Source organism: Condylostylus longicornis, unplaced genomic scaffold (assembly GCF_029603195.1).
Source record: "Condylostylus longicornis isolate FDR11 unplaced genomic scaffold, ASM2960319v2 ptg000098l, whole genome shotgun sequence".
NCBI lineage: Eukaryota > Metazoa > Arthropoda > Insecta > Diptera > Dolichopodidae > Condylostylus > Condylostylus longicornis.
The window spans coordinates 1,848,781-1,920,869 of NW_026578066.1; the positions used below are offsets into that span (position 1 = coordinate 1,848,781).

The following is a 72,089-nucleotide window of genomic DNA, read 5'->3' on the forward strand; positions in this document are numbered from 1 at the left end:
ATATATGTATATAGATATATATCTATATATATATATAAATATCTATATATATATATATATATATATATATATATATTTTATATATATGTATATATATATATATATATATATAGATGATATATAGATATATATATGTATATATATATAGATATAGATTTATATATATATGTATAAAAATAGATATAGATATATATATATATATACATATGTATATATGTATATACATAGATATAGATATATATATATGTAGATGATATATAGAGATATATAGATATATACATATATATATATATATATATATATATATATATATATATATATATATATATATATAGATATATATATAGATATATATATAAATATAGATGATGTATATATATATATATATCTATATATATATATATATATACATACATATATATATATCTATATATATATATATATATATATATATAGATGATGTATATATATATATATATATCTATATATATATATACATATATATATATATATATATATATATATATATATATATATATATCTATATATATATATATCTATATATATATATACATATATGTATATATTTATATGTATCAGTTTTAAATGGTATATATATTAGTACGATCAAATTTTATAAAATATATTTTAAAACTAATAATTATTTTTTCTTCTTAAATCCTTGATTTCAATTAGAAGACGATATTTAAATTTTGTATAGAGAAATTTTAGAATTGATATAAATTTAGCAATTTATTTCTAATTTTAATCGGATTTAAAAACTGTATTACTGCAGTAAGGAACTTAAGGAACGTGCATAAATCGAATAAGTTGAGCTCAAAATTGTAGAAAACCTGTATTCTTATACAAGCCCAATTCTGATTTGTTCGACGCCCCATTCGCTTTTCAAAAAATTAGTTAAGTTTTCGATGGCGCAACTATTTTCCGACGACCATTGCATTGTTTACTTGGCTTATTATGTGGTGAATTTAGGCACTGTTCCTATACATCATATTTAGCATTCATATTGTTACTGCAATAGAAACCGTATTTGAACTTTTAAATGTTGAATTAAAAATCCCTCAAGGGTATGGATTTTAAAAAATATTTCATTACTTTTATTTTTGACTTGAATTCCTTGAAATTGTTTTCTGAAAATTCTGTTAATTATTGACTTTGCAAATTAATTCGGCTTCTTGTAACTTCGTGTTTCAGTCCAAAACAAAAAAAAAATATTGTTTTATTTTTGCCTTAATTTGTTCTCTCTAAAAATTTATCAACCATGGGTGCAGACATAAAACTCTAGTATACCATAAATAAATATTATCTATGTGTCTGTAAATGTGCATATAATTTTAGGTCCTTTGAAAAAAAATTTTTTTTTCTTTGATTTCCTTAAATAAACATAAAATGGGGAAAAAAAATATACAAAAAAAATATTAATTTACTCTGTTAGGATTTTTATTTAATAAGAAATTTTAATTTTACATTGCCATACAATAAAAAGGAAATTTTCCAAAAAATTTTTTTCTTTTTGTTTTTTTTTTTCTGTTTATTTATTTATTTTATTTATGAAGTCTGGCACTGAATTATATTTTGTGTGTATATTAGGTATAATGTTGCTTACACGCAAATTGTGTGCAAAAAAAAAAAGAAACGTAAACCAAATAATAAACATTTTTTGTGTGTATGTTTTCTTTTTTTTTATCCTTTAAAAAATATTTAAAGAGGCAAGTGAAAATATTAAGAGAACAATTTACAATTTTGTACCATAAATAAATCAAAACAATGTGCGAAATAATCAAGTTGTTGTTGTTGTACTCTTCTGTTATTATTTTTAATTTATTGTTGTATACGTAATACAAGAATTTTTGTATGACATAGTTAGTTGGTTGGGTGTGGGGTATATGAAATTGTTGTAAACGTTTTATATAATTTTTCTCACTTAATTAAATTATTGTTTGATATCTTTTTGATGTTCGAGTTAATTAAATAGAAAATATACTTCATATGTCCTTATTGTATTGAGCGAATTAGTGAATAGTTAAAAATAGCGAATAAGAATAACAAATAGAGAAGTTGCATTAAATTGTTGAAGAAGATATGAAATTAATTCGGGTTTTCAAAAAATTTATATATTTTTGCATCAGGAAAATTTAATTTTAAATTCAAAAAGAAAACTTTCTACAATAAAGTTATAGTTATTAAAATACACACATTTTCACTTAAATTCAACAATACTATAAAATTAAATTTAAAGGTATCAAATGAAAAATAAATTCCGATCGAAACATGGATTAGCAAAATAGCAAATTTCCTTTGAACAATTAAAAAATACTTTTTCAAAAAATGATGTTTTATTGTATTCTCTCAATAATGATTACATTGCGTTAATAATGTCGTATAAATATATATTAATTATTGCATACTTTTAGGATGTGAAAAATATTGATGATAAATGTAGCGATTGTACATGGTTTAGTAACCGAGTTATAATACAAAATACATATTTAATTGTGTTTATTGAAAAAAAGACATTTGCTGTAGTTTTTATAGAAAATTGGTTACTTCAAAGAAACGATCGTTATGAGCTATAGGAAAATGAGAGGAAGGAAGAGGACAATAGAATAAGTTTTTGATTTTACCAAAATGAATTATTTATGAACGTCTAAAAGTTCTACGACTTGCCATTTAATAAAAATGATTATGATTGAGCAAAATTTCAGCTTTATGATTTAGAGATAGTAGAACCTTTGTTAATAGTCGTATGAGCAGAAAGACGAACAGATTAAATTTAATGTTGAATAATAAAGAGAATGAATGTCAATAACATTTAAAATTTTAATAAAAAAGATGTTATGAAATTTACAAACACATAAACTGGGGAACAAAAATTTTCCAGAGCATAAGGAAAACAAAAGAAATAACCTTCAACTTTGATAATTTTAATTAAATTATTTTATTACTATGAATTTGAACACCTTTCTTTACACATACCTGCACATATATTTCTTAAAAATGATCTTTCAGTACCTTTTTTTTTTTTGCCTTTCTGTACCCTATTATGAAATAATTTTCAAGTTAACAGTTTTGCTTTTTTTTTTGTTTTTGTGTTCGTTGTCACTCTGATATTGTATAAGGAGCATACAACTATAAATACAAATGTACGGTTAAGTGCTATTGCTAATTAAAAAAAAAGGTACGTGTAGTAAAAGGACACAAGTAGAATAAATTGAAAATTGAAATTAAAATAAAACTATTAACTAAAAGCTTTTTAAGCTTCCTTTTATTTTTTTTTTTTGCTTTTTTTAATTTTCTCTTATTTTATTCCATTCTCGATTTTTTAACAAAAAATTTTCTCTGTTTTTTTTTCTTGTTACTTTTAACCCTGCAATTATGGGACAAGTTACACTCTTGTGTTTTTTTTTGTTCTTTTTTAATTGTTTTTATTATTCGTGTGTTTTCTCTTCCTTAATTTTATTTTTTTAGAGAAAATAAATTCTTTTGCTCTCTTATACTTATTAAATTTTATATAAAAAGTTTGATTTTCTGTATAATGTTATGTTTCAAAAAAGTGGAGATGAGAAATTACAAAACTGATAACTATAGGATGTTGAGAAGAAAATTACATTAAATAATTTTGAATTTAATGTTTTGTTACTTAATTGCCATACTTATGATATGGACAATATTAGGTCGCTTGGGGTACATTAAAACTAATACAAATTTAACAATAAAATGCATTAAGATTAAATAAAATCGATAAAGATTTCTTAAAAAAAATTAAATTTACACCTATATGACATTGGTTTCTGGTCAAAGAAAGACATAATAAGAATGTAAAATCTTAATGTAATAGAAATTAAAGTAATTCAGTTATTAGTCTAATGGAAGATAGCCTATTGTATGCCTGAATATGTGCAGTCTGTCATCACATCGAAATCATATTTTGGACAGTGACAAATATTTAATATTTAAATACTAATTGTCATCCTAAAATAAAATTATCTTGTAAATATATTTAAAACGAAAATATAAAACAAATTTAATAAAATTTAATTTATTTTTTTTTATAATCTTTCCAGATGATGTAGAACGATTAAAACCAGTTAAAAGGGGATTTTTTCAAACAATATTATGTTGTTGGCGACGAACTAGAACGAAAACAAATCAAAATGGTACACCAATTGATGGTTCAACAACACCTCCACCATTACCAGATCAACAACGTTATTTACTGCCGGCTGTTAAGCATTCAGATATGCATAGAAAATGTATGGTTATAGATTTGGATGAAACTTTAGTTCATAGTAGTTTTAAGGTAAGTTTATACATGAAAATATTTAATAAAAATTTTTATTGTTAAAGAAATTCTACATGTTTTTATATACAAATATATAATTAAAATTAAATTCTTTTTTATCTATATATCAATTAAGCAAATTATCTAATTTCAAAGAAAAATAAATAATTCATAAATATTTAATCTATTAATCATAATATTCATAATTTTATATTTAAAATAATATTATTTTCCTTTTGAAGACATTTTTGTATAGAAATTCAAAAGAAAGCAAAATATATTCCTAGAATAAAAATAATAAAAATCATTATAATTAATCTTATATATTTTCCTTTCCGGCTTTCCGGAATTTAATAATTTAAGTACTTAAGTATTTTATAAGAAATGTAAATTATTTCCGAACGCAATATTTCCTTTAACATTCCAATGTTCTTCAATTAAAATACTTAAAATATCTGAACTTAAAATGAACTGTTCAACAAAAGAATTTCCTTTTGAAGAAAAAATTTTAAATTCCGTTTTTATATAGTTAAATATTTTCTAAATAGAATAAATATTTTAATAATTAAGTTTAATTTTGTAATTATTATTTAAAAGAAGAAAAAAATATTAAGTATTTATTTGGTATGGTTCCTGCAATTTCACGGAATAGAAATTCTTTCCATAATTTGCAAAAAATATTTTTCAATAGAAATTAAATTGCGTACCTAATAAAAATTAAATATTTTTATAAAATTATGGTGTTATTTGTATTTGTATGTAAATTATTTATTATGTAAATCCAGACGAAATTGCTAATATTAAATTAATTATTCGGTTCGAACTCATTAAATATATTCGTACAATGTAATAGCTTTCATTTTGTATCAAAAGTTATTCTTAATACAATTGATTAATTGAAAAGAAAGTAATTCAATTTAATTAAAAATATTAAAATTCAACAGATCACGTATTTATTGCAAAAAAAAAAAATTTAGTGCCCCCGAAAATATGCAATTTTTTTTTTTTTTTTTTAAATTAAAATATGGTAACAAGTTAAAATTTATTCTGATTTATTTTCCATTTATTTCAATAATAATAATTAATTATTTTTAATTATATTTGAAATTTTCTTTTAATGATCAAGTCAATTTTCAATAACATTTTATATTTATTTTTTTGCATTTTCTGTGTATACAAAGAAAATCTCCTGTTTAAATTGTCCTTTTAGGTGGAAAAAATTTTTTTTTTTAATAACAACCAAGGTAGCAAAATATTTATCACCTCTTTTTTTAATATTATTTAATAAAAGAAAAAATTGTTTTTTTTTTTATTAAAGATAAAAGTGTTTTTAAAATTAATCACAGAAGCAAGTGTGACAAAAAAAAAAATGAAAAGATCAATCAAAATGTACGTGTTACTTTGTAGTATATTATATTGTCGCTTTGTCGCGACAAAATGACACTATGCTCTTAATAATTATTATTATTATTGCATGTATGTAACAAATTTTTTTTGTATTTTTTCTTATTCAACATATGTATTTATAATATGTGGAGGCTAAATAAAATTTTCAAGGACATTTTTATTATAATAAAATAAATGTAAAAAGGGGAAGGAAATTAAAAAAAAAATGTTGTTCATTTGCAACATGTGTACATATAAATGACACTTCTGACATGTTTACATATACACATACAAATTGATATTCAAATTTACTTATATATTTTAATATAAAAATACAATCTGTAGGTATTTGTAGGCAAAATGAATTAAAAATAATTTTTTTTTTTTTTTTGTAATAAAATTTAAAAGCAACAGGTTGAAATATATAGTAAAAAATTTTATTACTTATATAAGCAACAGTATATAATTATATTTGTATATGTACTACAGTATGTATATTTTATGTACTTAATAGACAAGAATTAAAATTAAATTAAATAAATTGAAAATAAATGAAGGACAATAATAATATATTTATGTGTGCTTATTTAATACGAGTGTGTTAAACGGATTTTATATATTATTATTATTTTAAATTATTTCCATTAAATTAAATACAAAATTTTACTTGTTATAGTGGCAGCACACTTATATGTTAATTAATTGACCAGATTTTTTTCAAAATGTTATAAGTTCACTTTTTAAAAAGACAAAGTTAATGGTAATTTTGATGAGCTTTAGACATCTTTTCTCCACAGTTACAATCACAATTTCAATAGAGTTCTGCTTAAACATGAAATAAACAAATTATTTTATTATAACCAATATTTTTAAATTCAAACGTAAATTCTTAAATATCTCAATATATGAACACTTATCACTTTGAAAAAAATCAGCTCATTCGATTCAAAATTGATTTCATAAAAGTATATATGTATTTTTAATTTTGAAATTTATAGGCTTTCCCATATTGTTATTTTAATTTAATTTCTTATATTGTGTAGGTGACTATAATAGATTTTTTGTATTGATTTGTATTGGGTTGAATTTTCCAAAATAATTTGGTTAATAGAGTCGATCACTCTTTTATGAAATACTCTTTCGGCTAAAATTGCATATATCCCCATAATAAAGGAGTTTCGTTCAAACGCTTGTTGCAAATAAATATGTTCGACTGTAATTGTCTTCTATTCTTGGCATTATTGTGAAATCCTATTTAAATAATAAATTTTGTAATATAAATTGATTTGTAACCATTATATGAAAAATTCGTTTAATCCGAACCCAATGGAGTAAATGGAGTAAATTATGATTAATAAAGAAATTTATTCAGATCTAAATTCAAAATTCATAACACATTTTAAATTTTGTGTTATTGTTATTAGAGTAAACTAAATTTTTTTTTCCTTTATCATTAAACTGAAATAAACTTTTATTACAAGGTAAAGGATAAATTTGAAGGACATTTTATAAAAAAAAACAAAAAAAAAATGAAACACCTTTTTAACCTTTACACATATTTATAATTTTTAATTAATTAGTTTAAAACAAAGTGGTTTCTCCCTTGTGTGAAAAAAATTTAATAATAATGTTGTATTTTTTTTTCTAAAAGGAATTTTTTTTTTTTATTTTACCTTTATTTATTTTATACATTACAATATACCTTTTTTTTTCTGTACTGAATTAATTATGTTTTTGAATATTTTTATTATAAACTATATATTATTATATACTTATAAGTATAAATAATTATATGTATGTTTATTATTAATTTTTTTTATTATTTTTTTTCTTTTTAGCCAATTCCAAATGCTGATTTTATAGTACCCGTAGAGATAGATGGCGTTATACATCAAGTTTATGTATTAAAACGACCACATGTGGATGAATTTTTAATGAAAATGGGCGAATTATATGAATGTGTATTATTTACAGCGTCACTAGCCAAATATGCTGATCCAGTTGCTGATTTATTAGATAGGTTAGTTATAAAATTTTGTATGTCAATGAATTAAAATTAATTTTTTTTTTTTCTATTTATATTTTTCTTTTTCGATTTTTATTAATAATAATAATAGATGGAATGTATTTCGTGCAAGACTGTTTAGGGAATCTTGTGTATATTACAGGGGTAATTATATTAAAGATTTAAATCGTTTGGGACGTGATTTACAAAAAATTGTTATTGTTGATAATTCACCAGCTAGTTATATTTTTCATCCAGATAATGCAGTAAGTTATAAATATATTTTCTAAATTTTCTAAAATATTATTAATACCATTTGAGTTTTATATTTTTTATAATTGTACATACACTAAAATTTTATATTGAATGGAAATTTATTTTATTTTTTTTTTTTCAATTATTTAAGGTTCCCGTCAAATCATGGTTTGATGATGTAACTGATTCCGAATTACTTGAATTAATACCATTATTTGAAAAATTAAGTAAAGTTGATTCTGTATATAGTGTTCTTTGTAATTCAAATAATCAATTAAATAATCATTCAACGAATCAACAACAACAACAACAGCAACAACAAAATCAGCAACAACAACAACATCAACCAAATCAACAACAACAACAACAAGCACAACAAAATCATCATCAAAATAATCAAATACAAACAGTTCAAACATCAATACAACAATCACCAACGTTAACACAATTACAACAACAACAACAACAGCAACAACAACCACCAAAATTAACAATTACAACAACAACAACATTAACATTACAATCACCACAATCACAACAACAATTATCAATTAAAGCTGGAAGTCCGCCCAATTCAAATGATATTAATATGAAAACGTAACATTGGGAATATATGTTCATCAATATTTAAAAATAATAAAATTTCCCCCGAAATTATAAATACAAATACTACTATTGCTGATAATGAAGAAGAGAAAATTTAAGAAAATTAAAGATTAAGAAAAAATTTATTGGAAAAAAATAAAAAAAACAAAAACACGGGAAAACAATTTTTAATTAAATAACATTTTTAATTTTATTTTTTAATGTTTTTAATAATATAATTTTTATTTTTTAGAAAATGAAGAAGAAAAACAGAAAAAAAAATGGAAAAAAATAATGAAAATATTTTATATATTGGCTTATCGAGAAAAAAACAAAAATTAATTATTTATGCATAAAATTATTTTATAAATTGTTTTTAAATTATTTTTTAAATGATTGACTCTTCTGTTTTGTTTACTTTTTAAGTATAATATCAAAAAAAAAAAAAAGATGAATTAAAATACGAGAAAAGTTAATTAAAAAATATTTTAGTATATAATGTAAATGTATATAATATGAATAAATGTATTTTTATATATACAAAATATAATGTATGCTTATGTAAAACTGAAAAGAAAACGAAAAAAAAAAAATGGGAAAAAAAAAACAAATGAAAAAAAAAAATTTAATTAATTAAGAATTTTTTCAATATTTTAATATTTAACTATTTATTTTAGATAGCTAAATTAATTATTTTGATTATATTAGTTGTTTTTTTTTTTTTATACATTAAACAGTCATTTTAATTAATAAAATGAAAACATAAATATTTGCTTTATATATATTATATATATTTGTGAAAAGAATTTGAATTTAATTTGTTTTTCTTTTATAATAAATAATTAGACAAGAATTAAAAATATAATAAGAAAATTGATATGATTTTAAAATTATATAAATCTATATTATTTTTTATATTATATAAATTTGAAACTGTTCTCTTTGTATTGTTAAAAATAGTAATTTTTTAAAATAAAAATTTATTTATTTACATTTATATATGTGTATTAAATAGATCTTATTAAAAATTTAAAATTAATTTGAAATTATTTGTTTAATTAACAATATTAATTAATTTATTAAATTATTAAGTTAAATTATTAATTCATTTATATTGGTTTTTGTTTTTTTTTAATAGACACACTCTGTGTTTATACTACTTAACCATTAGTACAGAAATAAGAAATTTCTTTCAAAACAATTTTTTATTTCCTTGATTTTCTTATATATTTTAAAAAAGCATTGTTTTGTTTTTTTTTAATAAAATTCATTTTAAATTCCAATTTATAATCGAAATAATTTTGTAAAATTGAAAATTTAAATTTAAATATTTAATTTTAAGACGATATAGATGGCATATAATTTTAAAAATCAAATTTTTTAATTAATTTTTTAATTATATTTTATTATTATTATTAATATTTTTTTTAAAATAATTGACAATATTGCATTTTAAAAATTAATATTATTTTATTTTAATACATGACTATTTTTTTTTTATTTTTATATTATTAAAATATTAAACAAATTGAATTGATTTATTAAAAATGATTTTGATTAATTGAACTTGGTATTGAATAAAATTTTGTATTTTTTTTCACAAATATATATATATATATATGCTTAAATATTTTATGATTTTTAAAAAAATTAAAAAAAAAAATTAAAGGAAATTTTTAAAAAAATACATGTTACATAAGTAAAGAAAAGAAATAGATTTTTTTTTCTCAAAAAAAAAAAAACAAAAATACCCACTAAATATTTAATTTAGATTCCACAAGATTATGAAATGAACAAATTTTGTTTTTTTTTTTTTTTTTTAAATATTATATACATATAAATTATACAAGAAAAAATTGTGTAAAAAATAATGAAATGAATATTGAAAAAAAAAAAGTTCGAACAGACGGGATAAAATGAAATTAAAAATCATTTATAATAAAATAATTATAAATATATTTTAATCCAATAAATGAAAATTTTTATTATAGAAAATTAAAAAAAATAAAAACAAAATTTTTTTTTTAAAATTATATACATACATAATATTATACAATATAAATAAAATGTAAATATATATGCAAGTAATATTAAATAAAATCAAGGGAAAATAAGTTTAAAAAACAAAATAAAATATTAAAATAAAAAAATAAATATTTTTAGTATAGGATTAAAATTACATAAGTAAATTTAGATAATATATACACACACTCACAATACACAAAACAAAATCATAATAAAAACAAAAACATTAAAAATATCATCAAGAATAAAAGAAAAAATAAGTATTTTTTAAGGAAATTTTTTTTTCGGAAAAATAATATGAAAAAACAAAAAATAGAAAACTAATTTTTTTTTGAATTTAAATAAAATACAAAGAAAATTAAACAACATATAATATGAAATAATAAAATTTTTTTTTTTTTTTTTAAAAACCAAAAAAAAAAGGTCTTAATCTGAATTAGTATTTACAACTGTTTTTAAAATTTTAACACATAGATTTATCCTATGTATAATTAACTATAATTATTAATATTATATATTGGCTAAGATTGGGATATCATCCTTTAATCTTTTGGCTGTAAACTCGAAATTAATTATTAATTTAATTTTCTTTATCAATTTATTGATTAAATTGATACGAGCATACATTTTGAGTTTAAGACTGTGAAAAATAGAAAAATTGAATTTTGAAAATTTTTTATATGAATTCAAATAATAAAATAAAATTTTGCAATCAAACATTAATTAATTTTTCCAGAGTTCAATTGCAAAATTTATAAAGTCAACTGCAAAATTTAAGAAAAAACTTTTTACTTTAAATTTATAAACTAAAGCCCATTTTTTTTTTAAATTCTCACATAATTTTAACAGAAATTTCAATTATCCTTTTTAATTATTTATAAAATTTATAAAATTTGTAAAACCAAAAAAAAAAAAATTCAAATTTTGTACAAATTTTTATTTTTCTTTTATAAAATTAATATGCTTATCCAAAAATTAAATATTCTAAATTAAAATTTCGAATACATGAAATCATATCATTTATTTGTCATTATTATAAAATTGGTATAAGCTAATTTAAAAACTAATAAATTTTCTATCAAAAAATTTTTTTAAATTTAGAAATTTTTGTGATAACAGCTTGAGTTTACTAATTCACGTAAAAGACCATTTATGAGGAAAATATCTAAAAAAAAACAAAAATCATATGAAATAATGAGGTTTTATAAATAATTCTGATCATAATAAAAAATAAAATATTTAAATAAAAACAAAAATAATAATATATGGAAAGAAATAAAGTAAAAAAATAAATTTTTTATATAAAAATTAAATGAAAAATAATAAAATTTGTACTAGTAATCAAAAAAAAAAATGAAAAAGAAAAAAACTAAGAGACCACAAAATTAAAATAAATTAAAAAAACCTTTAGAGATTTTATTAAATTATAATTAAAATATACATAAAAATTTTTTTGTACCGAAAACAAAAGTAAAAAAATTTAAAATTTTAAAGAAATTATGAAAAACAAAAATATTTATTATAAAATAAATAATAAAAGAAAAATACAAAACAAAAAAAAAAATTGTGTAAAAAAATGTCTAAAATATTTTTACAAAAAAAAAAAAAGAGAAAAATGAAAAAATATATACATTTAAAAAAAAATTAAATAAATAAAAATATTAATAATATTTGTGTAATTAAATAGAATATTTTCTTTTTTTTTTAATTTTTGTAATAAAAATTCAAATGAAATTTATATTTTGGAACCCATTTAAAATTCAAATAGCACAATATTTAATTTAATTTTCTATCTTTGATAAATTTTTATCTTCATATTACAATTTAAATTTGCATGGCTATTTTTTTATATTAAATAAAATTGTTTTTTATTAAATTTTTAATTAATTGCAAGATCAGATTTTTGAAAAAAATAGAAATATCAAATTTTATACTGCGTATTTTTTGGTATTAATTTGCTTTTAAATCAGAAGATTTTAAATTTAAATTAGAAATATTAAATTTTATATTGTGAATTTTTGTACTAATTTAAATTAGAACATTTTAAAATTAAAATAAAATTAATATTTTTTCAACAAACATTACCATTTAATTTTGATCAAATTCAATATTCCAAATAATCTAAATTTGATATTAAATTTTTAAAAAAATATTTTTTTTGTAACCCAGCATTTACACATACAAGTTACTTGCAAGCAAGTTTGTATAATATTAATTGTCAATTAGTTTTTCGAAATGTCAAATTACTTGCTATTATGACGTAGGCGTTTAGCAAGTTAATTTTTGAAAATGTCTTTGAGAAGAAAACAACTAGCAATATATATAATTGTTTATAAATTTTAGAAACCATAAGTTTGCTAAGTTTAATTTTTTCAAAACAAAATTCAAAAATTTTAAATTAAAAAAAAAAAAAAAAATCAAAACAACAAATTTTTTTTTGTGAATTTCTCAATATGTCAAATTACTTGCTCAAATTACTGGCAGCAAAATTTTCTTGCAAGTTGAACTGCAAGTAAACAAGCAAGTAGAAATATTTGAATGTGTTAGTAAAATTTTTGTATGTATTGCAACTTTCTTGCAAGTAACTTGTACGTGTAAATGCTGGGTAACCAAGAAATTTTATGTTACCATGTTATAAATTTTATTTTATAAACTATTTTTTTTTGTTATTATTTTTACTCACTGAAATTAAATTTCAAAAAAACAAAAAAAAAAAATCAAAAATTTATTTTTCCTTTTTTTTTTGTTAATTTATACAAATATTAAAATATTTGTGCAATTTCAAATATTATATTTTATATAAAAATTGAAAACAATTCTTATTATACAAAAATATTAATATTAATATTTTGTAATTAGTTAAAATAATTAGTTAAAAGAATAAATTTTTATTTTTTTTTTGTGTTCTTAAACAATATGAAGAAAAATTAATGTAAATTTTTGTTCAAAAAAAATTTATAATTCAAAATTTTTAGAAATGGAGAAGAAGAAGAAATAAAGCTAAACATTTAGATTTTAGATGTCATTTTAAATATGATTAAATTGAGTTAAAATAAAGGATTTAAAAATAAATTTAAATTAATTTGAAGAATTTCATTAAAAAAACAAAAATTTTAATAATATTTTCAATCTGTTATTTAATAATTATCTTTCATAATTCATTCATTTAAATATTTTAAATTTTATTTGAGAATTTTTAAAATGGATTTATTTTGATCTATTACAAAATCTCACAAATTAATTTGATTTTTTTAATATAAAATAAATATATATTAAATTAAAAGAATTTTATTAATTCAAAATTTTTTTATAATTTTACAAATTAATTTAAAATGAATTGTGCAAAATTATAATATTCTAATTTAAAATGGGATCAATTTCACGACGGTTTATAGTTTAAACTCAATAATTTCAATAAGAAATGAAAAAAAAATTTAGAAATTAAGATATCAAAATATTATTATTAAATTCATTTTGTTAATACTTATAAGTATACAAATTTTTTTTTTTTTGTTAATAAATAAGAAACTACATATAATTCTGTCAATAATTTAATAAAAATTATAATAATTAATAGATCCTGCTTTAAAATTAAAAAAATTATCATTGTATAACATGCACATTCTACTCATAAGCTATTAATTTTTTTTTTGTTTTTATTTTAATTTTATTTTTCTTCTTTGAAATTAAAATAAATCAAAAAATTGTTGGAACATTAAATATGATGTAATATTAGTTATTAAAATAAGTAATTTAAAAAAACAAAAAATATTTTTAAATTGACATTATTTTTACATTTTAATAAAATAATATTGTTTATTTGTTTTAAATTAATTATAACAAAAAAAAAAAAAAAGATTTAATTTATTTTAACTTTTATTATTACAAATTAATTAAATTATAATGAAGTGGAAAATTGAATAATATAACACGGTCCTATATTAAATAATAATTGAATAAAAAAGAAATTAATAGAAAATAAAAAATAATAAATGTAAATTTTAATATTATAAAATGAAAATATTTTTGAATGATTTTAAAATTATAATTAAGATTCTTTTTTTTTTTGTAGTTTTTCACTTTTTTTAAGTTTTAATTTTTGTAAAATTTTATAAATATATTATTATATGTATATTTTTTAAAATTAATTATATAAAAATAATTAAAAGAAAACCTTTTTTTTTTTTTTTTGTTATTTAATATATTATTTAGCAAATAATATTATTTTGCTAGTTAACATATAAATATATTATATAAATATATATTATACATACATATAAATTGCGATAATCAGGGATTTCTTTTTTTTTTTTATTATTATTTTCGAAGTTTTAAAATTATTTGATTTAATAATAGGTAATAAATTATATAATATATATATATATATATATAAAAAAAATTGTTTTTATTATTTTATTATTAAAACAAAAACGAGAAAAATAAAATAATTTAAAAAAAAAAAAAATAATATTTTATTTGTTGTGTTTATTTTTTATTATTTTAAAAATTATTTAAATTATTTAGTTTGCAATTGAATGGATCAATTTGAATGAACATAAAATTTTTAAATATAATTTTTATTATGAATTTTAGTAATTTTATTAAATTTTTTTTTAATATTAAGTTTTATTCTCAATTTATTTTTAAATTTGTAAATGATATTTTTAATATTTTAATAATCATATTGCCTTATCGTAAATTCTTAAATTCATTTGATTCAATCCTTGTTAGAATAATCAAATTCGAGTACTTTTTTTTTTCAAATATTTCTATTCAAATTTTTTTCTTTCATCTTCTTTCTGCTTCCCTTAAAAATACAAATAAATAAAATCCGATTTAAAAATTAAATAAAATTAATTCAATAAGTAAAAAAATTAAAATTCCATCCATCAATCATAGTGAAAAAAAAAAAAAACTAAACATTGCTGGTTGGAGCATAACCATGTTGGCCGCACTAATCAACTGTACAAATTATCAACTAGACCAAATAAAACTTATACGAGTAGAATATTTCTTAACAATATTGGAATACATAATATGTTGCTTTTTCTATCCATAAATATATAAATTTTTTAAATTATTAAAAAACAAAAAAACTCCATTTTAGTGTTAATCTTATTGAAATTAAATTAAAATTGAAATACCCAAAATGGAATCAAAATAAAAATATAATATGCATGTATAGATAAATTATTATAAAAATTAATATATTTTTAATTGCAATTCAAAATTTATTTTACTCATACATAAATTCGATATAATTAAATTTATAATATTAAATATTGAAATTTTTCTTAATAACTTCAAAATAATTAACATCAAAAATACTTACATTGTATATAAAAGTACAATATTTTTCTTTTTTTGTAATCAACAAAAATTATATTTTTGAAATTTAATTAAAATATGGAAATATTAATATTTATTAGCAAAATTATTTATTTTTTCTTCTTTAATATATAAAAATGTATACTTATAACGCAACCCACTGAATCTTTACCTTAAATTTTAGCTTTTGTAATTCTAAAATAATTGATATATACTTTTTTATAAACCTTAAACTGAAAAAAAAATAAGAAATATATTTTAATCATAATTAAAAAATATTAATATACTGCAATTTATTGGACATTTAAAATACATACAGGATTTTGAAAAATTTATATTGAAAAAAAAGAGGGTGATTTAATTAAAAAAGGGAATTTTTAATTAAAAATGAAAAATTATATTAAAATATATAATATTAATTTGTATCAGTATAAAAAACAAATTAATTGAAATTATGAATTGTGAAGATTAAAAAATTTTCATCCAATTTTATGAATATTTGCCTAGAATCCTAAATGCATTTGTACAATTTTGTTTTAGAAAAACAATGTAATTATACAAAAAAATTTCAAGCAAAAAATTTTATAAATTGAAAAAAAAAAAAAAATACCTAAAATCAATTCTTAAAAAATATTAAGAAGGAAGTTGAATTCACCCTTAAACCAACACAATCCTCTATTAATTTAAACTTTATTCACTAATATAACCATAAATTATCATATACATTACATACATATAATTATTATAATAATTTCTTTACCCCTATGGCTATTTAAAATAAAAATAATCCAAGAAAAAAAAAAACGCTCTAGCTAAACTATTTTTTGATATGCTTACTAAAAACAAACACAAAAAAACCCAAAACAAAATTTATAATTAAAATGAATTTTTGCATGAAAATATTTGCTGTGAATAATAAAATATAATATAAAAATTAAAAATATCATAAATTAAACAATTTATTATTTTGATAATAAAGAAAAAAAAAGAAAATAAAATCAGTCGCAAAATTAATTTTAAAATTTCAAAATAAAAAATTTTATATGCATGACAAAAAATATTATAGACCTACCCAATTACCAAATAACATTATTATAATCCTAAATATCCATAAAGAATGTACAGAGTGTTGCTGTGAATTTTTAAATAAAAATTTTTAAATTAGAAAAAATTTTTTAAAAATTTTAAATAAATTTTTTTAATTCTTTTTGTAAATTATTATTTATTGTGATAAAATTACTTTCACAGTAACATTAATTATTGTAATAATTAAATTGTATACAAGTTTATTTTCTTATACCATTTATTATGATCGGCGAAGTGAATGGTTAAGCGAGTCGAATGGACTAGCCGCTTCATTCGCCAGATCCAAAATGTTGCTTGCTAACGCAAGACATCAGAAAACCTGCCGAAAATAATAACGTTAACATCACACATACTATGTACATTGTTTTTGTTTTTTTGCAAAAGCAATTGAATTTTGCGCTATCCTCTAGCGCAATTACGGTTGTTGTTGTCCATTAATTTATTTAAATGCTCGAATTGTTTTTGGTTCGTTTTTTTCACTCTTAAATTAATATTAAACTATTAATTTTTTTTTTTAACAATAATTTGTAGAATTTTATGAACTTACTTTACAGGTAGTTTAGATTTTTCCATTACATATATCACTATAAATGCTATATCCAATAAAATAAAAAACACTCATGTATTAATTTGATTTTTGGTTTCATTCGCTAAGCTTGTTGTCATACAAAATTTTCATTTCAGACAGATTTGAAATTTTAGGCGAATTCGCTAATCATACGAGTAATACAAAAAATTCATATTCGCCCTTAAGTTTCATTCGCTTCACCGATCATAAAAAGGGCTATAATATTTTGTATACAATTTTAATTATATAATTAGAAATTGATTAACAAATAATAAAATTTAATTCTTTAATAATCAAAATAGATTTCCTATTAGTATATAGTATGATAATTACAATTTTACTCTTCAATAATTTTTAAAGTAAAATTTTAATTTTCAAAATATTATTTATTGTTATTATTTTAAATTGCTAAAAATCATCATATCAAAATTTTTTGCATTATTATATTAAAATATTATATTACATAAATATACATAAATTTTTATATAAATATCGTAACTATATAAATTATATGTAAATTATATTAAATCTCTAAAAAATAAAACAATAAAAGAAAAAATTTAAGAGAAAAAAAAAAACATTTTTTTAAAAAAAGGCTGCTCATTATTTTATATATAAATAAATAAAAAAAAAAATGATAAAATAAATAACTTAAAATTAAATAAAAAAAATATAATTAGTTGTATGTGTATACATTTTTAAATATATTCAATGAAAATTTAAAAAAAAAAAATTGTATGTAAAAATTTTTATTAATTTTAATTAAAATGAAAAACAAAAAAAAAATACTTTTTGTATAACAAATTTCAATTCAACTGAAATTATATAATATAACAGAATTGTAATTTCAGGAACTGTTATATTGAATGTACATTATATATTATGATGATCTAAAAAGCTAGTATTCAATTTTAAATTATTTGGAAAAAATAGAGTATAAAATCCTGTTTTTTATTAAATTTAAAACAGGGAGGACTTTATAGGATTTAGTAATTTAATTTATTTTTACTGTTATACTTGCTTTAAAGCAGTGACTACCAAAATTATCATAAATTTAATATTATTTTCTATTGAACTTATTTGTGCAAAACCTATAGTTCACAATATTCAAGATAATCACCTATATTCTGTTAGTCGCATCACTGTTCACCTAGTTTCTGTTAGTCGGGTGACGGGTATTATAAGAAAATATTTTAGGTTTTCAGCGTAAAATTTCAAATTTCTAAATTGATTTAGAAATTTATTTGAAATCTGAAAAACTTTAAATTTTTAAATAACAACCAATCTTAATCTATATAAATACGGTATTTAATTTACGGTAAAAAAATTTCTACGAAAAAACGATATAAGTAATTAATTTCATTTAATAATATTATAATTAATATATGTATATTGAAAACTAGCTTATTAAATCGTTTTTACAAATACATAACTTGGAAAATGTAGTAATACAGTATTAATACACACATTTTAGGTTATCAACGGAATTTGTAGTAAATATAGCTGAATTTTATAAAAATAAAGTAAAATAACTATATTTTCGAAATCACGGAATATCTTGGCATGAGCATTTTATTCTAGTATGTTCTGACATTCTCCTGAAATTACATAAAATACTAAATACAAAAAAAAAACAGAAACAAATCAAAGTAAACAAAATTTATTTTTAATTTAAAATAAATAATTTCAATTCATAATATTTCAGTTTATTTTTAAGAAAATTTTGCAATTAATTTTATGATCTGCAAATAATTGGAAATAAATTAAAATTATGAATATTAATAATTAAAAAAAATATTAAGTAAATAAAATAAACAAAGAAAAATTTAATTAGCTTTTAAATAATAATAAAATAAAAAATAAAAAAAAAAATTAAAGAAAAATGTAAAACTACTGAAATAAAAAAAAAAGAACAAGAAATTGCAAATAACAAAATGAAAAAAAAAAAACAAATTAACCGTCTATATTCTTATAGGTATTATAAAATAATTATTATCGAAACAGATAGATTTATATTTGTATATGAGAAATGAAAATGAAAAAAATATAAAAAATAGAAAATAAAAAAAAAATTTTTGTTTGGTGTTTTAATTCAAATAACATTAAGACATTGAACTAACAGTAAAACTTGACACTAAAAACAAATATTGGGCGGCTACTTAAAATTTATATCTAACGGTAAGTTGTATCATTCAGCAACCAAAACAGTTTGAATTATTTGAAGCTTTATTCCTTGTGACTCCTTGTGTAAATAGCCATGGTTTGTATAACAGTTTAATAATGGTTTGTTTTGAAATGTCTGAAATCTTATTAAAAAATAATACTAAACCCAAGTTATAAAAGAGTTTACCTTGAAAATAATTTTTTTTGTACGATTTTGTTAATTAAAAAGATTAAAAATGTTACTTTTTTGTTATACAAATCGAAAAATTTTGAAATACAAAATAATGTACATATACCTGTTTTCTTCTATAACACAAATTATACAAATTGTATTGATTAAAGTGGTTACATATTTTGCGTTTTCAGAAATTGTATATTATAATGTATACGTAGGGTATATACCCCGATCATTGCCCAATTATCATAGTATATTAGTTGAAAATACGCCTATAATTTTTTTTCATTATCTTTTTAATTCTATAAATAATTTGGTCGTTTAGTCTACGTCATTATGATTTATAAATAATTTATATATACATACTTATTCATATTATATAAGATTTTAACTTTACACTCTATATCCTAAATACTCTATATTTTATCTAAGTATATGTATACATAAAAATAAAATAAATTTCATTAATATAAACTCCGTATTCAATTAACTATTGATGAAGAGATTATTTACTGTTATATTTTTAATATTTTGTTATAATTATGCCAATTATAATATTAATTTAGATTTCTTAATTAAAATTGATTGTCAATCTCTTTTAATGAATTTATTTAACACAAAAAATAAACATTTTCAATTACCTTACAAAATTTAATTAAATTTCGGGAAGTATAAGACATAAGAAGATAAATTGTACAATATGTGTGGATAATATAGGCCTTATTTAGAAACCCGATGTTTTTTTCTAATAATTAATCACGTTTAATTAGCAAATCCCCTTAAAATATGCAAAAATTCTAATTGAGAACAATATTAAGGGAAAAAGTATGTAAATAAATTCAAGAAAGTATGTAATGAAATCAAGCGATTATTTATTAATTAATTTAGAATTAAAACAATTAAAATAATAATTACAATAATTTAAAACATTTATTAATATTTTATTTTAAATAAAATTTTTAAAAATATTAAATTTTTTGTCAAAAGTTAGCCACTACAGCATTTAATAAATTTTTTAATTAGAATTCCATACTATACAATTTTAAATTATCCAAGCATTTATTTATTTTATATACGCATATTATGCTGTACTTGTAAATGATATAACAGTACCTAGGTACTAAATTTAGTAGTACGAGTTCCTTTTTCAATATCGTTAATAATATTGGTTTAAAATTAAAAATAAATTAAATAAACATAAATAAAAATTTTAATAATATCGATTTAATAGGAATTTTTAACTATATTACAATATGGTATAACCTAGTATAACAAAAAAAAACTAATTTGTATAATGTTTATTAATGAACTTTTTTATAATATTATCATATATTAAATGAACAAGTTCTTTTTAATTTCGAAAGACCAAAGCAAAATCACTCTAAAATAATTAGTATGCTCTTTCTATAAAATGAAAATTCCTTATAATGTTTACCATAATAGGTTCTCTCTTATATTTTATATAACGCTCAGTATACAACATAGAAGATTTTGGATTCATAGATTATAAATGTGAAATGAAGTCTGTATGGTCTAATAAATAAGGTCTGATATTCTTAAGAAGAAAGAGTGTGGTATGATAATTTTTGAACAAAATTGAGAGAATATGATGACGTCATCATTTTCTAAATGCTTAACTAGGCAGACCTGTAGATTCACAGTATACTGCAATATGTAGTATTGCTACTAGAAACTAAATATTCTTTACTATTCTATTTATGAAATTTTTAGCAAATTAAATTTTAATTATAGATGCTATAATTCAATAGTTACCATGTTTCTTTTTGGGGCTATTGAATTTTTCATTTATTTTATTTGTTTATTTTTTTTTCTGCACTAATAATTTATTGAAAAGGACCTTTTTTTCATAGACATTAACTTAATTAAATTGTGTTTTTTTTTCTCTTTTAGACATTTTTATATTCAGCTTATTATATACCGTTATGAAAGTGTATGGAACATTTTAAGCAGCTCATTATTTCCATTTCATAAACTTTTAATTTTGAATTGAAATTTCTAAAAAATTTGAATTTCTTCATAGCTACTATAAAAAATTTGAAAAAATAAATTTTTAATATTAATTAACAAAATGCATCATAAAATGTCAGCGAATTCAGATCAAAATTTAATGAACGATAATGATGAACGTAAAGATTTTGTAAATGAATTTGAACCAATAACATCATTTTTAAAAATTACCGGAGTTTTACCATTTTATACAAGAATCTCAGAATTTAAAGTAAAAATAAATGATACTTCATTATCTGTATATACATTTTGTATACGAATGTTTTTATTAATTAGTACTGGAGCTATTATTTATGGTATGACTGAATCAGGTATGGCAAATTTATTACCAAGAAAAGCCGGTGAAACAGATAATATTAATCAATGGATTGAAATATTTTTATGTATAACAACTTATGTAACAACAATAATAATATCATGGTATTATTCAAGAAAACATATTGAAAATATTAATGAAATTTTGGGTACAGATAAAGAAATTTTAGATTATTTTGGTTTAAGAATAACAGATAAATGTAAATATTTTAAATATTTTATATTAATAATAATTGGAATACATGCATATATTATTGGTATATTTGTAAAAGCTATGCTTGAACAAATGGAAGCTAATAAATCAGATAATTGGTTTGAATATGCTAGATTTTTTTATAGTATTATAATATATACATATGAGAATTTTACATGTGCAATATTTATGATATATTTAACTGGAATATTAAATGTTATAACAAAACGATTTGATTTCATTAATAATATATTAAAGAATTGCGTTTCAGATGATAATTATGGTAAAAATCGTATTAATGATATTTTATTTGGTTTTAAAATTCATACAAAATTATGTAATATAATGCGTGATACAAATGAATTAAGTGGTGTTATACTATTAGCATTCATGGGTTATTCATTTTATAAAATAACAACAGATTCATATAATAGTTTTGTACAAGTAACACAACAGACACCATCATTATTGGTTTTACAAAATTGTGCTGTTTGGTTAGTTTTAAATATATTTTTATTAATTATAATTACGGAATGCTGTGGTAATGTTACATCTGAGGTGAGAAAATTAAATTTTTTTATTAAATAATTAAATATGTACATATATTAATTATGAATTATTTTTATTCTAATTATTGAAGGCAAATGTTACTTCACAAATTTTATCACGATCATATGGAAAAGATAAAAATTATAAAAATATTGTAAGTACAATTAAAAATAATTAAATTCTTAAAATGTATTTTAAGAAATTAAAGAATTTATTTTTAAGATCGATAAATTTTTAACAAAAAGTATTAATCAAGAATTGGAGTTTACGGCATATGGATTTTTTGCTATTGATAGTTCAACATTATTCACGGTAAGTATAAAATTATGTTGTATATACTATATAATAATCATGACCTATGTTATGTACATACAAAATTACATACATACATACATATGTATATTATATTTAAGTTCAATTCGCTTTGTTATATATGTATGTAATTTTATTTGTAGATATTATCAGCTGTAACAACCTATTTAGTAATATTAATTCAATTCAAACAATTAGAAAATACCGGTGACACAACAGAGGCACCAACAACGAAACCATAATTTCGATTAATATTATTTTTAACGAAGATAAATACATTAAAACCCTTTTTGAATTTATTTAGATGTATTTTAGTATGTAAGATTTATTTTGTAAGATATACTATATGTATATAAACTTATGTATGCAATAAATTGAAATTGTGTTAAAAAATTAATTAGAACTTACTTTAGTAATGAAAAGTTTAAAAAAAAATTGAAAATTTTAACGAAATATTAGAATTAAATTTTCTGTGTCCTAATACACAACACAAACACTTGTTTTGTTATTATCTTGAACCTGTAATTTCAAAACATAACCTATATGTTATTATTATTCTACTACTCGTACACCGTTTCTATGGTGATAAAAAAGTTTATAAACAAAACGTCCATATAAAAAATTACATGTTTCCTTATAAAGTGAACACTTTTCTTCTTTTTTACAATAAAACGTAAATACAATTTAAAATAAAATAATCTAGCACTGTAACTAGTGTGATGGCTGAATTACATATTTTTGGGCAAATACTAAAGGCTGTTAATTTTGAAGAACCAAAATTATTCTGCAAATGGAGTATACAAGCTGGTAAAATCTTTTTAATTATTACATACATATGTATGTAAAAAAAACCAATTCCATATTATATGAAATTCAAATGCTAGGTTCATCTTGGAGTTTCATTGAAGGGGAAAATGAAGGCCAAACTGTAACAGCAATAGATCGCTTAGAAGAATCTACAACTTTTTGTCAACCATTAGATTTACATTTAGCATGTCGAGCAATACAAGGATGGCCAAAAATTTATGTTGAAGTTTATGCAGTTAATTGTATGGATTATTGTTGGCCAGTTGGGTAAGATATTATTCATATTTTTCGCTAAAATAATATTATCATAATAATAAGAGATTTTTGGTATATAAGATTTGGTTTTGTACATATACCTTCAAGTCCGGGTACCCATACAGTGGAAATTAATACTTGGAGAATATCACCAAATAATTTTTGGGATAAAATCAAAGATAAATTTTATTCTGGAGGATTTGCTTTAAGTAAAAGTGATTTAATACATTCTGGTATTGAAAGGTATATATAAAAACATATATCCAAATTCTTGATTCATAAAATATTTAAAAATATTTTTAAAAAATTTTAGATACAAATTGCAAACAAGAAGTTCCGGGAAAGTTATTATTGATTTATCTCTTATTTTTCGTAATTTTGCTAAATACGGAATTGAATTTTGAATAAATTAGTAATTCTAATTAACTCGCATAAAATAATTTTAAGATAAATTAACACATTTTATATTATTTGAAATTTAAGAATTTAATCTGTAATTACCCATTATTAAAGTAATTATTAAAAAGTAATTGACTAAAATAATTTGAATTCATAGCTGATTTGGAATATAGTTTTCTCTTTTCGTTGCAAATTAAAGAAAAATTTAGTTAAAATATTTATATTAAACTTTTATATTATGTACATTACATTTCTTTAGTATTTAAAAATTATATAACATTTCATTATATTTAATATGCAATTCGAGTTTGCTTTATTATGAATGAAAACTTTTAAGAGACTTGTATTATGTCAAATCTATTTAACAAAAGAATAATAATAATAAAATAATATTAAATGAATACTTTTTAATTATAATAATAAAACAATAATATAATATTTTTAACATTATCCGTTTGCATACTTTTTAAGTGGAAATGCTTATTAACAAAATATACTTACATATTATGTACATGATATTGAAATTTTAAAACAAAATAATAATATTTTTTGAGTATATTTTTCTAAGTGTGTATAATATTTTTAACAATGTCTCTCAAACATATTCTTGAATGTAATAATTTAAATAATAATTTTTGTTACAAATGGCAAATTAAATGCATAAATATATATACAAATATAAGATTCAAAAAAAAAAAAGTACAAATATTAGAATCCTTGCATTTAATATATAAAATTTTAGTTTTTTACTTGTTTCAGATTTTTAAAATTAAAATTATATGTTTAACAATTATATTACTCAATATCTTTTTTTTCTTACAAATCTAAGGTTTTTCTTTTAAAACTTTCTATGGCTGAGGAAATAATTTTGTTCTAATACATCGAATAAATTTCCTTTAACAATATGCTCATATGCTGCTTTAATTGTTGTGAAACAATAACCAGCTAGTCCTGACAAATTCATTTCATGGTTTGCTTCTCCAGTTAAATCGTCTAATAAAGCTAATTCGGCGCCAAGATGTGGAACATTTGCTCTTAATACTAAATATAATGTTAATGGTACAATATTATCAGCTCCACCATCTGGTATCACAGCGCATTCTAAATATAGAACGGTTTAAAAATATTTTCCAAAAAAATTATTTTAATTGTTATAAATCAATTATTTTTACAAGTTTTCCTACCTGAGGCTTGCTTAAGGGCATCATTTATAAGTTCAATTGACTTTTCTAAAATATCCAACATTCCCTTGGGAGAGCATTCCTCAGTAATTTGTTTTAATGTTACGATAGCCTGATTAAATTTACCGTTTCTAATTATATTTATTAGTGTTCTAAAATAAAATGTGATCATAGAGAAAATATAAATAGAATTAGGCAATATATAAAAGTTTTATAAGTTATACTTTTCAAAACATAAAAAATCAAGTAATTCCTCATCGCCGGTTTTTTCAATCAGCATGATCCTTTGCCTGTAAATTTCATCTTGTTCACGGTATTTATTAGCGTAAAGAACACATAAAGTTGAATATATTCCTTCAGATAATAAAATTGGATATAATAAGCTGAAATGTGATACCACCTCTCCACTCCTAAAATATTGTTTAAAAGTCAGAAAAAGAACTAGCATAAAAATAATTTAGTATTATAACAGTGTTGATCTTACTCTTCAATATCACACCTATCTGCAGGCAATGCGGGAAATAATTTCCTAATAATTTTATAAACACGAAGTGAAATAGATTCCCATTCTTTAATTGCTTGATATGCAAGAATAGGAGTTGGTTTCATTCTCCAGCAGCCGTAACTTGAATAAAATGAATTTGATATTCTATTGTTTAGCATATTTAAAGGATGATATTGATCCTTAAAAGCCTGGAAACCAATTAAAATTAAAATGTAACATATTTAAAAATAATTTTTAAATTTTTTTTATCACCTGCTCTAAATAATCTTTTATATTTTTAATATCCTCCTTGTTTAATGAGTTTATTCCAAAGTCTGGCACAATGTCCAACGCTATTATGTTACTATTAGGGTTTATTTTCCCTTCTAAAGAACTACGATTTGAACTGGAATTACTTTGGTTGCTAATACTATCAAATTGATGCATACTAAAGAAATTATTTAAATTAACATTTTCTTCATAGTAACGGTCGAATTCTTGATCAAATTTTTCAATTTTGTCAAAAAGGATTTCATTACTATATGATCGTTTATGTTGATAGTGTATAGATTTTTCTGCGGTGTTTCGTTTTGATAAAGTACTCATTGCTGAATTAACGCTAATTTTGTCTAAACTATTTGATAATTTGGATAAAAACATATCGCTTTTATTCAATTCGAGTGTAATATTTTTTGCAAAAAAACTGCTAAATGAGTCCAAAACATTTTGTTCCTTTACTTTTTCCCTTTCTTTTTGTGATGTTATATAAACTGCTACACGACTCCAAACTAGCTTAGGAAGTTCGCTTGAACTTGAATTACCAAGCACAACTTCTTCCCAATTATCGAAAAGTGACCTCCACTTCCGATTATTGTCAACAACTCTTTCCCCTATGCTTCTAATAATATAAAATCATTTATTTTTTTGAAAAACATAGTAAAACTTTTTTACTTTGGTGTTTTTGGGAACTTTTTATTTAGGTTCACATTTCCACTGATAACTCTTACGTCACTCCAGGTTCCTCCTAAATTTCCACTTATAATATTGCCTTCAACAAAAATTTCCTTTTCTGAAGTTGATGTCTAAAAATTTTTTAAATTTTTAATTATGATATATAAAAATGAATATTTTATACTTACTTCTTGAACTTCTTTTATTGGAATGTAGTAAATGCCCTTACCATCTGGACCTTTTAGAGTCATATGTCCTTCATAATAATTCCCGTTATTAAAAATAGATAGACCTTCACCAACTATGTCGTCATTTACGAAAAATCCTTCGAAGTAGTCTCCATTCAGCGTGACACAAACTCCTCCAGTTTTTCGATTTTCAGCAAACATTCCCATATACTTGTCACCAGTAATTAGATCATCTTGAATTCCATATCCATTTTTCATGTTGTTACAAAATTCGCCAATATACGTGTAATTACTCGCTTTTAGTGTACCATGGCCGTGAAATAAGCCGTCCTTAAAATTACCTTCATAGAAGGCGTTGTCCTTCATTTCGTAATTGCCAATCCCGTTAAATTTTCCAGCCTTGAAATTCCCCTCATAAATTCCAGAACTAGGTATGATCATTTTCCCGAAACCTAGAAAAAGTCTATTAAATTATGAAAAATTCAGCAATTTATTAGATACCATCAATTTCATTGTTTTTTATCTCTCCAAAATAAATTTTTCCGTCAGGATATTCTAGATAAAATAGTCCATGCATTACACCAAGAATCCATTTTCCATAAGCTTTTACTTTTGAATAGACAGGATGCTTATCGCTAAAAGTATACATTGTACTTCTTGTATTTGTTAACTGACTTCCTCCAGGTTTTCCCAAAGCTTTTAGTATTGCTTGCTTCATTTGGTCATGCCAAATCATTTTATCATCACGACTTCTTGCAATCAAAAGGAAGGACTTTTCAGGAGTATGAATTCTTAAATTAGTATCACCATCAACTTGTACCCAAAGAGCTATCAAAGGGAACATTTGTAATTGACTTCCATATTGACACAAGCAATCAGAAAAAAGAATAAATGAATTTGAAGAAAATGCGCTACTTGTAGATAGTTTTAGAGGTAAATTCATTGAGTCTAGTATTACTCTTCGATACCTCTTTTTGAATGGACGTATTTGTGAGATTTTAACGTTTTTCAGCCAAAATTGTTCTGTGTTTTCAGCAATTTCTACTTCGATTATTTGTTTTTTAGAAAACTCCTGCCACTCAGAATTTTTTTCATTAAAGAAGTTTGATATTTGTAAAGTAGATATATATTCATTTCTAGAAAGCAACTCACAAAATTGTAAAATATTAGAAATTTGCTCGAAAGGGGCTGCAAAAATTTTTTCATATTCTCGATTATCCTTTTGTTTAATGTATGGAAATTGTTTTGTAAAATCTGCAAAACCATTTATTGATTTAATATCACAGTAATGCCTTGTATAGTCATCAAAAATGTCAATCAATTCTTGAGAGTTACATAAAAATAATAAATCTTTATATTCTATATTCTTGCGATAAAAATCTTCAACTGTTTGAAGACATGCGGCGAACGCATATAGCATGCGGTTGTAAGCTCGAATTAATGGGAAAATTGATTTTATATTCAAATGAGTTGTAACCGCTTGCAATTTTTGAAAATTTTTAAGATAAATTTGGTTCCGTAACATAGCTCTCACAGTTGCTTGCATAGATGAAAAAAATGTTTGATATTCTACTTCTAAAGTTATACTATTTAATAACGTAAATTTATTACAAATTAGCATAATTGGAAATCGTTTTTCAGCAAAGGAATGCAAATTAAAAATTTTTTTTTCTAATGATTCGTTTTGTTCGTTATATGAGGGTTGTTGAAAAATTTTCACTTCATTATTGCATAAAATAGTTCGATAACCCTCACAGTAACCTTCTAAAACATTTGAAAAGCTTTCTAAATGCAGTTCTTTCGGTGCTGTAATATCTTTTTCTTCATTGTCGTTTGTTTGCTGTAAGTTTGTATTTAAACCCCAATGAAATATTCGACCGTCTAAAGTTCTACAAATAGAATGTTCTTTTCCACATGATATGTTATAACAACCAATAGAATTAAGATAAAGAACAGGATGAACACCTTAAAAGTAATAAAAAGTTTTAATTCATATGCAATTTAAAAATATTCTAAATTAAATGCTCACCCTGACGTTTGATATGATCTCCGGTTCCAAGTAGAGATTCATTTTTTGTACCAAAAGAACATACTGAAGTATTTATTAGAGAGTAACCATTTTTTAATATTTCTTGTATTTTAAAATAAATAGAATCCTCGAAATTTGTACTATCATTACTACTTGCTGAACTGTTTGCTTCACTTTCGTAACCATTATTTTTATTTGAAGAATTAATATTATTGCTAAACATTTCAACAACCGTATCCATTCTTCTAAGATAATTTTTCCTTTTGGTTTTATTAAAATTCTTTAATGTCACATACTTTTGGATTTTAAATTCTTCTAAATCATCAAAATCTGATAAATACTTTTGTGTCAATACAATGAAAAAATTATCTCCACAAGCTATATCAATAATTTTTTGATTTTCGAAAAACATTCCCAATTTCGTTGGGTTTTCTGTGGTCAAAACTTCTCCACATTGGCCTTGTCCATAAATTTCATTATCACTTGTCATGTACAAGGTTCCAATAGAATTAGATTTCACTTTAACAACTTTTATTACATTCTCTAAAGAATGGTTGTTGAAATTAGTTAGAAATTTAATTTCTTCCCAATTGTTTTCTGAAAGAAACGTCAAGTTATCTGGAAATATTTTCTTTTTATATACACATCCACTATTTAATACTAAATAAAATATGTTATTGTACAAATCAATATCTATAACTCCTTCTTTCCATAACTTTAGGGAAAGGTTTAATGTGTTGGGATTGTAAATTCCATGAAAGAGTTTATTATTATTTGATAGTAGAAATGCTAAATTTTCAGAAATGTAGAAACGAAGGATGGGACCAATTTCGAACAAATTTTCTATGTTGCAATTGATGGATTCTCCATTGTAAAATATTTGAAATTTTAAATGTGACATAATTTCCTAAAAATATACCATAAAGATAATTTAAAAAATTTTAAAATACTTTTTAAAGAAAATGTAAATTGGTATTCAATAATAATTTAAAATCGTCATTATAACGCATTTAATAAAATTTATTTAAGTTACCTATAGTTTTTTTTAAATAATTTCATACTTTATCCTATCCAATGACGCTAAATATTTAACACTAGTTCTTTAAAAAAAAAGGGTGATTCATTGAACAACATTGCTATATTTGGTAATGGTAAATATAGAAATTAAATATTATATTTCCGTATCAGAATAATAACCAAGCAATTTGTTCACTCAATGTTAAAAAGATAAGATTGTTTACACATCAATACTAGAATAACATTTGATCAATTTTTGTCTATATTTGTTTTTAATGAAAAAATTAAATCCATTAATGCTTGGCAAAAGTAAACATTAAAAATTTTTTGTTAATTTTTCTTATCGGAATGTTACGACATAACTTTTCACATATTATAACTAACTTTGCAATAATAATGCAGATAGTTAGGTAGGTTACCTACCCACCTAAATTGTAAAAAATATATGATCAACTGATATTTTTCTATTTGAATTTTACTTGATTAATTCTAATATTAACATCATTTGTTGCAAAATATTAATACAAAGAATTCTATTAGTTTCTACTGGGTAGGTAGCTACATGAGTGTGTATTTCATTTTCATTTTTGCTTTGTTATTGTCTAGCAATAATAACTGAAGATGGAACATATCTATATTTATATACTGTACATCTTTACCAACATGTTTATACAAAACAACTAATTTTTCATCAATTATCAATTTTTACATAATTATAACAAATATAATTTACTAAATAAGCACAGCTACATATATATTTTTCGTTTAATCAATTTTCTTATTTTTTCACACTTGACTTCGATATTGTTTACAAAGCATATCTTCATTTTTCTACGCAACTAAAAATTTTAATAAAAATTTTATTGAACAATCAATAAATTAACTATTTAAAAATTGAATATTAATACGAATGATGCGTTATTGAAAAATGTTACTAAAAATTTTATTTTCTTCCAGTGTCAACCAAATTGAATTTTAATTACCTTAATTAGTCGTAGTAGTTGTACAAACAAGAAAATTTTCGACTAAATCCTTTCATTATTCATCATAATACCATTTGTTTTAATATCTTTGGATTCCTTTCAAATTTTTATAAAAGTAATATACTTTAATTATTTATAAATTTATATTTTGTAAAAAAAAAAAATAATATAAATAAAATTTCTGTTTCTGTTTTCTCTTTAACAATGAAAAATTTTGTTTTGTTTGTTTTCGTCTTTTGATGTTTGATGAATCAGCTGTCACATGAATTTTTAGTAGGGTTGAAATTTTCTTATTGGGGAATGAAAATTTGGAGTGCTGCCATTGACGAATTTTAATAGTAAGTAAGTGACACCTGACGGTAGAAAATAATATCTAATTAGTAAGCCACTAAAAAACTCAAATCATTTCAAAATTTTAAAATTTAAATTAATTATGTTAGAAATATTGAATTATATTAACAGTTATAATATTATATAAATTAATAGATTGTTAATGAGATTCAAAGTAGATTCAAAGAGTATTGTTTAAAATTTAATGAGCCAATCATTTTTTTCTCTTCTTCCATGGTGATATAAATTCAACGCCCTAACTTCAAACAACGTAGAGGTATTGTTATCGGATTAAATTTCAGTAGTTTTCATGGCTTGTAATAGAAAAATATTTTTACATGATATTTTTGGGGAGATATCTTAAGCGGTCTGCTTGCTAGTCTATTCTTTTATGGATTATTTTAATTTGAGCTGAACTGATTTTTATGAAAATATGGTATACTGCAGATTATACATATACATGTATGTCTGTAAGTGCACTGTATTATATGTGTGAGCTCACTTTGAAGATGAAATAAATATTGATCAACTTTTCGTATACTTTAGACTCTTTATTACGAGTCGATTCTGTATTGTTGATTATTTTTAAGAAAATATTAAGCAAACAGTTTTAAAATTTTATATAATTGTTGCGTATAAGACAGTTTACATAATATATATATGTTACGGAATGCATGGGGTTTGCAAACCAATAAATGGCTTACTAATTTTTTGTTTCAAGCAATATCATATTTTAGTACCGACCGCCAAAGGGTTAACATTCAAAATTGGAATGACATTTTTAAAAAGTTTTACTTTCAAACAGAAGTAACAGCTAACTGCTTTTATATTAATTTTTTAATATGTTTGATTTGAATTTGAATAATATAAAAAAGGTTTCTGCTATCCTAAGATTTCTTGTGCGCTTTAAATTTGATCGAATCTATAATTTTAATTTTTGCAATTTTTATCAAAGTAAGAAACGCAAGCAAGAAGCTTTAAGGATTTTATCATCTTTTGGGATTGTGTAAGTAATAAAATAATTTTTTCAAGCTTAAAATATTGCTTTTTAATATTTTATGCTGTATTTGAATAAACATTTTATGAAAATTTTATTGTTATGTGGTTATGTGTTAAATGATTAAGAGGAAGTTCTGATCTAATATATTTCTTTTGATGAGGCGGAAAACAATGGCTTTTTCATTATTATAAAATATTACAAGAAATGTATACCTACATACATACATACATACATATATACATTATGTAGTTTTCATATGTTGCAGAAAGATTGCAAAAATTAAATAAAAAACCGTTTGCTATTTGTATTAAGGATTAGCATAAGTTTATATTATACTTAGTATGTATGTTTGAACAATTTTCATTCTTTTAGATGTAAACGAAGATTGTATACAAATTATACTTTTTGTTATATAACGAAGTAAACACCGAAGCATGAATCACCAAGAATCTAAATAACTCAACCTACTATAAAATAAGAACTATAGTAACTCAATATATTGAGGTTCAGCGTTGGAATTTTGAGGACCACTTTAGCGTTTGACTAATTTGATGATTGAAATTTCCATATCTTGAATGTACCTATTGTAATGAAATAATTTTAGATGTAATCGTAACTAGTATTGCTATATTTTATTATATTATGCCTTAAAGGTTACTTGAAATTTATATTTGAACAAATCTCAGGTAAGTGATAACAAGATCATGTATTTAAAATATTAATATAATTAAGACAAACAACTCTTTACAATATATTTTAATTATTTCATTACATAAATACTAAAAAAAATTGTTCGGAAATTATAACTTCCGACTATGTATAGATCAGGTATCTACTAACCCGAAACGAAGAGACAACTTAAATTTAACAGAATATGGTACACTATGAAAACGATGCAATTATATGTTAACAATTAACCCAAATATGTAATATATGTTTATCTGGACTATGAGTACCTAAATTGTATGTACGCATTTTGCGTTGTAAGTATTTTGCATTGTAATGCTTTGCACAAAAAAGAAATAGAGTACAAAATTAAAATGTTACCATGTTAATAATTTTGATGGATGACATTGCATAATAATATTTTGTGAATATCTTGCATAAAATTTTAGTTATAAAGTTTTTCTCTTTTTTTATTCTTTATTTTATTTTTAAGAAAATAATTGGGTACTACCTACACATATAATATTAGGTTGGTATTATTATATGTTTTTATTGAAACAGTCTTCAATAGTGATCGCAATTCCGATGTTTTAGTTTTTAATAAAAAATTTGTTCTTAACCAAATATAAGTAGGTATCTATAGCTAAGTATTTTATTTGTTGAATGATTTCGAATTGAGTGTAGAAATTTTTTGTTTCTCCAAAGTTTTTCAAACTTAGGAATTCGAATGAAAATTCAATCTTTTGTTTCATAATAAGTTAATATCTTTGAGATAAAACATACAGATCTAAAAATGATGTTAAGAATATTAATTCACCTTAAAAATGGTCCTGACAATTAAATAACGAAGAAATCCTAATATTATATGAGCATTTTTCTTGATTAAAATTTTCTTTTTCATAAATTTAATATATTTCATATTAACATAGGAATATGTATTCAAAAAAAAAAAAACAGATGATTCATCATATAAGAAATTATTTAAATTAAAATATTACCTGCAGAAATTTTTTTTTTCTTTAAATGTTTCTTTTTCAAATCTGCAATTTGGATGTTAGAAGAGAAATAGGAAAGTTAATGTGAGTCCAAAAATAATTCATTATTTTTCCTATTAAAGCTTCGGTATCTGAAAGCAGTTTCAACATCGATAGCCCTTCAAGCTGTTTGAAGTTGCTATAATGGTTTTTTAAAATGTATTTTATCAGAAGAATATGCGTATTTAATTTTTAACTAGCTCTTTTTGTGAATTGATTACTTTACCATTAAACCATTTCTTTTTTGTTACCAATTAAAGATTTTTAAATATATTTTTTAATAGTAATTGTAAAAAATTACAAATTTTTTCGTTTGATCATAGTCCTTTTTTGAATTATGCTATATTTTGAAAATTGAAATATCCTCACAAAGGGCTCCACTATGCATGGAAATCAATCAGAATACCGATCTAATGATTTATTGTATAAGACACTTGTTAAAATTTTATTAGCTTTTCCAGTAATATTTAAGTTTTTTTTCTGCCTTTACGTTTGAATGATAAGTTAGAGTAGTGTTTGTTTTCTTTTTCCTATTTGTTTGATTCTGTGGCGCTCAATCAGCAAAAATAAAAAGGCAGTTATATCCAACATTTTGCTTTATTTTTTATAACGACAGAATAAATGAAAAAAAAAACTAACAGATTGCAACGGGTTTTCCACTGGTTTTATTTTAATTTCATGAAAAAAGCAACGTTGTCAGTAGTATCCAAGTAAATATTGAAGTTTGGTGAACAATTTGCTGTCCTGAAAAACAAAAGGAACTCATCAGTAACCATTGTTTTGACCAATTGAGTTTGTGTGACCAATCCTTTAATTTAATTTCATGTATCCTTGTTTTTACTCTCTCTTTTTCTTATTTTATTTATTTTATGCTGTGTTTTTTTTTCATTACAAATTTTTTTATTGAAGTTGTTCAACTATAATTGTAAGGTTTGTTCTTTTTTTGTTATTCGTAGGTCCCATTATCATTGTTATATTTTTAAAAATTCTCTTGTTTCGTAGTCTACTAAAAATATTTTAAAATTGGGGAAAAAATACTGTGAGAATAACAATTAAGAAAAGAAACAAAGAAAAATGAAAAACAAAAATTTAATAACCACCTGCTGTACTAAAATTTAGTGAATGGTAATTTTCAGTTAAAATTTATTTAAACAATTTGTTAGTGTTCTTTATACTGTTAGTGTTCTTATACATAATTAATCTATGTATATAATGTACATAGCGGGAAAATTGACATTGTAATTTGGGAAATAGGGAATGAAGTATGAATGTTATTGAAGTAATTTTGTAAAAATAAAATTTTCGTTCATATGATTCAGGAAATTTCTAAATTCTACCTTAAAATAATTAAAAGTATCTTGAATATTAAATGTAATTTTGTTAATATTTTTTATAACATGGATCTATAAGGATAATATGGGTATAAAATATAATTTTTAGGTGAGTGGAGTGTCTTGCTTATTCTTAATTTTTTGGTTATTATAAAATATATGCAAAACCTAAATATTTAATCAGTTTCTTTTAGAAACCGGGACATCCAATTGAAAAAGCGATGTAATTACTGGAAAAATTACAATTTGCCCAATCAAGAAATTGACAAATCTTACCTTTGAGCTTATTTGTCTTTTGTTTCCGTTCTGTTGATTTCTACAAATAAAATTTGAGAGTCCGGCTTACATCAATTATTTTTGAAGTTTGGTTTTCGTTATCCTATTGGTGATTGTATCAAATGTTTTGACAATTATTTTAAATAATAGTTTGCTTCAGTATATACATATATTAATTTTTTATTTTCGTATATTTAGTAAATCGAATCGAAAAGGACTCAACCAATATTCGATAAACCACTAAAAAATTGAAAAAAGAAAAATAGTTTTAAATTTTATTGTTTTAATTTTATGGATGAAATTTTTTTTTGTTTTTGAATAAATTTTTAATATGTGTTTTTCCTATTTTTTTGGTAGTTATTTTTTGTTTTTGGAAATTATTTTAAAAATATCCTTATTTTTACTTTAATCGTTGCACAGAGAATTATAAAATGTTATATATAAAACAATTGCAGTAAAAATAATAACAACTTGTACTTTTTATTTTAGAATAATTTTCTATATTATTGACATTTAAACGTACGTGGAATGGGAAGAAACTTTAAGGAGGAGGAATATAAAAGAGTTTTATTGTATATAAGATAATTGGATATTCTGGCTTTTTACATATATATATACAATATATATATTATACTTATATAGGATTTTTTTAATTCATACGGTATTACTTAAATGTTTTTGTTAAAATCAATTTAGGAATATAAATACAATCATATAATATATATTTTTTATTTTAATTGAATTCAGATTTTTTTTTTGTAATTTTTAATATTTAAAACTAAATGCATAAAAATTCATGTAGATGGTTTACATACATAATGTTATTACTATCAATACTAATTAATTATTTTATTGAATTATTTAAAATTTGTTTTGAAATCAAGTTAATTGCATTTAGTGATTTACATAAAATAATTAAATATGTTTTTTGATAATTAGTTATATTTAAAAATATGTTAAGTACTTATTTTTAATTATTTTATTTTTGAAATTCTAACAATTTATAGTGTTATGCTGGCTATGTTGCAACTATTTGAATTGAAATTAGATTTTCATGTTTCAAATTTTTCAAAATTAGGCTTTTATTACGTACAGTTGTTAAAATGTCACGGAAGATATTAAATTGCATGCAATTATATTATTTGCACAGTTTTAGGTCTGAATAATGAAAACGATCTGTTAAAATGATTCTATTATTACCATATAATTTTGTATGGTAACAAAATATCGATGAAAAACATTAATGCATATATTTATTAATTGTTAAAACTTTGGAATGCTAAAGAAAAATTACTCCGAAATTATAGGAAAATAGGTTTGAGATAACAGTTAATTGTTTAAATGTTAATATAGGATTTAAAAACAAAAATTTTAAACTTTTTCCATTTAAATTATAAAAGCCTATTTTTATTTTTCAGAACTGAATTTCTCATTAAAAAAAAAAAAACTTTACATTTTTAGAAATTTTACTTGCTTGATAATAAATTTAAAACTTGACCTTTAAAAAGGAATTTCTTTTAAATTTACATTTATGGTTTTTCTGTTATTTTTTTTATTATAAGAGAAAAAAAGCATTTTTTTTTACTTACTGTTCATTGCACGTACCCTTGTACCCGAACACATTGAATTTCGTTTTTTTTTTTAAACGACTTCTTCTAAATGTTTTACGTGTTTTGAATGATTATTTTCGCTAAAAGAAATTCTTTTTTCCATACTTTTATATCCTTTTTTTTTGTATAGAATCTCATTTTCATAAAATATGAAAATTGAAATAAATTTTAAAATCAATAAATTCTACAAATATAAAAAAAGAAAATAACATAAAAATATATATTGTATGCCATGTACGTATGCTTACGTACCTTAAATACACGTAACAAAACATTAAAGTAAAAATGGAAAATATTAAAAAAAAAGTAAGTCAATATCAAAAGGTTAAAATTACAAAGATATTGTTAATACGTTCATTGTGTGTATTGGTATGGTATAGATTGAAAAACCAAAAAAAAAAGAAGAAAACAAACACCACATAAATTTTCCACTTGTACATAATCTTACACCACAACGTCTGTGAATCCTTTTTTTTTATATATGTAAAGTACCGCATCGAATATCGGATTCCTTTATTATAAATAGAAGAACAAAATTAAAAAAAAAGAAGAAAAAAAGAAAAAATAAACATTAAAATAATATAAACTCACTTTTTATATATTTTTATAGGCTACTCTCTATAAAAAATTTTCCTTCTAAAAATATACAGGTGCCAAAATATGCTTTAAGGAAGATATAGGAAGAAGATTTAAAATGTTTTAAGCAGTTAACCGCAAAATACTCGTACATTGCATACGTTTACGCCCATATAAATAAAAAATGGCATTTCTTTTTCTTTATCATTTAGTTCTTTTATAGTCATTTATTTGAGTAATAAAAAAAAGAAGGAAAAACCAGAAAAGAGGTTACAAAAAAAAAAAATAAATGAACCTTTCCCTTTATAAAATACATATATGGAAACCCTTTAATTTAATTTTTTTTTGATCTCGATACCGATAGAGATTCTATTGTGTAGGAGGTAAAAGTTATATATATGTATATTGTGCATATATATAATAAGTTTCTAAAATTTTATAATATAAGTATGACTTTGTGATTCAGTTTAATTCGTATTTTTTAATTTGTAAAACATTTGATCTTTTGTTAGTCGAATTTTATATAAAATGCTTGAATATAACAAAAAATATATATATTTTGTTTATAATTGTAGGTGGAAACTGTAAAAAATCTGAAAGGCTACACTGAAGGTGAACCTGTTATATTATAACTGTTCCTGTATGACAAGATGCCCAATCTTCAATTATATTAGTGTCAACTTATTATTTTTATAAATGGAATGTAAATATATTGGAAAATTATTCATTAAGTCGGGATAATAATAACTTACTTGGAATATTTACTCTTTAAAGTATGTTTCTACAGAATAGCCATTTAAAGTATTGTGCATAATTTCGGATACTTAAATTTGTAAGTAAATGGATATAAATATTATATTTTCCGGTTGAAACAGAAAACGTATTTTGTAAATTGAATAGCTATGACAATTCCAAAATAAAATTCAATGATTAACTTGCAATATTTTGATTGTTACACAATATATTTATCTCAAATTAGTATAACTATAAGTTAAATTGAAAAACTAAGGAGCAATTTTATACCATTAGTACTTTCTAAAATCGATCATATTCCTGAATCAAGACAGATTTCAATTATAAATATCGCAAAACTAATAAACCATTTCAATTTTGTTTAAGAATGAAAATGTATATAGAATAGATTATTTTGTACCAAAGATTTGCAAACATTTTATTTATTTAAATGATATAGAATTTAGAAACATTTTATTTTCTTAATTTATTAACCACAACAGCTTTAATTGTTTAACAAATCAATTTTATAAGCATATACAAAACAAATTTGCTCCTTTTATAAATTGTATGTAGAATGGTGTATTCAAAATATTTTAAATCAATGAAATTAATTTATTTATTATACATAACCTGGGTAAAGCATATCATTTTATAGTTAAATTCACCATTAAACCAGTTCAAATTATTTCATCCTTTTAAATTTTTCACTTTAAACTTTTAATTGTTGTTAGTATAATGTTAAATGAATTACAATCTTTTTTTGATATTGTGGCAAGAGGAGAGAGAATACCATTTTAGAAAATTTATATATTTATAGGGTAACCGTAAAACAATGTTTTCTATCTATTTATTTCATCGCATCGTTATCACATTTGTCGCTCTGAAAATCTTTTAGTATTAAATTTTTTTCCCGAAAAGAAATTTCATTTTCAAATTCATTTAATTTTATCCTTTTAACATTATAAGGGATTCGTTAATAGAAAAAGAAAATAAAATAAATAATCAAATGATTTTGCATATATGTATGTATGCAGTTGTCAATATGTGCATAGTGTAATTTGCAATGTTATAAATTTTATTAAAATAGAAATTAAGAAATAAGTCAATTGGGTAAAAAATAGAAGATTTATCTTGTTTATTTTTTGTTTATTCATGTAAATATTATTCGTTTTCGGAAAAAAAACATAAGTAATTGTTATATTAAGCAATTTTAACCACTTATTACTTTAATGAAACAATATGCTTTTGCTTTTTATAGCGTATGAATTTATACTAACACTAGAATTACTTACTTTACAAAAATACTAAAATTACATGAGGGGATCAAGTTAACAAGTTGGGGTTAAGCTGTTATTTTTGATTTTCAAGCAGAGAAAGGCAAAGAGGACAGAGCGATCTTGTAATTGAATTCCATGCTTATATACTATTATTTTAAATGACTAAATGAATAGCATGTTACTTTACCTTTATATGGTAGGAAAACTTTAAAACTGATTAAATTTTTTTAAAAAAGAAATATATAAATTTATGTATAGTTTTAAAAATTTTATTCTAAGCGTGTAATACAATGTGATAATGAAAAGATAAATGCGACAAACGCAATCTACTTTCTGCGAAATTTGTTCTATATAAATAATAAATCTTTTTAATGTTCACTCAAGTGATCTTATACATTGTGTTAAATGAATTCATTTATTGCTTTTGTTAAATTATGAAATTTCAATCTTTCAAGAAGTTATATTGTTTAATGCATTAAACTGAAAATTAGTTAACCAAGCTAACCAAATGGACATTGTAAGCAAATCAAATAAATTATTTTTTCATGCAACATTACATTTTTCATCGGTATCTTATCCTTTCTTTCCAGAAGCATTATTAACTGGTTTCAAACTATATTATCAATTTCTTCAAATATATAAGATCAAAGTACAAGTATTGAAAATAAACAAAGATATTTTGTATTCCGCTTTAAAAACATCATTTTCCTTCAGCACTTTAAATATTTATTATAATAAATTTTTACTCGAAATTCCCTATTAAACATAAGGATGTAATTTTACATTATCTTTGATACCTTTTTTAATGAAAATTTTATAAGATTTCCTTTTTTGTTTGACAAAGCGAAATAGTTTTTTTTTTTCTTTCCCTTTATGTAATTTTTACATTAAAATCTTAAATTCTATTTTTTATGTCATTATGTTGTTTTTTGAATGGGAAGAAGAAAAAAAAACACCGTACATACATAATAAAAAAACTGAATTTCAGCGAAAGAAACACAATAAAAGGAAAGGAGAAAAGAAAAAAAAAAGAGAAGAATAAATTTTATTTTTTCTGATTTTTCTTATATTCCTTATTGTTTTTTTTGTGAAAAATCTTTTTGTTTGTAACCTACAAAAGACAGCAGTAATGGCAACATCAGCAGGATATAAATGAAAAACTTAATATTATAGATTCGTATGTGTGAGTGTATGTATGTATGTGCGTTTCTGCTTTATTTTCTTTTTTTTTTGTGTGTTCTTTAAGCTCGTTCGTTGTCTCTTTCTTTTATTCTTATTTTTGGGAATATTATTTTTTTTTTGTCTTTTCGAAATTTTTTTCTATGAAAGTTTTCCTTTCTTGTCATCGTTTTTCTTTTTTTTTCTGTTTTTAGTTTTTCTTTTCGATTTTTAAGGTTTTAATTTTTAAAACTAACTTTAAGTATTATATAATAAATCCTTTTTTTTTCTTTTGACTGTAAAACTATGGTACACATATAAATATAGACAAAATTTACAATTGCTGCAGGAGAGAATTTATTTTTTAAGCGGAAATTTATAACATGCATCCATAATAATAGGATTTGCTGAAAATGAAAAATACTAATAAAAGGCTGTAAGTGTTTTTGTTTTTATTTCCTTGAACAAAACAATAAAAAAAGGATAAGCAGAAAATAAACATTTTTTTTTTTATATTTTGAATAAATATTTGAAATTAAATCTTACTTAATTTTGATTTATTAAAATTTTTTTTTTGAATAATTCATTCATTATACGTAATGCATATAATGTGTAATAGGGTTTAAGTTATTGAAAAAATTAAATTTAATTTAAAAATGCAAATTATATAAATTTTAGGTAGTTTAATAAAGAGCACCATTTAATTATTAGAAGTTCTATGACTAAAATATTTTTGTATTTTAATTTAAAATTTGCTTGTAGTTTAAGATGTTTAATATTAAGAAAATTAATGAAAATATTCAATGACTTCTTAAGGAATTTTTGAAAATAAATTAACATTCTTTATTTTTCAATTTTACAAATTTATCTTAATAAAGTTTTCAATATATTTATCAATTTTATAACAAAAAAAAAAGTTTTTTTTTAAATATAATACTTGTATACTGTTTAAAGTTTAAAGAAGTAAAACTTATATGGTATTATATAAATCAAAATGGACATGGTGGATCTTCTTGACCTGCCCATAAACAATTAATATTATTATGACTCCAATATAAGCCGCCAGGGCAATCATGTGGATATGCTAAACCTCGAAGGCATTTATAAAATTTTGTACAATTACCAGGATATCTTAAGTGTACTGGATGTACTGGATCTTCATTTGGACCAGTTGGACATTCTGGATGCGGTTTTGGTTCTTCTCTTTTTATTTGACCTTCAGCATTCTAAAAAAAAATATAGATTAACTATTATATTAAATTTATTTTAATTTTAGGTTGTATAGGTGCTTGCAAACAATGAAATTTTCTGTTTCTTAGTTATGTTTTTTTAAATTTTGAAATATTTACTTCTAATTCAATAATTTTTCCAAGTTTAAAAAGCAAATTTGAAAAAAAAAAACTTCCTTGGGGTAGTGAATTATGTTTTCGAATATCAGTGGATTTGATATTGACTAACTGAAAAATTTTTTTCCGTATAATAGTTATTTAATTTTTCTAATGTATGTAAATATATTATGCAAATTGTATAGTTATGATCTTAAGTTTTACGTAATATTAAACTTGTTTAAGCTTTATTCTATATTTAAAAGTTTACTTCTGTATGTACTAGTAGCCACTTAGCTCTGTATTTAATATAGCTTTTGTAAACAAAATCATCTTATTTGTATATTTAAAATTGTAATTTATTAACTATTTTTTAATATTAACTATCATAAATGTAAAACGCACTTTTTTATGTAATTTAAATGGAATCTCCTTCTACGTTTTAAAATTACCTTACTTAATAATCAATGTCGAAAATTAAAAATTTAAGTAAATTACCTGTAAGAAAACCGTTATCAAAAGAATTATTGCAATACTCCAAGCTGAAAAACAAAATTATAAATGAGATTTTAGAAATTTTTACCATTAATTCTATTTTAATTAATTTATCAAATTTATTAGAAATGTTTGTATTGTAAGAATCCCTTTGAACCAATTACTGTAATCACTTTAATATTTTTTTCATTGGAAAAATGCGATTGCGCGCTCGATACTACAATATTTGATCCCGATTTGAAATAAAACATATACGGTAGCTCAAGTTATAGCAGATTGCCCTGTGGCTTTAAAACTTCACAATCTTTGTCATATAGGAATTTTACATTTAATATTTACAAATTACATAAATATTAAATTTTTTATTTAATGGTTTAATAATCATTATCGTTATTTTTAATTAATTTTCATCAAATTAATTTCATAAAATATTTTTGTACCTTTCATTTTTTTCAACAATAATTATTAAAAATTTTATGTAAAATTTTCAAAAATATTTTAATATCAATAAATTAATTTTATTTTTAATAATTAAATAACAATTTTTTAAGAGGAACTTATTTAAATAAATATTTTAAATAAACTTAGTCAATGAGAAGTTGAAAAATAACTATGATTTGTTTATAAACATTATGGTTTTTTTATATTTAAAAAAAAAATTATAAACTTGATCATTTGATTGTGGTAGTGTAAATAAATAATACTTTAGAATTTTTATACTAGTATGAAATTATCGCGATGATTTTAATGCAAAAAAAACGAATAAAGAGAAAAAATAGAAAAAAAATTTTCATCTTAATTAAGAGGATGACCTCAGGTTAAACACTAAATTTATTTGATATTTTATAATATTTTCTATATGGCATATGTATGTATACTTATATACTAATTATTTAAAAAATTATGATTATTAAAAAAAAATTAATATTTTTTTTTATTTTGCTTTCTGTATTGTTAGGTAATAAGAACAAATTAACAGAACAAGAGATTTTCAGAACTTTGAAATTCTCGTTCTCAGGAAAGCAAGAATTTTTAAATTTAGAATATTTTTTTTAAATCGATTAAAATTTTCAAATTCAAATAATCATTGTGTTATACCGGTTTTACATCTTCAATACTATATGTAAATGCAATTGTAAATAAAACCAGCTTATGTTTAGTATTATGTATGTAATGTAAGTTCGTATAATGTAGTTTTTGTTAAGAGTTGATTTGATCATAAAATTAAGGAAGCAAATGAAATTTGTCTTTTAAGATTGGTGACCTATTTTTTTTTCAAATTAAAACTTGATTTGTCGGAAAAAAATTTTAGTCTAAAATTTTAATTTAGTTGTTAGATCTCCTCAATGAAACAATAAAATGTGCTTTGGTCAATATTCTATTTTGATTAAAAGTTGAAAAAAAAAAAACTTTTAAAACTATAAATTCTCTGTTAAGGAGTAAAAATCTCCGATCTTTTAATATTTATATTTAAATAAGGTACTTCAATGTATGTTTGCTATTTATTTTGTCTATGTAAAAAAACTGTACATATAATATGAGTGTACATATTTAAAATAGTAGATATATATTATAAAACTGAAGAGAAAAATAAGTAATGGCATACTTACATTAAGTTTTTGTATATTTTACAAAGTTTGCAAGGAGATTTATTTATTGATAACAGGACAAAATATTTAAAAAGTGTATTTATTTATGATTTCGAATTGTGAAGAAAAAAAATATGTACATACATACATACTTTATTTTGAGTTAAAATTTAACAAGCAGTTTAATATTACAGGGTGTAATTTTTTTTTATTATTATTTCAATTGAGAGTCTCCTGGACTCTATTTCATCCTATTTTTTTTATTCAACAGGGCTCAATGTTTCAAATTTAAAATCGGAAATTTAAAATCGGATTTAAAATACATTCGCTTAAAAACCGAAGAAATATTAATTTTCATCTGATTTTTATAATAGTTCAAATGTTAATTACACAGCAAATTGAAAATCATTAGAATTTTTTTATTTAAAATATTTTAAGTTAAAATTTTTGTAATATTCACTCTAACTTTTATATTCAACGGATGAATAGCGCGAATTTTTTATAAGTTATAAATTTGGAGCCCTTTTTTTGCTCATTTAGCCGGTTTGGCCCATTAACTACATATTTGTTAGCTTTTAACATATTCTTTATAATTAAAAATTTATTTTTCAACAATTGTCTCGAATTTATCGGTAGGACAACACTAAAAACTAAATTTAAAATACAAAAATATGTTATTACTATAATTTAAATTATATAAAACATTAAACATTTCAAAATTTTTAGAAAATTTTTTAAGCTACCATATGTTAAATGTCTTTTAAAAATGACAACATTTTTAACTTTTTGTTAAAACTTACAAAAATATTAGAATTGAAGGATTTTTTTTTTTGAAACTATTGTTGCAAGTTCATTTTCTAAATACATAAAAGAAAAAAAAACATTTTTAGATTACTTTTACCTGTTGGAACGAAAAAAAAATGAAAGAAAAGTTAAAAATCTTTTTGATCACAAGTAATAACAATGTTTCACCTTAAAAAAAATATACGAGTTTCATTATAAGTGCAAATATGTGTGTGCATCGCACATACATCAAAGAACTTTTCTATTCATCAAAACAACAAAAAAAATCACATTTTAAAAGTAAAAATAATAAAGATTTTTCAAAAGTAAATAGAAAAAGAAAAATAAATAAATTTTATACAATAAAAGGGAAAAAAATAAGAGAAAAACAACATTTGCTTTTATTTAAATATCAAAAACATCATATTTTGCTTTTTTATAAAACAACAAAAAAAAAAAGAAACTGTCTTTTTAGCTTTGAATCATTTGAGAAAACTTTTAGTTCAACTTGCTTTTTGTTAAAAGAATTTCTAAAATTGTTTTTTATCACCTTAAAACTTTCTATTATCCTAAAAGTAATAAAATATGCACTTTTATTATGTTTGTGTCCCATTTGAAAAACAGAAATGATTTTGTTATTTTTTTGAAATCTCAAAAAAAATAATAATAAAAGAAGATGAAGTAAAAATGATTAAATAAATTTTTTTTCTTCTTTTTTTTTTTTAAATTACATTAAATCCATAAAAATAAAAAATGTTTTTGTGATTCAAATAAAAAAAAAATTGCGAATAATAAAATCAAGTTTAAGTTGATAACTTTTAAGTAAATTAAGTTTAAAGTTTTGCATTAACCCTCGATTGCCAACTCGTTTCAGTACTTCTATACTTAGCCAACCGTGAGTAATTATTGCTCACACATCATAAAATTTCCAAATATTAATTATTAAGTAATGTGGCTAGAATTATTTAACATTATTATTGAAAGTCTCATATCGCCTTTCTATGAGTGAATTTTATGACTTTTCTACGATACAAGTGAATTTTACTCACATAGAAGTAAATTCATATTTTTCTTTTTACTTCATTCAAATATTCTTTAAATCATGTTTTAACTGGATTTTTCGTTAATTTAGGATTTGCTCTTATATTCCTTAAATTTGTCTTTATAGCAGAATATTAAAGGCTAATCAGATATTGTTTATTGCTGGTCGCAATTGAAGATGTTAACATTGTGTTATTTGAGTCTAACAAGCCTGTTGAGTTCATCATGAAATTTACCTATGGTTTAAAGTATTCTTTCTCTATTAATGTAGTCGGCATTCTTGAATTCATAGCCTTTGATGCATCGCATTTTTTTCGTATAGATACTTCTATTTTTTAAAGTTTTAATAATGTATTCGTTAATGTTCTACAACTCCTTCTTCTCCATTATTGAAAAAGCATTCCCAACACATTCTATCAATTTAGATAAATTTTATTTTTAATCAAATAATTAAAAAGTTTTTTAATTAAATGCTTTTTATTATATAAATATCAAAGGGGGTTTCGAAGAATATTACAAGTTTTGATTAACGTCATATTTTTAAAATTTGTCTCAATAAAAATTAGTTTATTTTATATAAACTGATTCAATTTAAAAATCTGAATACGTCCATATGAATATTGTATTATCCTTTTTAATTACTGAAATATATCGAATTATAAAATAATAATTTATTAATAATTCTATGGCATGAAATACTTCTGCGTTTTATTCAAATGAATCCCTACATATGCACATACATGAACAAAAAATTTTTAATTAGCAATTTTTAAAATTTCCAGATGATTTAAATTTTTAATTAAATCATATTATTGAAAAACATAAAATACCAAAAAAAATAATATAAAATATGAAATGTTGATTTAATTACTTTATTTAGTATAAAACAATAAATAAATATAATTGCAATTATTAATTAAATATTGGAAAGTTTTTGGTGTAAAATTATGGTTTTTTAAAATTTTAAATATGCACATGTCTGATGTGTGAAATATAAAATTGTGTACATAAATTTATTATTATTTGTACCTTGTGTATATGTGCATTGAATACGTTATAAGGTATTACGTACACAGAAAAATTTTTAAAATTTTCGAATAAAATGATAAAATAATAAAATTGTATTAGCAAAGATATTTGAATTTATTGAAGTCTTGGTGTCATATTATAATGCAGATTATAGTATAAGACATGCAAGGATAAATTTAAAAATTTGAATAATTTCAAATAAAATATTGTTTATTCAATTAGTAAAAATACAAAAATTTAGAAAATATTTTATAAAATATTTATTTTTGAAACATTCAAACCTGTAGGATTTTGTGTATGAAAAGAAAATGATATAAAATGGATATATGTGGATAGTACAGTTAAATTATAATGGAACAATATTACTTTACCTGAATTTTTACAGATTGTACTACATATTTTACATACTGGGTTGTGAATTTAAATGCAGTTCTACATGCTTAAGAAATATGAGAAATGTTTTTAGTAAAATTCCGGTCCATATATAATAAAGTAGCATAATAAAGTGCTTCTAAGTCGCTTCGATTTTCAATTTTTATTCAAAATATTTTTAGATATTGAATTTAATCTATTAATCAAGGATGGAAATCAATTTGGAATAAATAGCCTATTTCACATTTTTGATCCTATCTAACACAATAATTAAGGCGATTTTTTAAAATTTAAGTATTAAGTAAATTAAAAGTTTACTTGCCCATTTCAAAATATCAATGATTATCACTGATTTTAAAATTCAAGTCCATAAAATGTCAAAAAATAATTACATATTTCAAGTCCCAATATTGAAAATTTGCCTTAGTTATGCCATTTATTATATCCCATAATTATTTACTTTAGTTTATTTATTTTATGTTTTCATTTCTAACAATTTTTATTGGAATAAAATTAATAAATTTAATATATCTATTTTATTATTAAATTAGGTATTAATACAAGCATAAAATATGTTGTACGCGGTTATATTTTTGTTTGTATACCAATTTGAAATAAAACATTACCAATTTAGAATATGTTACGTAATTTATAAATTGTTGCTTTATTTTCATATATATATATATATATATATATATATATATATATATACATAATATTAAATTAATTAAAATCATATTATTTACATTTTATTAAATAAAATCTGTTAATTGGAAAACATTAAAATAAAATAAATTTAAATCAATTTATGAATTTATACATAAACATGTATACATACATAAAGGTATTATGATAATGATTTAATTTGTTTGTAATGTGAATTTTAAATTAATTAATTTAATTTGATTATATATATATACCTATTATATTTGTGTATTCATTCCGATAAAGATTAACATAAATATTTTTGAGGTTCATGATTAAAATATTTAAATCTATACAAGAATATATGCCTGAAATTTTAGGTAAAAGTTATGACAATAACATCCTTTTTAAAAAAATTTTCAATAAATTTTTAGAATGTGTAACAACTCAATTGGAAAGGAATGTGTTTATAATTTTTACATTGTCCCCCATGGCTTTTGTGTCTGTATGCGAAACTTATAACTGTACGAACGTATGTTCGAAGAGTGTAATTAAATAGCAGTATATGTAAATAATGGCAAGGTCATAACTCAAAAACTAATTGAGCTAAGGTCATCAAATTTTCACAAAGGATTTTTTTATAGTAAATGCCAGAACCCTATTTAAATTGGACATGATCGAGGTACTAGTTCGGATGGTTGCCATTCAATTTCAAAATTTATTTGGCCTTATCTTAGAAATGATTGAAGCTATGGGATTGAAATTTCGTACAAACGAATATATTCTTAGTGCTGTTAAGTGTAATAAAAATCATTGAAATTTCTTGACTCCTCGTAGTAGCTGCCATACAACTTTAATAGTTGTTTGTTCATATTTTAGAAATTATTGAAATAACATTACAGAAATTTTGCATGAATTAATATGGTAATACGGAAACTTAAAATCATAGTCTGTCTTATAGTCAGCTGTTGCATATTTGTTCTTCCATAGGATAAAAAATTTGTGCTGGTATCATAGAGTTGACATGGTCAGCTCTATTTTTTCTATTATAGAATAGTGTTACAACATAAAATCTCATACAAAGTAATTTTTTTTTTTGCAATAGAATAACATTTTTTTGTTAAAGTGAGTAATGGTAATAAAATATTTACAAAGCTCTTCAAATATAAAATAACAACAAAATATTACAATGTATGTACACATAATTATAATCACAAAACAATAGAAAATGAATATTGCAATTTTTTAATATTTTTAACGTTGTTAAAAAAATTCAAAATTTTATTGAAATTTTATATATAAAATGTAAAATAAACTGTAAAATATAATTTTATAAAAAAATTTAAAAAGCTTTTACCTCTCGAATAATATTATGTTTACGTATCCTATTATATTTTTTTAAAGAGAAATTTTTTATGTATGCCATAGTTATAAAATTACTTTGAATTTTGTATAATATTTATTCTCAAATTACAAGCGCATAAAAATATATGTACAGTGATGGTTTGGTGAGCAATCTAAAGTAATGACAATTGGTATAAATGTTACTACTGTGCAACAAAGCACAGTAAATTTTGTTCAGTAAAATTTTCTAACAATTTATTCTCTTACCATTCTCTTGGTTGTATCCAAAATATCAAAGACAGAAATATTGTTGGCAACAATTTAGGAGTATTTAGTCTATAGGCGATTTTGATTATTTAAATTGATAGAATTATAGAGGTACGGTCGGATCTTTTTTTTGTTTTTGTGAAGTTAACGCCACTGCATGTAATATATGTGTGTGTTATGTGAATAACTTTAATTTATTATTGATATTTTAATTTGATTAGATTTTGTTTACCGAAAACACATAAATTATAAATTTTTAGAAAAAAAAAAAATAGATTTTAAAATACATATTTTTTAAAATAGGGTTTAATTTTGCTTTTAATTCTAAAATGTTTTCAAATTTTTCTAAGTAACTATAAAATTATTTATAGATTGTATACGAATTTATATAATTATGCAAAATTATGAGTAATTCTGTGAATTTTATTCAAATTTCGTGTTAATATTAAAATAGAATTCTGAAAATTAATAATTTTCATATGAGCACTTCCAATTCAATATAATATGCAGCTGGAGTTTTTTGAAATTTTAATTTCGAATTACATAATATCGGAAATTGGAACAAATCAAAATAAATTTTTATTTAAAATTTGTACTTAGAAATTGTACAATATTTTTTTGTTAAAGCATATTATTTGCATTCATTTAAATGCAATTAAGTAAACTCACTATTTCTTTGACAGAAATAGCACAAAAAAGTAGTTGGACGTAAAAGTAGCGATCATGATCATCGGGCATAATATAATTCAATTAAATGATCTTCTATGTTTTACAAATTTATATGGGTGGGTGTTTAAAAATATAAATTCTCAATAATGTTAAAGAGATTTTTGAATAATTTCATCAAGTTGCAATGACTTCCAATTTAGTAATTCGCTTAATACACAAATTTGTGTATACTATAATAAATTGTAAGTATATTGTTTAATAATTTTTACTTTTATAATGGACTTAACTTTTTGCGTTTATGCATTCATTAGTTTCCAAATTTTTTGATTTAACAAAATATGCTTGTTTCACTCAAATTTATGTTTTGCAATTTTTATAATTTCATAATTACCAATATTTGATGGTTTTCGTTTTTTTTTTCAAATTTAATTAAGTGGTTTTCAATAAATTTCTGAAAAAAAATTGTTTGGTATTAGTGTAACTTTTGTTTATTATTCAAAATAAATGAATTACAAAAACAAAATCAAATTTTACTAATCAATGTATATAGCATTGTAATTGATTATCTGATTAGCTTTTTAAATCGCATATATACGTACAAGATTTTCCATATTAATTTTTAAGGGAATTATGTAACATAATTAGATTTTGGTTTAAATTAATTAAAATATTGTTTGTGTTTGTAAATGCAATGCAATAATCCAAGAATTTAAAAATATATTTACAAAAATTTAAATTATTGAACTATGGATTTTTTATTTACTTTATATATACATAATTGGAATGTATTGTTTTACAGCGTATACTCTTCATTTTTTCCATGTAAAATAACGTATTTGCATTTTTTCAATGTTTGTATTCAAGAATAAAAGGTTTATTGATTAGTGTAATAATATTAGTGTAATAAATTTAAAAATTGATTTTGCTAATAAATTTTGATAAGCAAGCTATAAAGGCATTGAAATTCACATTCAAAATTGTAGCGTCAATTGCAAACTGCATTATTCACCATTTCTCTATTGGTCTACGATCTCAATTTTATTAAAACATATCTTTGTCACATAATATGTGGGTATTTATTTTGTTGAGCTAAAATAAAATTATGTGTTTTATGAGACAATAAATTTAAAATATACATACAGACATACCTATAAATAGTTCAATTTCTAATTCCTTTTGCTCGATTTACCTTGCTTTTAGTTTTCTCATCAAAAATATCAAATTATTTCATTATATCTCTTTTAGATAAAAATATTTTACTATTACATACTAAACACTTTGATGTTATAAATTACAAAAGTGTAATATTTAATAGCGTCTGTATAATAAATTTTGTTTGCTTTTTCAGTTGGGTTTCACAAACAACCGCAACACTATTTTTAGTACAATTTATAGATTTATTTAATAGAATAGCTTTAATATTTAGGATTGAATAGAATTTTCGTTCATTAAAGTACATTTTCAATTTATATATTCGGTTCTTCCATGTTGTTATTTTGTGAACTTAACCCTATACTACTTATGGATGGCAGATGGCACACCACGCCTTGTCTTTATGTGCATCGCTCTTCTCATCGCTTTATCTCATCGCATTTCCCTGGTCTTTATGTACATTGCTATGACATTCTATCTATAATGTTTGCTGATATTGTTATTCAAATCCCTCCTTTTTGCGTGGACCAACGATTGGTTATTATTCTCATAGCTCATCAGTCTCATTGACTTATTTATTTATTATCTGAATTTTCTTTTTTATACTATTTTTTTTTGCTAATTTCTGATTTGAATTTTCTCTCTTTCTAGTGTTAGCAAATCAACCGGCGTTACACTTGCCAAGTCAGCCAGCCATAAAGCTCCTCTGTGCGGTACCGATGTAAAAAGCTTCTTAAAATGTTTTTCACGGAGACATCTGCCCGCATGTGCGTCTTATTTGATGCCATTAAATACAAGGAATTTTTCGCTTTCCTATTGAGCAAAGTGACATCGGGCTAAAAAATTTTCACAAACATTTTTCGTTTTATTTTTATTTGCCCTCTTACACATTTTTTTTTTTTGTTATTTCTTACACCATAAAATCCCAATAAATATACAATAATTCAAAAGTTTATTTTTAACGTTTGAATTGGTTGTAATCTTATCGAAGCGTCTATCTGCCTATATATCTGAAAAAAAAAAACAAAAATTAGAAAATGTTTACATAAATAGTTTTTGTTGATATTTTGAAAGAGGCTGAAAGATATTGTTAGTTTATAGTAAATTTTAGTGTAAGTTGTGAGAATGTGCATTTCGGACTTAGATTTTGATAAAAACATATGATTAAAAAATGTGAAATAATTTTTTATTAAATAAAATTTTTTTAATATTTAGTCATATTTATATTCAATTAATTTGCAATTAAAATTGTACATTGATTGACAGCAAAATGAATTTCACGCACATTTTTAGTCTTTTATTTATATTATTACTTTTTGTTACTGCAAATGGATACAAAATTCTTGGAATTTTTCCAACAATGGCAAAATCACATTTTATTGTTGGTTCTTCATTGATGAAAGGTCTAGTTGATAAGGGACATGAAGTGACTGTAATATCAGCTTTTCCTCAATCAACACCATTGAAAAATTGGCGGGATATTCCAACTCCAGCAATAGTTGAAAAAACCAAGAGTATATAAGAAAAAATATTTAAAATTTTTAAGTAATTAAATACATTTATTTCTTTTTTAGTTCTTATTGACAATGTAGCTCAAAAAACTAATCCATGGTCGTTTGAAGTTATCATGAATTTATCTGAAATGGGTGTATGGTTTGCAGAAATAATGTTATATGAGCCTGCTGTTCAACAACTTTTACATTCGAATGAAACATTTGATCTTATAATATTAGAAATTTTTGCTAACGAGGCTCATTTAGGATTTGCTGCAAAATTTAATGCACCTATTGTTGGAATTTCGGCATTTGGTGCAAATATATGGAACTCAGATATGGTTGGAAATCCATCACCTCCATCATATATACCAAATCATTTTGTTCAGTTAACAGATCATATGAATTTATTTGAAAGAATCAAAAATTTATTTGTTGTTATATTCGAAAGGATTTATAACGATTTAATTTATTTACCAAAACAAAAATATCTATATGAAACAATGTTTCCAGGTGATGAAAAACCAGATTTTTATGAATTACGCAAAAATGTTTCTTTAATATTATTAAATAATCATTTTTCTGTAAGTTTTCCAAGGCCATTAGTTCCTAATATGATAGAAGTCGGTGGTATGCATATACATCGTGAAAGAAAACCTTTACCTAATGATATAAAAGAATTTTTAGATGAAGCAATTGATGGTGCCATTTATTTTTCAATGGGATCCGTTGTTAAATCCAATACGTTGCCAATAAAAAAGCTTGAAGATATTTTACGAGTATTTGGTAGTCTAAAACAACGAATTTTATGGAAATGGGAAGATGAAGAACTGCCAGGGAAATCAGATAATATTTTAATAAGAAATTGGTTCCCTCAGGATGATGTTTTATCACACCCAAATATTAAATTGTTTATTACTCATGGTGGTCTTTTAAGTACTATTGAGGCAATTTATCATGGTGTCCCAATTTTAGGAGTACCAGTGTATGGAGATCAATTTTGGAATACTTTAAGAGCTGAAAAAGCTGGACTTGGTCTTAGCGTCCCTTTAGAAGATTTGACAAGAGAAAATCTTGATGATGCTATTAAAAGAATTTTAAATAGTTCAATATTTAAAATCAAAGCAAAAGAAGTTTCAAAAATATATAAAGATCAGCCTTTAACACCATTAGAAACTGCTATTTTCTGGGTTGAATATGTAGCACGTCATAAAGGTGCAGTACATTTAAAGTCTGGTGGGCAAGAATTATCTTTTATTGAATACCATAATTTAGATGTTTGGGCTATTATTTTAATGGCTTTCTTCATACCTTTATGTTTGGTGCAAATGTGTTTGAGATCAATTTGTAGAAAAATTTGCCGCAAAAACAAAAAAGAAGAGGTGTCACAAAAAAAACCTAAGAAATCGAAAAAACAAAAGGAAAATTAGAGTTAATGCTTTGTTGTTTAATAAGTTTTTTGTTTTATGTCTAAGATGAACATTAATAATTCAACACTATTAATTTTTAATGTAAAATCAAAATTTGATTAAAGAGGAAATAACGTTTAAACTAAAGATCAATTTTAATTTTTTTAAGTTTTTATTAAACTTGTTAACTATAACAACCAAAACTAAGAAAGCATTTAAAGAAAACTATTTATGCCATTCGTTAGCACTAGTGTCGGGTCCATCAAGTATTAAAATCCTACTTGATAGTATTATTGTAATTTGAAAACAAAAATAATAATTATTAATTTGCAATGAAATTAACAAGACTAATTAGCAACAAGTAAATGCAATAGTTGTGACACATGGAAAAAAATAATTAATTTATTTGCCGGGCGTTCAAAAAATTATCATTTATTGCATTTGTAATAATACTGAGTTTGTCTTTTTCGAAATTCATAAAATTTTCCATATTTGATTAAAAGTAAATAAGTAATTTCTTTATATGTTATAATTAATAACAGAAAATTTACTAAGTTAGTATTTCTTGTAATGTTTTTTAAAAATACATGCATATTTTGAAATCTATAGGAAAATTTTTATTGCATTTATTTACTAAAAATTTTACAACAGTGTTATCATTTTTAAAAATTTTATAATATTTTTGTTAGGTTAACAAATACTCGTTGATTATTAAATAATCAAAAAATTCGGTTATTCAACTCTGATAGATAAGAGTGGTCCAACAACCAATCAAATAAAAAGATTTTATAATCCCAGACTACGTCATATTATGCATATTACGTATATGCATATGCTGATAGGGTGAAAATTAAATAACATTATGTTTTATGTTATCGAACGAAACTGTTTAAGAATAGTTAAGGTTTAGAGAAAGAAAAAAGTTGTAAGATTGTTTAATATTTATGTATTTTAAATGGTCTATATAGTATAGTTTAGTTTTTATACAGGGTCCCAGCAGAGGGTTAATGCGAACTTATTTAAAAACATAAATTTTAAATTGAAAATACCAAAAAAAAATTGTTAAAGAAATTATAACACTTTAGTATAGAAAGAAGGCAATGTTGTGATTACTTAATATATTACTTAATATCAAGTATATTGAAAACTGCTATACAAAGTTATAAAATGCTTAATCATCATGATTGGTTTATCAAACCAGAAATATTACTTGTAATTTAATTGTTGTATACAACAAAGCAAAGAATTCAAGAAAAAAATATGTTTTTTATTAAGGTATAACACTTAAATTAACTCATAATATTCTAGTAAAAATATAAATATAGTATGTCCAAGTGTGTGTACCTACTTAGATATAATATGCAGGTGTATGTTTGTAACGTGAGATACCAACATTTTTAAGTTAGTTTTTTGATATTTTTAGCTTTTTCATTTTAATTTTCAGTACTTAAATCAAATTTTGATTTTTACGAGTATGAAGGTCTTAGAATTAGTAGTATATGTCTTAGTAGTTCTATATTATTTTGTATTATTGGTATTCTATTAAGTTTACGATTTTTCTTATCATTTCAAGAATTAAGTAAAGGAAAAATGTGTCTTTGGTTCAAGGTAAAGGTTCGTAGTACTTCTTAACGAATGTTAATATTATCTGTTTGAGAACATATTCTAAGTAAATCTCTAAACAAAATGCAGATCTAACGTCAACTAAATTTGTACATAACAATCAAAATGCATTGCTGATAAAGTCAAGTTAACGCTATAAATCTGTATTTTAGTAGATGCTTTGTGTTATTCCAAGTTTGTGCCGGTTTATATTAAAAACAACCATTTCTTTTTAGCTTTCATTTTTTTTATTTTAAAATACTTAATCTTCTATTGAAAAACACCTGTTGACTAAAAAAATATAGGTATGAAACAGGGGATATAACCAATTATCATTTATTTTGTTTTCTTTCTTATGAACATAAACTTATCGCGTATATTTTAAGTGCATATTTTTAGTGCAAATTATTATTCTTTCAAGCGAAGCATAACAAAATCGTATTTGATTGATAATATTATACTTTACTACGAGTCTATGTCAGGTTTTTACGCATACATACTTATGCATATGAAATTTTTTTACTAATACCTACAGTATTCATAACTTCTAATTTCAATAAAAATATAAAATAAATAAAAAACGAAAATTAAAAAAAAATTAAATAATAGCTTAAACACACATAGCTCTTGTAAGTGTTAACAAAATAACAAAAACAATATTTAGTGATTTCAGAATACTAGTTAAAATTAGTAATGTTCAAATTAACTCTAAAGAACGTTCTTTATTTTCTTACTCTTACTACATTATAAAAATGTACATTTATAAAATCATAGTGAATAAGCGAAATATATACTTTTACTTTCTTAAAATTCTTTTGTTTTTGAACTAGGTATTTAAAAAATTCTTGGCTGATATATTGAATGGAAAGCTGCCGGCCGCCGTTTGTACTAATTAGAACATCCATTTGCTTGCAATAAATATGTATAACAATTTTTGGCAAGTTTCTAGTTTTTATCCTTTTTTCATTTTCAAGTTAACGTTTCATAAACAGATGCACAAGCAGGAAAACAAGCAAACGAATGTAACTGGCTAGGATCGCTTGAGGATATGGTTCTAGACTAAATTACAAATACAGACATTATATATATATAATATATATATATATATATTAAAAATGGCATCTGAATTGTTTCCTGTTTGGTGTTGAATATACGTCATAACAATTGAATTAATTATGCAACACATTTTTATATATATGTAAGTACAGACACATTTATTCCAACCCAACCTTTTGTCAACTAGATAAATATTTTTCTAATATAAATACAAAATCTTGTATCAGATTTAATACATTATAAATTAAACTGAGCCCATCTCTTTTTTTGCGAACTTTAAAATTCTAAAACTTTTGTTTGGGCTTCTATAAATTAAGTTAATTTTTTATACATATATACATACATATTATGTACAATACAGTGTATACGAATAAATAGTGTTAGGTTTATTGTTGTTTATTATAGATAATATAATATTATTATGGCAGTATGTAAATATGTGTGTATTTGAATTATGTAATATTATTATTCATCATCATAGGTATAAAAAAATGATGGAAAACAATCTGTTCATAAAGCAAATTATCATTATTGTTTATTTATTTCAATTTCTAAAGAGCATATACATACAAGTTACGAATTTTGTGTCAAAATTCGTTTAAAAAAAATAATTTTATTTCGATTTTAAAATTACTTTTATAATACGTTTTATTTCTTTAAGATTACTTTTACAATACGTTTTATTTCACAACACTAGGTTAAAATTTAATATAACTTTACAATTAAATTTTAAGACTATTCTAAGACTTTAATGCTTAATTCAATTAATGTCTAAGACTATCTAAGACTAAATTCTTAATCTAAATGTTACCTAATTTATAGTATAAAATTTGCTTATTTAGCAAATTTAATTTTATGTTATTTTCCTAACTAAAAATTTCTCACAGTACAGCGTAGACATGTCGTCAGCACTTTTTGTGGGAACATATTTTTGCGTTAAGAAATTCTCATGCTGAAATATGATGTTTGCTGGAAACGTATTTGAACATGTTTTAATATTAATATTCAGCGTAGAAGAATTCTCACGATGAAATATGTCTGATGAAACATGTTTGAACTTGTTTTAACATGCCCGCTATTTGATCCCTCGTTAACTCTTCCCCCTCTAAAGATCTACGTCCCGTAGATCAACGTTGAGTTTGGTAAGATTAGTAGCTAAGTCCTTAGGGGTGATCTCTGCTACGAATGTCCTTTCTGTTTGTGTCTTTTTCTTCTTGAAAATTATTATCGCTATTATAATTAGAACTACCGCAATGGTGATAACTGAGTTGATTGATGTTGTGATATTGTTTGACGTGGCTAGTTGCTGCACCTTTCTTATATTGTTCTGTTGTAAATCATGAAGATACTCCAAATTGAGTTTCCTATTTGCCTGGGTTAGATTTGTTTGAAGGAACGCTGGTAGTACCTCTGGAGATCTTACTTCGTTGTTGGTGAACGTAAGTCCCTTAATGCGTATAGTATCGTTGGAATATTGTAGGAGAAAACTTCCTGAGAGCTTCCTTGCAGTAGAGGTGGTTATAACATCTCCATGGAAATTGGATAAGAAGATCATATTCTTGGTAATTTCCTCTATTATTTCTTTCCCATTGTATTGAAAATCACATCTTGCATTAAATCCCCTGATGAGTTGCGTTACGCAATGTCCGGGTTGCAACGCTGTCAGTCTGTTTTTCTTGCAAATGGTAACATCATTAAAGTTTTCACACTTGCCTATTACGCCATAGATTTCCTCGTTAACGAGCAGTTCTTCGTACTCTAGATATACCTGACTCTCGTTTCTAATAGTTGGTTTGATCAAAATATGGTCGTATAAACGCTCGTCTGCTTTTGGTAGTGAAATTACGTAAAGGATTGTAAGACCATTAGTTATTACTTTTGGTTCAGCGTATTCGATTGCTTCAATGTCGTTAGAATATGGTAGAGTGTTAACCTCCTTCAGTATGTTAAGAATTTCATCACTACTCAGCAAGTTTGTATTGACGATTTTTTGCTTCGCGAGTTCAATTGCAAGGATGATTTCGTTAATAGCTTCCTTGATGATTACAAGCTTGTTAAATACCATCTGTTCGAATCTATGATCATTGGTATTGCCCAGTTGTTTTAGTATCTTATTGTACCGTTCCATGAGTTTGTTTGTCACTGACATTATTTCACTGTTTATTCTGTACTGTTGGTTGCTATTATAGGTCAGCTGATTCTGGTTTTGGAGTATAGTTTCCCAGTCAGTGGCGTCTGGTGTGCCTGCTAACCATTTCCAGGCTGTTCCAATCCAATTGATGGATCTCCGAGATCTTTTAGTTCCTCGAATTCTGGCTATAGATTCCATTATCTGGTCAACTTGATATTGCAGCTGTGGCTTGATGGTGCTAGAATCATTGACGTTATTCACCAATGGTATTAATTCTCGCAATATTTCATCGTAATTTTTGAGGTTTATTGTGTGGATCAGGTTAAAACTTCCATTTAGTATGCGGGCTTCTCCCAATTTAAGTGTGGCTATTGTGTCTGTAACCTCGAAAATTTTGAGTGAGGCTGCCGTCATATAACATTTTAGTATTATGAGGACTATTAAAGCGCGGGTTCGCATGTCCTATTGTTCCCGTGTTACTGAAGGTTACTTCAGGAGTCTCAGATGATTGTGTTGTGCTTTGTTCGCAGGTCGCAGATTTCTACTGGAGGCACCGTATTGTTCCTTTTTGGCTGTTAGTGTTCGAGATTTACTATCGGCCTACTGCGGTACGAGTTACGCTCACTTATGACGGGTTATTTAACCTTGTCTTCACTTGTAGAACCTTATTGTTACGACCTGTCCCTGCTGCTCGGGCGCCAGTTACGAATTTTGTGTCAACATTCGTTTAAAAAAAATAATTTTATTTCGATTTTAAAATTACTTTTATAATACGTTTTATTTCTTTAAGATTACTTTTACAATACGTTTTATTTCACAACACTAGGTTAAAATTTAATATAACTTTACAATTAAATTTTAAGACTATTCTAAGACTTTAATGCTTAATTCAATTAATGTCTAAGACTATCTAAGACTAAATTCTTAATCTAAATGTTACCTAATTTATAGTATAAAATTTGCTTATTTAGCAAATTTAATTTTATGTTATTTTCCTAACTAAAAATTTCTCACAGTACAGCGTAGACATGTCGTCAGCACTTTTTGTGGGAACATATTTTTGCGTTAAGAAATTCTCATGCTGAAATATGATGTTTGCTGGAAACGTATTTGAACATGTTTTAATATTAATATTCAGCGTAGAAGAATTCTCACGATGAAATATGTCTGATGAAACATGTTTGAACTTGTTTTAACATGCCCGCTATTTGATCCCTCGTTAACTTACATACATATATGAATTTTTATGTACACAAGTACATAGTATATTTATTTTTGTGTACATATACTCGTACCTATATGCGTAATATCTAGTTATTTTAAATATTTTTCTTTTATTGCACAGTTGATTAATATAGAAGAAAAAAATACTTGTCAGTTGCTTTATGTCTCTACTATGTGTCTGTCATTTTATTTAAAGTACATAAACTCCACTTGAGAGCGTTTTATGTTTTTTAATGAAATAAATTTGTTTATTAGCATGTGTTTGAATTGACATATCATATTGAAAAATTGAAACTTAAAATTTAAATGCAGTTTTAAATAAATATACATGTTTGTATTGTAAATTATGTAGTTTCTGATAGAATGTACAAATTGCATAACATTTATGATTATAACATAATAATATAAAGATAAGTTTATATTGTTCTTTAATAACTGAGTTGTTTCGCGTAGTTTTAAAAATAATTGTTAGATTTTTTAATATATAATTATTTTGTTAATTTAATTATATGTATATAATGTGTGTTAGAAAACCCATTTCAGCTTTATAAATTATAAAATTTTATTTTACAAATTATTTAGTAAATTTTAATTATATACTCTATTCGTAATTATATTTGAGTTAAGGTCGTCAAATAGCACGTTATTCAGAATATTTGAACTGCGACTAAGTTTTATATTGAAATGAACGTACACTAGAAGCTCGCAAAGCTTTTTTTTTTTTTGTTTTGCATTATGAAATCAAATTGAAATATGCGCCTACAAATTGAAATTAATTCACAACTATCGTTTTATGTTATGATTTAATAATTTTTTATATTATTATTTTTCTAATATAAGATAAAAAAAATTTATTTGCATTTTTAAACACTTTCTTATTAAAGCTTTTATTTAAATATTTTCTTCTGAGAACCTGCTAAAATTAATAATTTAAATGAAGAAAATCAAAATGCAAATTATGAATCAATAAATAATTAACAAAATTAAAAAAAAAATTAAAATAAAATTTATCACTACATTCTCTCTCTCTTAGTTTCTTTAGCACTCTTACTCTTATATTAATAGAATAACAAAACAACATAATCAATACAGTTTCTCTATTCTCTATTCTCTCACCAATTTAATTTTAATTTAATTGTAAATTGAAAATTCTCATTTTTTCATATCAAAAAAAATATAGCAGTAGTAACAGTTTAACCTTAAACTTCGTAAAGTTAAGAAGTGTTTTGCTTCTAATTCTTCGCTTAAAAAATTTTTTAATCCGGTGAATAGTCGTCTCAAGTTTTATTTTATTTAATTTTTTTATTTTGTTTTTTTTTTTTATTAATTCTTAATAAAATTGGATAATCATATTAAAAAAACAAAAAAATTAACATGCGTTTAATAAGCTTATATTGCGTGTTAGCGACTATTGCATCAATATGCATGATAACTAATGGATATAAGATTCTTGGTGTATTCCCAACAATGGCTAAATCACATTATATTGTTGGTTCATCATTAATGAAAGGTTTAGCTGAAAAAGGTCATGAAATAACAATGATATCACCATTCCCTTTATCGAAACCAATGAAAAATTGGCGTGATATTCCAACACCTGGGATTTTAGAAAAAACTAAAGGTAATTTTTTTTTTTTTTACTTGTTTTAAACTTTTAAAATTCACATTCTTTTGTAATATAACATGTATATAGTTTATGATAGATATTGATTTTAAATTATGATTGAGAAAGGTATGAATATTTTACAGTAATAGAGAAAGGTAAATGAACGAATAATATTTTGTGATTTTCTGAGAGTAGGTTTTATTTTTTCTGTATTGATTTTTTTTTCCAATATTAACAATCTTAAACATTTATGCCTATACACAATAACTTGTTAATTCTCATCGAATATGAGGAATAATTAAACCAGAAATTTTAGTAAATAATTTTATTTGAATATACATAGATACATAGGTATAGGTATACTCTGGTTATGGTTAGACACACTATGCTTAAAGAAGAATAGAATTTTAGTATTTTTTTCTTGTTTTTTTTTCCGAAAAGAAGAATTGGAAGATTTTATTACTTACCAAAAGTAGATCCGTTTTTTTTTTAATAATTTTTTTATAATTATGGCAAATGACATCATTTGGTATCTTATATGTAGATATTGTGTGGGAAACATACGATATTATATTAGTATTTTGTACATACAATCAATATACCTAAAAGCTTTTATGATTTTAGCTTCCAAAGATTTAAACTGTAGTACAAGTTTTTTAGCAGTTTTGATATATTACGTTCAAATGTAAATCATTAAACTTTCGAAGAATTTCATACCTATAATTTTTTTATATAGGTATTATCCCATTCCGCTGTTAACTTTTTGTTAAACAAAACCAGTTTTTTAATTAAAACTACGTTAATTCTAAGTTTTAATAATAAATTTTAATATAGATTCTTTTGTTCATATTATGAGGAAAACGCGAAAACTGATTTATTGAAAATGCTTTAATTATAAAATTTTATAGTTAGTAAATAAAAAGTACGCTTAGAGTGTTCTTATATACGTACGTTATAATGAGTATTGTAAACATTAACATTTTTTTCTTATTTCTTTTAGCCCTTATGGATAATATTATTAATTTACGAAGTCAAGGTGTAATAGAGGCCCTTGTAGATTTATTTAACATGGGATTAATGTTAACCAATTTAACATTGCAAGAACCATCCGTTCAAAATTTTTTACGTTCTAAGGAAAAATTTGATGTTGTAGTTATGGAAATTTTTGTGAATGAAGCCGATATAGGTTTTGGTGCAGTTTTTGATGCTCCAATAGTTGGTGTATCAACATTTGGATCAAATATGTGGGTTAATGATATGGTTGGATCACCAGCACCATTATCATATGTACCAAATCCTTTCATACCATTAACTGATAGAATGTCATTGTTAGAACGACTTGGTAATATTGGTGTTTCAGTTGCTGAACGTCTTTATAACGATTTTGTTTATTTACCTAAACAAAAGGAACTGTATGAAAAAATGATTCCTGGTGATAATAAACCATGCTTTTATGAATTACGTAAAAATATTTCAATGGTACTATTGAATAGTCATTTTTCTGTTGGTCATCCAAAACCATATGTTACAAATATGGTTGAAGTTGGTGGAATGCATATTAATCGTAAAACAAAACCACTTCCAGCTGATATTAAAAAATTTTTAGATGAAGCAAAAGATGGTGCTATTTACTTTTCAATGGGCTCAAATTTAAAAAGTAAACTTTTACCAGTGGAAAAACGTGAAGCAATATTAAAGACTTTTGCTGGTTTAAAACAACGTGTTTTATGGAAATTTGAAGATAAAGAATTACCTGGTAAACCAAATAATGTTTTAATAAGCGATTGGTTCCCACAAGATGATATTTTATCTCATCCAAATGTTAAATTATTCATTACGCATGGAGGTCTTTTAAGTTCAATGGAAACAATTTATCATGGTGTTCCAATTATAGGTATTCCAATGTTTGGTGATCAATTCTTAAATATGGCTAGAGCTGAGAGAGCTGGTTTTGGAATAACTGTTGATTATGAACAATTAAGTCAAAAAACTTTGGGTGATGCTATTAGAGAAATTTTATCTAATAATAAGTATGCTTTGCAAATTAAAGAAATGTCACGACGTTATAAAGATCAACCAATGTTACCATTAGAAACTGCAATCTATTGGGTTGAATATGTTGCACGACATAAAGGTGCTGATCATATTAAATCAGCATCTCAAGCACTATCTTTTATTCAATATCATAATTTAGATGCATTTGGTATTATTTTATTAGCTTTTTATTTAGTATATCGATTAATTATGGGTATGTTAAGAAAAGTATTTGGTTTATGTTTTGGTAGAACAAAAACTGAAGAAAAGAAAGTGAAAGTAACAAATAAAAAGAAGAAAAATTAGAATTTATTATAAATCTTTTTTTTTTATATAGAAAGAATAAATAAATTAATTAGAATTTTTAAATTTAAATAAAACATGTATACAACACAAGATTTTCTTGATATTTTATTGAAAATTTTAGAATTAAGTCTTCTCAAAAATTCAGAATTTCGTTAGTTTCAATAGAAACGCGTTAGTTTTTAGATCAAAAGAAAAAATAAGTTTTAGAAAAGGTATTTCGTTATTATAGTAATTATCACAATGTGGTATAATACTTATTTATTTAATGAAACTTTATACTGTATTCGTTGATAACATTTTAAACTTTTAAATAATTAGTAACACTTAGTGATAACGAGAGTTTTCGACATCAGACTTAAGAGGTTTTGTAAATCAGTCTTTAAGTCTACTTGATAAAGCTTGTTATCAGTTTTTAATATAAAAAATTTAATTATTTTTTCTACCTTCACACATTATGTTTTTTCAGTATCGTAAACTCAAGTGAAACTTTAAATGAAAAATGATATTTTACAAACCTTAAAACATTTGGTAATGCTACCATGATTTTGTAATAATATAAAAGTTTGATAGGGTTGTTGAAGATCACTTCAAATAATCTTGCATAAATATGTTGATTATGTATTTTAATAGGCAAAAATAAAAAAATCAATCAAATTGCTACCGAAGACGTTATATATAAATGTATATTAGAAATAATATTATTTTAAAAGTAAAATAGTTAATTGATTACAATTGTAAATTCAATTAGTTCCACTTAATATAGCAATTCTTATTTCAACTGCCATGATAAACATTTTACAGATAGAATTTAAATTCGAGTCTGCAGCCCTTCAAAAAGTGCAAATCACCTAATATGGGCAGTAGATGACAATTAATAATCCGCTATTCATTATTTTTTCTTATAACATATTTTTAAAAGAATTGCAGGATTGACAAAATTTGTGGCGGGATTCCATAAATTTTTTAAAATTAAATTGATTTTAATATAAAACGGCATTTAATATGATTATTGCAAGATAAAATATTTTATTTCGATGTTATTTTATTAAATTAAGTATTATATAAAATAATTACAACAGCCGTTAAAAGAATTATTAAACTGATACAATAATAAATAAGAACCTAATATTATTGAGGGTTTACCAATTTTTCTTTTGTCCTTCAACAACTAATTCAGTCCTTTAACAAGAACAATTACATTATATAAATGATATTTATATATTTGTAAAAATAAATATATTAAAATGGGTAATGAGACAAATTCTAATAAATATAATTGATTGGGGTCAATAAAGACCCTTAGAATTGATGATTAATTACATTTTTCCTTTTTTTTTTTATTTCGTACCTAATATTCAAATTAAAAAATTTATTTTTGAAAATTAATTGATAATTATTTTATAAAAAGAAGGGAAAAACTTCTTGTTAATTAAAATACAATTTATTTTTTATCAAATAAAATTTTAAATTAATTGATTTAAAAGCCTTATTTATTTGAAAAAAAAAATCTGTTTCGAATTTAATAAGGGATATATTGCATATTTTATTGAAACTTAAAAATGTCGTCAATTTAATTAAATTTTAAGTTTGATAAATTATTTGGTTCAGGATAATAATTATCGTAGAATTTTTTTTTGAAATTATGCGTTGCTTTTCAATTAAAGATTTTATTGTATGAGAAATATCAATAGAGAATAATTACCCATAATGTTAAAGTTAAAAATTTAAATTTATTAAAGTGGGCACTTTTAATTCATAAAGTTTTTTTTAAATTAGTAGTTCATTTACTAATTCAAAATAAAAGACATAAAGAGGTTAACATTGTGAGCAAAAAAATTGATGCAGTGCGGCATTTTTAAGCTGAACAACTATCTTTTGTTTATTAACGTTCAGATTTTGTGGGAACAGTCACGAAACCACCGTGTAGTACGAGCTGCCCGGCCATCCGACGTAGCAATTGTTAGCGTTACTGTCCAATTTCCTTTATGATATTTCCTGTTTTATACTTGGGACAAGGATATTATAGTCAGAAGTGTGTCCAATTCTGTTCCTTTAAAAATCTAAAAGAATTATGTTACGTTAATCACATTTACATTCACAATTGTAATTTTTTAATCAATACCGTTGGTGTTACGACTTTATCAGTATATATTTCATTATTCGTTAATAATTTATTAAATTTCGTTATTATTATACTACATTGTAATGAAATATTGGCAATTATTATTATTATACTAAACTTAAGTAACAAGTATGAAAGTGTCAATGTCCGTACCGTAACCATATTATGACAAATGATGCTAAGAGGACTAAGTAAATCAAAGAAATAAAAGAAAAATAAACAAACGGCATTAACACAACAAAATTTCAACTTGATTTGATACTCGTAATTCTATACTTTGATATCTTTATTTTTTGTATAAAAATACATACATAAATATATATTAATATATGTCTATATAAATATTGTACAAGTTGAATCGAATGTAATTCTTGAAGAAATACAGGATGTAGCGAAAAAGCAAACTACTTAGTTCTTATTAGAGTATAGTTAATTAAAGCATATCTGAATTATCAAAAATTTCCAAAATGACATGGGAAATTGCTTAAAAAGTTCAAAAATTTATTAAAAAACTGATCAACATTTTGGCCGCTAAATAAGTTAGGAATATAACAGTTAAGTAAATCAAGTGACGAGGAGAGAATATTGTCCGTGTAAGAATGATGATATATCAAAGATGTATATATTAGGATAGATCATATAATAGTACTCGTAATAAGATAGATGTTGGAATATTTGTGTAGCGGTGCATTAGATCTTGAGTTCGATGCTTTATGTTTCTTTAATTTAGAAAAGAAGACACTTCAATACTATAAGGGCAATCGTCTACGCGACTCTTGAGGCTCTTTTCATCAAGGATTAATTGATTCGATGTCCAGTTCTAAGTATTTGAATATTTCAATTTATTTATAGTATGTTAGCTCAATAAAGTAAGAGATTTTTTGATTACCAGTAGTTTTTAAAAAATGTCTTCAAAATCCAGTTACAATAAAAATGACACACATTGTCTTATACGATACTACAATATAAAAGCTTTAAAAGTTAAAATATTTTTTGTGATTATTTTGATTATTTTTTGTTCTGGTTAGACTTACCTGTAATTCTTTTATCCTTATGAAACATCATTATAATTTTTTATGAAAAAAAAAAGTTTTTGTAGAATTTTTATCTATATATCTATACTATTTACCTATATTATTATTATTATATTGTAAATATCCATTTTATTGTACTACTTATTAATATTATCAATGAGAACGTGCAAAATTTTATTAAATAGTAGTTATTACGATTGTTATTATTATGATTATCGTTGTTTATATTATTCGTACATGATAAATACATTTTGTATTTGTTGTATATAAGATTTTATGTAAATAGAAAATTATAATGGAATATTTATATTGTATATATGTTGCTCATTTAATGGTATAACAAAAATAAAAATATAAAAGATTATAGTATTATGTGTATAGGTGTTTGTTTTGTATAAGCGAGATGAATTTGAAAATTGTCGAATAGGTATAAAGTTAGAATAATATGATAAACATGAGCATTTTAATCCTTGTTACGAATCCTTTATATAAATATATTATGACTGTTAGTTTCTGCATAATGATCCCAAATATGTAGTGTAAATATTATGGGAATTAAATAAGCACTTAAAATTGAAAAATTGTTATCATATACATATTTGATTAATTATTTTTTTTTTATTATTTCTATAATATTTTAATTAAATGCTATTTATTTATTTGTTAAATAGTTGGTTAGGCGTACTCAAATTTACATGAGGCTTATCAGTACACATCCCTGATAAACGCTTGCATTACACTTGTCTTGAGTCAGGTCGCGTCCGAATTTAGATATTACAAAGATGTTCTCGCTCCAGTTTCACAGGGTGACTGCTTGATATTTGGACAGCAACTAAAAAATATTATAATGGGAATAAACTGTTTCAACCATTTCATCATCTTAAGAACCTCTTTTATTCAATATAATCAGTATACACTAATATATATAATTATGTTGTCAACAAAATTTTTCAAAAAAAAAAGGACATTTTAATCAAAAGAAAAATATTTAGATTTTTTTCATGTTTTGCCCATATATTATAACACTGGTTACAAAAGTACATCCTATATACACACCTGCTAAAAATTATTAATTGAGTTTCTATCAGGAATGTGACTAGATTTTATAATTTTTTTTTCCTTTTATCTTCATATTATTCCTATAACAATTGTAATCACTTTAGTTAATTTTTATTCTTTTTATATACTTTTCCATATTATATTAATGAATATAAGTACAAATATACAAAAGTATTATAAAATAACAAAACTTTCTTTTTTTTTTATAGAATTATGTTGGAATATTTAAGCTGCTTAAAATGAGATTCAGGTGCGATGTAAATATAATGAACATTAAAACAAAATTAACAAGAAAAATATTTAAGTTAATTTAGTAACAGGTATACAAATATTATACATATAATATAACAATATAGAAACTATCTAGAAACAGACAATAGTTGTAAGCTGGGAAGGTGGGAAAAATGCAAAATTTTTAAGTTGGATTTAAAAAGAATCATTATAGGAGAATGAATAAATTGTAACTTAATTGGAAAACTTTTAGAAATTAGTCAAAAATATCATTCTATTAGAATGTTACATATACTGTAAAAAATAAAGCAAAAAAACTGAGTTTTAAACTGTTCTAACTAAGGTCTTAGTGTTAAAACACGTTCAATAAATTCAAAGTGCAAAATCTGCATGTTCAAAAATGGCAGCTGTCCTTAAAATTCTAAAAAAAATTTTAAGTTCTTCTTATAACCATTGCAAAAATATTATAAATTAGATAGATGAGCATAATAGAAAAATTTTGGATATTGAAGAAATGGTCGAGTATTTAACAAAAATGCAGAAGTAAAATATTTAGTTCCTGCAGAAGTATGAGTGGAAAGCATTTTATAATTTAATTTTAAAAGTTAATTTTTAATTTAATTTAGAACTTAAAGTGCATATGTGAATTATCGGAAATTTTTATCATTTCAAGGAATGCATATAGATATTTATAAAGATTTTGTTAATAAAAATTAGAATGCTAAATTTAATATAAGTCAAATAAGTCATTTAATGATAAGTCAAATGACAATGCCATAATAATTCCTTTAAAAGATATTTTAGGTAAAGTTTTTCAAATGAAGTCGAAAAAAAATTTATTTCATTTTTTGTAATGACTCCTTTTTTGAACTTAGTAAAGAAACTTAGATTTTTGATTTAATATATTTAACACCTTTATTAGGGATTGAGAACATCAATTTATAGGGCTTGATCATCTATCTCGCTATTTTACTCGACAAGTAAGAAGAAAGTGAGTAACTACCATTTATTTGTATGAATAATGTAATTTTTGAGTGAAAAGAATTACAAAAATACAAAATAATATACAAAATTTATTCATTTTGTTTTTGAAAATAAGACGTTCAGTCGATAATTTGAGAAAAACCGCAAAAATCTAATCGAAAAAATGAGTACTATTGGAAAAATGAAATATCCATTAAAAAATACTGAGAATTCTGATTTGAAAATGAATTAAAACTGAGTAAAAAAACGAGATACACGACTAGGCTTTTAATATTTTGTTTCAGAAAAATTCGTCATTTTTCTTTAATCAAAAATGCATTTTATTCTATAATTTTCCTCTTACATTAATGTTATAGATTTCAATTTCAAACCATTTACGTTGTTTTCAATTTTTTAGAATGTTTTTTATTAAATTTTATCAATTTTTTCAAAAATAATATTTTTTCCTTTATAAGTAAGATATTGAACTTAATTTAAGGATTCAAATCAAATCAATGCAATTTTTCTTATTTTTTTCTTTTTTGTACGTTCCTTTTCTTCCTTCAATTTATTTGTTCATTTTTCGTTCTCTTATTATTTATTTTACTTTTTTTTTGTAAACGGGAAGCTTATACGTTTACAATAAAATTTAAAACTTCATTATATATATTATAGTTATATATGTATATGTGTATGTATAAAATTCAATTGTTAGACACTTGATGTCAATATTTTGTTGTTAAAGAAAAATATTGAAGTTTTTCCTCTACTTGAAAAGTTGAAAATTAAATAGAAAGAAGAATATTGTTTTTTTAGTTTTATTTTGAAGAGTTTTTAAAAATAATAATAAGAATAATGATTTTCTTAAATGCACAATATTCGATATTCAATACACATATTCACATATATAGGAATATACTCATGAAAGATATATAGGTATTAAGTACATACACACATCACACAAAATGATGGTTAGGTACGTTTCTAAAAGACTAAGTACCTAACAAATAATGTAAGAATGTATAAGATTTATTTTATATTTTATTATGTTTTATATTGTAAATTTCATAAAGTTATATTTAAAGAAAATCTTATAAAATATTTACAATTGAAAATATTATTTTGAAATAACAGTATATTTATATATATATACATATTAAAACAAATTTTTTTTTTAGATTACTGTTGCCGGAAGTTAATAAATAAAACATAGAGAAAAGAGAGAGAGAAAGAGAGTAAAGTATAAAATCAGTTTGAGGAAGTTTAAGTGGATGTATATTTTTTGAGTAATTTTAGATAATATTAAATAAATGAACCCTTGTTTATATATCTTATATTTGCACATTGTAGAACACATACATATATATCGTTGGTGAAGCGCACAGATATGCTAAGTATCAAATTTTTCAAAATGCATTTTTTTACATCAGTATACTAATTTCGAACGGTCCTCTTTCTGTACGTGTATAAGTTGCGGAGATCGGAGTTGTACAAATAAGTTAAGTGCTTTGCTAGAATATGTATATAAAAAAAATTAATTTAGTA

General features: G+C 22.5%; 7 protein-coding genes across 7 annotated transcripts; 5 read left to right on the top strand and 2 right to left on the bottom strand.

The window, feature by feature from the left end:
* Positions 1-4,072: 4,072 nt before the first annotated feature.
* LOC129613951 (phosphatase Herzog) lies at positions 4,073-8,886 on the top strand (the record flags this gene model as incomplete). Its single annotated transcript, XM_055528300.1, has 4 exons — positions 4,073-4,321; positions 7,528-7,709; positions 7,807-7,960; positions 8,101-8,886. Coding segments are annotated over 4 exons (1,035 nt in total), but the record flags the coding sequence as incomplete, so codon positions are not given.
* Positions 8,887-21,968: 13,082 nt separating this feature from the next.
* On the top strand, positions 21,969-23,518 carry LOC129613952 (gustatory and pheromone receptor 32a). Its single transcript, XM_055528301.1, has 6 exons — positions 21,969-22,026; positions 22,084-22,364; positions 22,584-22,973; positions 23,056-23,118; positions 23,187-23,276; positions 23,420-23,518. The coding sequence occupies exons 1-6, from the start codon at positions 21,969-21,971 to the stop codon at positions 23,516-23,518; spliced, it is 981 nt and encodes a 326-aa protein (XP_055384276.1).
* Positions 23,519-23,995: 477 nt separating this feature from the next.
* LOC129614013 (B9 domain-containing protein 2) lies at positions 23,996-24,783 on the top strand. The gene is made up of 4 exons (XM_055528381.1): positions 23,996-24,083; positions 24,161-24,350; positions 24,420-24,581; positions 24,652-24,783. Exons 1-4 carry the CDS (start codon positions 23,996-23,998, stop codon positions 24,740-24,742), a joined length of 531 nt encoding a protein of 176 aa, XP_055384356.1. The 3' UTR covers positions 24,743-24,783.
* A 266-nt stretch (positions 24,784-25,049) lies between these two features.
* LOC129613917 (alsin homolog) lies at positions 25,050-31,795 on the bottom strand. Its single transcript, XM_055528252.1, has 10 exons — positions 31,571-31,795; positions 29,571-30,477; positions 28,043-29,506; positions 27,542-27,993; positions 27,354-27,484; positions 26,676-27,300; positions 26,403-26,611; positions 26,143-26,328; positions 25,922-26,070; positions 25,050-25,838 (listed from the first exon to the last, which is right to left on the bottom strand). The coding sequence occupies exons 2-10, from the start codon at positions 30,469-30,471 to the stop codon at positions 25,576-25,578; spliced, it is 4,380 nt and encodes a 1,459-aa protein (XP_055384227.1). The 5' UTR covers positions 30,472-30,477; positions 31,571-31,795; the 3' UTR covers positions 25,050-25,575.
* Positions 31,796-42,402: 10,607 nt separating this feature from the next.
* On the bottom strand, positions 42,403-43,973 carry LOC129614005 (peritrophin-1-like). The gene is made up of 3 exons (XM_055528372.1): positions 43,824-43,973; positions 43,387-43,430; positions 42,403-42,789 (listed from the first exon to the last, which is right to left on the bottom strand). The coding sequence occupies exons 1-3, from the start codon at positions 43,828-43,830 to the stop codon at positions 42,553-42,555; spliced, it is 288 nt and encodes a 95-aa protein (XP_055384347.1). The 5' UTR covers positions 43,831-43,973; the 3' UTR covers positions 42,403-42,552.
* A 9,279-nt stretch (positions 43,974-53,252) lies between these two features.
* Positions 53,253-55,323, top strand: LOC129613926 (UDP-glucosyltransferase 2-like). Its single transcript, XM_055528270.1, has 2 exons — positions 53,253-53,788; positions 53,849-55,323. The coding sequence occupies exons 1-2, from the start codon at positions 53,545-53,547 to the stop codon at positions 55,195-55,197; spliced, it is 1,593 nt and encodes a 530-aa protein (XP_055384245.1). The 5' UTR covers positions 53,253-53,544; the 3' UTR covers positions 55,198-55,323.
* A 7,096-nt stretch (positions 55,324-62,419) lies between these two features.
* LOC129613927 (UDP-glycosyltransferase UGT5-like) lies at positions 62,420-65,225 on the top strand. The gene is made up of 2 exons (XM_055528271.1): positions 62,420-62,810; positions 63,796-65,225. Exons 1-2 carry the CDS (start codon positions 62,564-62,566, stop codon positions 65,133-65,135), a joined length of 1,587 nt encoding a protein of 528 aa, XP_055384246.1. The 5' UTR covers positions 62,420-62,563; the 3' UTR covers positions 65,136-65,225.
* Positions 65,226-72,089: the final 6,864 nt, after the last annotated feature.

Bases quoted from the DNA above. Each gene is read 5' to 3' on its own strand.
- LOC129613952 (XM_055528301.1), top strand. From the start codon at position 21,969: ATGCATCATAAAATGTCAGCGAATTCAGATCAAAATTTAATGAACGAT. The intron at 22,365-22,583 runs ATTTTGGGTACA...TATACATATGAG, and splicing joins ATATTGAAAATATTAATGAA to AATTTTACATGTGCAATATT. The intron at 23,277-23,419 runs GTAAGTATAAAA...TTTTATTTGTAG, and splicing joins ATAGTTCAACATTATTCACG to ATATTATCAGCTGTAACAAC.
- LOC129614013 (XM_055528381.1), top strand. From the start codon at position 23,996: ATGGCTGAATTACATATTTTTGGGCAAATACTAAAGGCTGTTAATTTT. The intron at 24,351-24,419 runs GTAAGATATTAT...TTGGTATATAAG, and splicing joins GATTATTGTTGGCCAGTTGG to ATTTGGTTTTGTACATATAC. The intron at 24,582-24,651 runs GTATATATAAAA...AAAAAATTTTAG, and splicing joins ATACATTCTGGTATTGAAAG to ATACAAATTGCAAACAAGAA.
- LOC129613917 (XM_055528252.1), bottom strand. From the start codon at position 30,471: ATGTCACATTTAAAATTTCAAATATTTTACAATGGAGAATCCATCAAT. The intron at 29,507-29,570 runs GTGAGCATTTAA...ATTACTTTTAAG, and splicing joins AGATCATATCAAACGTCAGG to GTGTTCATCCTGTTCTTTAT. The intron at 27,301-27,353 runs GTAAAAAAGTTT...TTATATTATTAG, and splicing joins AAGTTCCCAAAAACACCAAA to AAGCATAGGGGAAAGAGTTG.
- LOC129614005 (XM_055528372.1), bottom strand. The intron at 42,790-43,386 runs GTAATTTACTTA...ATTTTTTTTTAG, and splicing joins TGATAACGGTTTTCTTACAG to AATGCTGAAGGTCAAATAAA.
- LOC129613926 (XM_055528270.1), top strand. From the start codon at position 53,545: ATGAATTTCACGCACATTTTTAGTCTTTTATTTATATTATTACTTTTT. The intron at 53,789-53,848 runs GTATATAAGAAA...TTTCTTTTTTAG, and splicing joins AATAGTTGAAAAAACCAAGA to TTCTTATTGACAATGTAGCT.
- LOC129613927 (XM_055528271.1), top strand. From the start codon at position 62,564: ATGCGTTTAATAAGCTTATATTGCGTGTTAGCGACTATTGCATCAATA. The intron at 62,811-63,795 runs GTAATTTTTTTT...TATTTCTTTTAG, and splicing joins GATTTTAGAAAAAACTAAAG to CCCTTATGGATAATATTATT.